General features: G+C 40.0%; 1 protein-coding gene across 1 annotated transcript; it reads right to left on the reverse strand.

Moving 5' to 3' along the window:
- Window positions 1-205: 205 nt before the first annotated feature.
- LOC147451511 (class V chitinase-like) lies at window positions 206-18,495 on the reverse strand. Its single transcript, XM_086520628.1, has 4 exons — window positions 17,079-18,495; window positions 13,009-13,205; window positions 2,259-2,299; window positions 206-641 (listed from the first exon to the last, which is right to left on the reverse strand). Exons 1-4 carry the CDS (start codon window positions 18,190-18,192, stop codon window positions 206-208), a joined length of 1,788 nt encoding a protein of 595 aa, XP_086376754.1. The 5' UTR covers window positions 18,193-18,495.
- Between the last annotated feature and the right edge of the window lie 53,594 nt (window positions 18,496-72,089).

Raw genomic sequence — 72,089 nt, forward strand, 5'->3', positions numbered from 1 at the left:
TAGTACAAATCTTGTCACTTAAGAATTTATATGTGCTAGGGATTTTTTTTTCCAAAAGAGAAAATCTTTCTATTAAAATCACCTCAAAGGCACAGACCCCGAGGTAGAATTACATCAGAATAATATAGAGAGAACACCATAAATGGTATCACCAAAAGATAAAATCCTAGGGCAATCTAAGATACAAGATTGCCTCAAATCAAGGCTAGATATGGGGGTTAAGTCTTAAAGACCTCCTAGGTGTCTTCAAAGACTCAACAGACTTCTTAGCACTTTCTGCCAAAGAAGGAAAATGCCACTCATAGGCTGAATTTATGCCTTCAGAACTGTTGCTGATATCCAAATCACTGCCGTGCGAATCAACTGGCGGATCATGAAGAGCTGGTAAAGAAGTTGTATCCGAGGAGAGAGGAGAAACATTTTCTCTTCTTCTATACACAAGCTTTGGAGCCTCTGTCCTCCTAGCTTGTCGTCTTCTTTTCTTCCCTTCCTTCCTCCTAGCTTTCTCTGCTTCACTTCTTCTCCTTACCAAGTGATCTTCCAATCCCCTATTCACATGAAGTGCCTCTTGTTTTGAAGCTTTCTGCCTTTGATCAGGAGAAATCTTGTGTAGAGTACAATCTGTAGCAACATGGCCTTTTCTGCCACAAACAAAGCAATGACCAGGAAGACCAATGAAGAAAACCCTCTGTAAAATTTCTCCCCCATGAATGGTCGGGAGCGAAATAAATTGCGGGGGGTTCTTCGCCAAAAAAAAAAAGACAACAATAATGATTTATGGTCTTGAATTTGGAAAAGCCTTGAAAATAGAACAATATACCATACTGGTGCAAGATCGATAAGTGGTCCAAAAAAAAAGAACTTAGTGCCTGAGTGTAGCAAGCCCATGGAAAAAGTGTTCTGTGAAGCTTAGTTTTGAGTCTTGGACCAATTCTAGTTTGGAGTTAAGATTTGGACAATTGTTTAGAACTCACAATGCTATAGGATTTTGTATTTGTTAGAGATGTTAAGAGTCATAACCCATGAATGAAAAGTCAATCAAATTTAGGCAATCACCCAAATCTCATATATGAGCATAGATGTGGTATGTAGTAAAAACTAAGACCCTTTTTCAAATCTTAGCCCTTGAAATGGTGTTTTTGTGAGGAATCTTAATATGTCAACAATAGTTATCAATAATCTTTGATTTGAGACAATGGAGTTGAGAATTGGCTTTCAACCATAACTAGTGCAAAAGCCACATGTAAAATTAAAGAAAGTAGGATATATTATCTAATTGCAGACACCCATGAAAAATATGGTCTTGAATGTTGGAATTAGGGTTGCAGGAAAACACACACAGCTTGGAGAAGATGAAGGAAGCTCAAGGCACACAACAGAGAGTGTATTACTTAGTGTGCAATGGAAAGATAGATAGCCCTAGAATGAATGGGCATATATACAATGAACGCGGCAAAAAAACCTCCTAAAGAAGGGGAAAATGCTCCAGCAGTCCTAAGTGTTCACACACATCACTACCACATGTATATGGTAACAAATCCCCGCTGAAGTGATGCGGTGAATGAGAGATGGCACATGAGTAAAGGGAAGTGCCATGCCCTGAGGACATGATCAGTCCACAAAGGGGAGTAAGCCCAAAGCTTTGCGAAAAGCTTCGAACTTCTCACGAGACAATGCCTTTGTGAAAAGATCTGCAAGGTTATCCTGTGTTGGCACATAAGCCAAGCTAATCTCTCCTGTTGAGAGCCTCTCCTTGCCATAGTGGTAATGTACCTCAATGTGCTTTCTACGAGCATGAAAAACTGGGTTCCTTGCAACTACCAATGCGCTTTGACTGTCAGTGCAGCTAGTGTTGGTAGTGTCCTGTCCAACACCCAAATCAGCCATAAGGTGTGTGAGCCATACACACTCAATTGTACCTATGAAGACTACCCTGTACTTAGCCTCACAAGTAGAAGTGTCCACAATAGGTTGCATCTTGCTCAACCATGATATACATGAACTGCCAAGCATGAAACAAAAACCACTTGTGGACACTCGCGTGTCAAAACAACTAGCCCAATCTGAGTCCAAAAAAGCATTTAAGTTTGGCGGCAATGATCTCCCTTGGGATAAAACAAGCCAAGATGTAAAGTGTCACTCAAGTAGCAAAAAATCCTCTTGATAGCCTACCAATGCTTAGACCTTGGACCTTGGGCTATGCATAAATCTGCTGACCTGTGAGACTGCAAATGAATATTCGGCCTCATGTTGCATACCTAAATGAGGCATCCAGTAGCAGTTTGGTAAGGAGTGACATCTGCAAATTCACCAGCATCATGAAGACTCAGTTTTAAACCCGTTTCCATAGGAGTGGCAATAAGTTTGCAATCCTCAAGTCCAACCTTACATAGCATTGTCTCTATGTAACTTTTTTGACACAAGGCAATACCACCATCACACTGCTTAAATTGTATACCCAAATAATGATGCAACAACCCCAAATATTTCATCTTGAAAGTAGCATTAAAACCAGCCTTAAATTCATCAATATGTCTCTCATTTGGTCCAGTGATCAACAAATCATCTACACGAAGAACCACAATGAGAAGTACATCACCCTCACGTTTTACATACAATGTACTTTCTGTTGGACTATTACAAAAGCCTCATTTGACCAAATGAGTGTCAACCTTCTCATACCAAGCACGAGGAGATTGCTTCAACCCATACAAAGCTTTGTTACATTTGCACACCTTATCCTCTTGTCCCTTTTTGACAAAACCGCAAGGCTGCGTTACATAAACTTCCTGAAATATGTCACCATTCAAGAAAGCAGTAACAATGTCTGACTGATGTACATCCCAACCAAAATGAGTTTCCAATGCACATAGAAAACGCACAGTAATCATACGACAAGTGCGAGTAAAATTCTCTTCATAATCTATGGCTTTTTGCTGTGCATAACCCTTTGCAACAAGTCGAGCCTTATGGCGATCAATCTTGCCATCCGGCTTGCGTTCAACTTGTAAACCCACTTAGTACCAATAGCCTTTTTTCCAGGAGAAAAATCACACAAAGTCCATGTGTCATTTTCTATAAGCACATCATATTCTGATTGCATGGCAGCCATCCAATTTTTTGAATTATGCTTCATCAAAAGACAAAGGTTCCTCAACATCACATAAGCTAGACACAACCAAAGCATAACAATCTCATGCACAAGATGCATGGCGAGAACCTGAACGAGTACGACTAGACAAATGTGCATCCAATTTACTATCACGTAATGTATACACCAGCCATTTTGGCATACCTCTAGCCTGCTCATTTTCAGCCCTTTCCTCATCAAGTACATCATGTACATTTGCATCAATAATAGGTTGATCTGTAACATTTTCAAAAACCCTCATAGGCTGTACATTTGCCTCATTGGAATTTACATTCAAATTTCCACCACTAAAAGGAGGCAGCAAAGTGTCATAAATGTCCTGTGAGCTTACATTATTGTCTCTAGTACATGAGAGCAAGGGTTGAACAAAATCTTCCACAAATACAACATCCTATGAAACCAAAATACGCTTTGTTTGTGGATGATACAACCTGTAACCTTTGCTTTCAGCACTATAACCAATAAAAAATACATTCGACATCCCGGAAACCAGAGTTTTTGGATGATACAACCTATAACCTTTGCTTTCAGCACTATAACCAATAAAAACACATTTGATAGCCTTATCATCCAATTTTTTGCATTGTGTTTGTGGCACCAAAGCATATGCCAAACAATTAAAAAACACGCATGTGCTCAATAGAAGGCTTTCTATCTTGCCATGCTTTCATATGGAGTAATAGACTGCAAAGCTTTTGTAGGACACTTGTTTAGTACATAGGTGGCACATATGATGGCCTCAAGCCAAAACGAATGTGGCAAAGCTTGACTTTTGACCATACATCGTGCCATCTCCATAACTAGTGACCCATTTTTCCTCTTAGCAATACCATTTTGATGAGGCGTATAAGGCATTGTACATTGGTGTTTTATCCCATGACTAGCCAGAAATGCATTAAATTCATGAGACATATACTCCCCCCCTCGATCGGAACGGAGGGTGCCCATAGTAATTTCGAGACATTTTCAGCCATAGCCAAAAATTGTTTGAAGCACATAAAAACTTCAGACTTCTCTTTAAGCAAAAATACCCATGCATGCATGGAGTAATCATCAATGAAAGTCACGAAGTAAAGGTAATTGCCCAAGGACGGAGTTTGCATGGGCCCACAAACATCACTATGCACAAGCTGCAACTTGCATGTGGCCCTAAATGAACCATCCTTTGGAAACTTTGAACTCTGCATCTTACCCAAAATACAGCCTTCACAAACATGTTTGACAGGTGCTTCAAGAGGCGGCAAAGAAGCAACCAGATTTTTACAAATGCAGCAAATTGGTAAAATTCAGATGGCCAAAACGTGCATGCCAAAGTTTTGCATTTGAAATAGCCTTTGAATCCACAATTGCATTTGAAAAATTCTATCCACACTTGTCATACAAGTGAGCTTATACAGCCCACGACATAAAATACCAGACGCAACAATTTTCATCACTTAAACTGAGGTACAGTACATCTGTCATCCACAAATTTGACTACAAGACCAAGTCTAGCAAGTGTAGCTACAGATAAAAGATTCTTCTTGATCCTAGGTAGATAAAGTGCATCAACAAGTGTGAAAGAACTACCATTTGCAATAGTAAGCACAATCTTTCCAGCTCCCTAAAGCGGATAAGAGACATTGTTGCAACAAGTAACGGAATTCTCATGAGGGACAGACTCAAGAGAGGTGAACAAATCACGATGTGAGGTAATGTGCTTTGTAGCACCACTGTCAAAATACCACACATGTGAATCTGCAACAACTGACATGCATGCATCTTCGAAAATAGGATTATAGGTACATTCTGCACTAAGAGCCCATTTTGCATCAACATCAGCATCATAGTCTCGTTTCACAGAAGACTCAACAATAGCTACATTTGTCGTGGAACCAGCGATTGCAGTGGAGCCACCGTCTTTCTTCTTTTCTCTTTGGCCTTCAACTTAGGACACTGCTTGATCAAGTGATCATTAGCTTTACAATAATGGCAACACATCTTCTTTTTGCCCTTATCACTAGAATTTCTAGACGAATTTCTGCCAACAGAAGCATTAGGAACATGAGATTTTCCACTCGCAGAAGAACCATAAGAAGTGGCTGCATTGGTGTTACCACCCTTTCTTTGAGCAGCAATAAAAGCCTGTTCAACTGCATGCTGTCTAGTCTTGTTTTTTTCTGGAGTGACTCTTGTAACAACAATGTGCACAATGCATCAAACTTGACAACTTCAGGATTTCCTTGGGTCATAAATCTCCAAGTACTAGCAAAAGTTTGGTAAGAATCTGGCAAGGTATCAAGAACAATCTGCATAAGGGAATTGTCTGAAATGACTTCACCTGCAGAAATAAGTTGCTCTTTGATATCCTTGACACCGGCAAGGAAAGTGTCCATATCATCTTCTTCATGCATAATCTTCGACTCCAGCTCTTTATACAACAATGCAATTTAGTGTCATTGCGACTTGCATAAAGACCAGCCAGAATATCCCAAGCTTGTTTGGCAGATTTTGAAGAACGAATGTGGGGAGTAATAGTGTGCTTCACAGACAACACAATCAATATGAATGAGCCTGCACATCTTTTACATCCCAATGATATTGCTCAACTGTAGGCAAAACAATTCTAACAACATCAATCCTTGCAGCAAGACCTGCAACATCCTCAACATTGCCTACATCCTCAGAACGAGGACGTACATCAATGTCCTGCACAATATTCTAGACTTACTTTGACATAAGAACATGTTGCATCATGTAAGCCCACATAGGGTAATTGTCCCCATCCAATCTGTCCTCAGCAACAAATATCTTGAACACATCTGTGTTGTTGTCAGCCATGGTAAATGTTACAACTGATATGAAAACTGCCCAAAAAGAGGAGAAACAAAGTGGGAACTACACGTGATATCTAGGAAAAACTGTAGAAGACTGTAAGGGACCTGTTATGCAAAAAATGACACTAATAGAAATTTTGACAAAATGACAAAATAGCATGTGCAGTACTACCTGTAGTGGAAATGGAGGCCGATATGAGCCCGAATCAGAAATCTGAGCAGACTGAGCTTTACGAGACTCCCCAAAATTTTTGTCGACCTGCAAGCGCTCGCCAAAGCTCACAAAATTTGGAGAAAGTGAGCAGGCGTGTGCTTGAGCTGTTGGCGACTAAGCCCGGGAGGATGCAACTTGCTCTGATATTAATTGTTGGAAATAGGGTTGCAAACAAACACACACAGCTTGGAGAAGATGAAGGAATCTCAAGGCACACAACAGAGAGTGTATTACTTACTGTGCAATGGAAAGATAGATAGCCCTAGAATGAATGGGTGTATATACAATGCACGGGGGAAAAAACCTCCTAAAGAGGGAAAAAATGCCCCGGCGGTCCACACACATCACTACCACATGTATATGGTAACATTGAAGATCATGTTTGGAAATTTGGTAGTTCTTCAAATTTGAGTTAGAAGTTGGGATTTGGACGGTGGGTCAAATCTCATCATCACTTAGGCTTTCATATTTGTTAGAGATGGTAAAAGTCCTAAATATGTGAATGACAAGTCTATTGGATTTAGAAACTATTCTCATGTTTAAGCTTTGAGATTTGGATGGTTGGTCAAATTTGATCATCACCTAGGCTTTCATAGTTGTTAAAGACGCTAAAAGTCATATATACGTGAATGAAAAGTCTATCCGATTTTAATCTCATGTTCAAACTTGGATCTTGTTGGGGTTGAGATTTAGTAATGGTTATAAGTATCCATGATAATATATCTTATTATTTATATCTAGCATAAAGTGCATAAGAGCAACAAAACATCCACAAAATCACAATATTTGAAAGTAACATACGAAAGAAAAAATTAGGCATTTACATCCCAATTGCAAATGCAGCTTGATTTGTAGTCCCTTGCAAAAGGTTTCTCCGGTGATCCAAAACTCTCCCATTGTCTTCTCACATGCTTTAATTGTTCTAGAGTTGATTGTTTCTTTAACACATGTTGATTTTTTAGATTTTCCATTAAGAGATCTTGAAACAAGATTGTGGTGGACAATCAATCACAAATCTTGCCAAATGTGTATGATAAATTGATTTTATGTTGCATACTCAGGATCATTTATGCTTGTGAATATCTTTGCAACCATGATTGAGTGTTGACCTCCAAAAATCCAATAACTATATTTGTTAAGATTGTCCTTCTTGAATTCTTTCAATTTAATTGGTTGCTTTATCTCTAGATTGTATGGTAGAAGATCTGTTGCAAAGGAGCATGGTTTTGGCATTGTCTCAAACTCTCTTGCTTGCTCAATCACTACATTCTCTGACAAAGGTCAACATTTGTAAGCATCGGGTGAAAAATCACATAATGCAACTAGAATTTTCTTGGTGTATGAAAGTCCCAATGGATAATACTTCTCATATACAACTAGTCCAACACCAGGTGCTAAATCACATAATGTAGCTAGGATTTCCCTGGTGTATGAAAGTCCCAACAGATAACACTTCTCATATACAACTAGTCCAGCTAACCCAATAACACTAGTGTCTTCAAAATTCTCATTGATCTTCTGTCACATGTCATCATTGGGTGATCTTGAATTCTCCATGCTTTCTTTGTAGAGCCTTTCATAGAGGAAAATGAAGTTGCAATCTTGTGATAATGGATAACATAATTAAGATGTCACTCATATCATTAGGCTCAGAGAACCACCCTCACGAGGCCATGTTATCCGTCGATAGAATATTGTTCATACCGTCAAAATGATAGTACCTAGGATCTAAGAGCCACTTCTTTGTTTTCTGAGAATGGACAACTTGTGAATGGACCACCGCACAAGCTTCACCTTCGGAGCTCACATCTTCTTTAATAGCTCTCACAGTCCTAGCATCTATGAAATCCTTCTTATCATCCATGAATACAAAAAAATGTAGCTTCGGCAAGTTTGTGTAATTTGCATTGTAGAAATCTAAATACCACTGCTTAAATGTTTTTGACACACAATCTATGACTTCCTCAGTGGTTGCTCTTTTCCTTGTTCCGCTTGATGTGCTATTTGCTATGCAAAAATATTCAAAAAATAATGAATCAGAACCTTTGACCTACACTTTTAATTGAAATATATAATACTCTTTGCATTGGGTGGATTTTTAAGCCTCAACAACTATATGTGTTTATGGGGTCATAAATATTTTGAATTTGAAAATTATAAGAGATCCTTGAGCTTGAATTTGGGATTGAGTTTGGACGGTTCTCTACATCTCTTCATCCTCAAGGTTGTTTAAGCTTATTCACTTGTTTGCTAATGGGATAGAGATATAAACGATTGTCCAAACCTCATGTCTTATGTTTGTATCTAAGATAAGTCTTTGAGATATGGACAACTGTCCAAATCTCAATCCAAAGCATGAGTCCTTTTTTGGGTTTGACATTTAATAAAAGTGGAATTTGATAGCCTGTGAAAAAATGGTCTTTGAATCTTAGGGTTGAAATTTGGAAGGTGGTCCAAATCTGGTATAAGATTGAGATTTAGACGAATGCTTAGATATCGCCATCCATACTTTTTAAGATGTTAGTAATGTTAAGTAGAATTGGTATAAATCACAAGCCAAGTATGTAGGTGCACGGTTGTTTGAGTGTTTCGCTTTTGGAATCAACACTTAGATGATTATCTAAATCTCATGCCATAGGTTTGTGTATAAGATAACTATCTAAGATTTGTACATAACCGTCCAAAACTCAATCAAAAGCATAGTTCTTGTATGGAATTTGTGAGTTAAATTGAATTTGATAAGTTGGATGCAACAAACATATGGGAATGATGGTATTTGAAGCTTGGGTTTGAGGTGTGGACGGTACTCCATTTCTATCTAATAATTGTCACACACAAGGCCCCATGCCCTAGGTGGGTCGCTACCATATTTGGTTTGACATTATTGTTGAATCTGGTGATGCTATGAAAGAGGCCCCAATGTTTGCCGCCCCTTTTGGGGACGGTAGCCTAAGCTAGGAGTGTCACTAAGATTAGGGTTTGACATATTTTTGTGCTAATTGTAAGTAGATTTGTGAAGGTGTTTGGTTAAAATTGAATGCTTAATTGTGTTGACAATCAACGTGTGGACAACTACTTTTTTGTGTATGATGCACCAATGCCTCCATTGCATACTAATTTTGAGTCAATTATCATTAATTTGGCCTATTAAGACTAGTTTTTTCAAATTAGAGGTCTTAATTAAGTGATATTTTACAAATTAATTGTGTGATACACATGAAAATTTGAAAACATGCATGTGCAATACACATGAATATTTGCCTAATTAGAGATTGAATAATCTTTGTTTCAATGTAAGTTTGCACAAATTTCATAACTTTTGCGTGATTGAAAAGTGTGTAATTAGAAAAAGTGCTAATTACTCACCAAGGGTGCATGATTTTTATCCTACACAACATTGATGAATGTGGCATTGCAATGTTGGCTAATGTGCGTATGCTGTTAGGTTTGCAAAAGAACCTTGCCAATTATGCAATTGTTCATGTATAGTACTGTAGGGTGAATCTCTCAAGAAGACAATTCTAGAGCCCTCTCTCTCTCTCTCTCTCTCTCTCTCTCTCTCTCTCTCACAAACACACACACGTGTTTTGCTTTTAGGGCTTGCTTCTCAAAGCTCTTCTACCTAAAACACTTTGGCTTATCTTTAACCCACTCCTGAAAGTTTCTCTAGAAAACTATCTTCCTAGATCTTACTGAGGTATACTGAAGTATGCTTCAGTGATGTATTGCTAAGAATTGATCTATACATTCGTCATAAAATAATGGACATCTTTGTGCTAAAAAAGTCTTTTTTTGTTTCCTTTCTAAGGACTTTACAATCCCTAGGGATGCTAGATTTTTCTCATAGGAGTGCAATAATGATGATGTGACCCTCTCCCTACTTGTCCTTCACCAAACTCCCTTGGGGTCTTGGGACTGGCAGTTAATATTTCCCATGAGTTTCGTGTCATGGTGATACCTTCCATTCCTCTCCGCCCCCTATTGCCAAATCCTATGTGGGAGGATACAACCTAGGGTTTCTCCTAAATGCTCCCATCCCCTTTGATATGCCGGTTGACTACCCAATGAATGCCTTATTTGTTGTTGCGTACAAGCTCTATAATCACCCAATTAGAGTGACCTCCTTAGTGTCCACTCCCATTGTTTCGAGTTACTTCCATTTGGCAATGGACTAGCTGGACCGGTATGCTACTGATGATTTGATATCTTGCTATCAAATTTTTAATTTATTTTGCAATACCTTGAGGCCATCAAATCTTTTGATTAGATGGCATATTGCTATGCTTGAGGAATGGCTTGCTTTCAGGCTTAGAAAGTTGGCCACTCACAAAGCAAGAGATCTTCAAGGTATCAAGCCAAAAACAATTAAATGTTGGTATGCAAACAATTTTTTTATGCTCGTGGTGTCTTTACTTCTTAAGCACCAGATAGTGCAACATGCTAACTTATGGAATGGTGCATGACTATTTGTTTTAACAACACATTTGCTATATACATGTTCTCTTAAGCACCAAGTAGTTTAGGCAACTACTTTGGAATGGTGCTTGGTGCAATATTAGACAAGTGGTTAATTTAGAATAGAAAATTGTTATATGTATGATGCAACAAAGTCTCAATAAGTAGTTAGATTGGACAATTGGCTGATCTAGGATACACATGAATAGCAACAGCATGTCTGGATTAGACCTTTAATTGATCCATGATAGCCAAATAATGCATCCATTATGCACATAGTTCTCAATAGCATTTTTGAATAAAATATGTGGTGGATCTAGAATCTCTTTGAAATTAGTGACTTTAGGTTAACTATAACCATTGAAAGCTTTTGGGTGTAAGTTTGTCCTTTTGATCTCTTTAGTACTTCCTTTTAGGTTGAAAAACAGGGGCAACTTTGTGTAATCATTCCTTTTGTGAATGGCACCCTCCACTTCTCTTCATACCACTAAGAAGCGCCATTCACTTGTCTTCATACTAGGTCATGCTTGTTCTTTTGGGTCACGACTTGGTCTTGGAACTAGGGTACAAATCTAATATTTTCTATTCACTTGTTAATAATTAAGCCAATATTTAATGGATTCTACGTATAGGCTTAACATATCTTGATGTTTTTGAGGAAAAAATATCTGCTAGTTTTAATTTTTCTAAAAGGATATATGTTTTTGAGACAAGCCTCAGAGTTATTTTAAAATTTTCTGGTACGTGTGATTCCTCTAACCGGTTGGTAGAAAGGTGTTGGTCTTACCAACGATGATGAGTCGGTAGCTAGCAAGTGCGTCCCCTTCAAGGCCACCACAATGGCTGGGTAGATGGGGAGGCGATAAGGGCCTGGCTATTGTGTGGCTGGCAATGGTAATGCTACCTCAGTCAACCCACAAGGTCACCTTTGCTACTCCTCCTTCCATAGCAATTTCCTTCCACCCCACAACTGTCCACTCTGCCTAGCCAACATGTGCAAGGGTTGCATTATCCACTAGCACAAGCTCACCATGCTCTCTACGTGACTGTAGTAGACACCATTTTTGGCTCCTAAAATTCTCCACTTTTTGTCCTTCTCACCCTCTCTATATAGTGAAGAAAGTGGAGATGATAGGTCATGGCTCGAGTGGCAATAGGATCGAAGGCTACCCAAGGACCTCATACCTCCTCTCTACATAATCATGCCATGCCTGTTGGTCCTCAATGGCTGTGGTTGAGCACCTCTCTAAGAGTCTACCATGTTTTTGCACTATCAATACTAATGAATAAGTGATAAAGCTCAAGATACTCTACCTCCTTGAAAGCTTGCCACACATAGCATATGAGAGCCTTTATCTACCATGTCGCATCTTACCTTGTAGTATTCCTAGAGATATCTATGGTCGTAGGGTGCAGTAAATCCCTTTGCACAAATCACCATACTAATGATTCCATGGCATATTCCTTAGGAAGGGATTATGTCTGATGTGAGTAGTGCATGGAAACGCACTGAGGGTTGATGTGTGTAAGATAGATAAGATCGGAGAGGTCAGTGTGGACAATGGTGCCGATGGGTCAAGTGGAAAAATGTATAGGGGCCAATTTTTGTATGAATTAGACGGAAGAGTGCGTACTCGGGTTTGCAATCAATAGTTTCACAATAGTGCCTGGGGGAAAGTACACATAACACATTACAATGTCATGTTGTAGTGGATACATAATATTACAGTCAAATTGCTTGTGTGTTTGCAATAAAGTCAATTATAATTATTTGCAACACATACTTTTTGCACATGGTGTACTTTTTCTCGAAATCTATGGTTCATTGGGCATTTGGAGTAGCCAAGGAATGGAGCGCTCACAAAAGCAGACTACTTCAAAAATAAACATCATGGACGTGGAAGGAAAAGGATCAATGCTCTGTATGAGATGTTCAATTGGTTCTATAGATTTTTAGCGTGGAGAGAGAGGAAGAGGACTAGAATGAAATATAGGATAACAAAAGTGATTAATGTGAGGCCAGCACAATCGTATCATGCCTGAAGTGCAAGAGATCGTTTTTGAAAATGGTTGGAGATTACACGGCAAAATAGCAGGCGCTGGATAAAATTGATAAATTTTTATCCAGTTTACCATCTTTGTTGTAAACATGCATAGAAATTCCAAGTGATTTTTTGGCGGCACAATTAGTGATTTCATGTAAAAAGTTTTTTCTCTTCTTGAGTTTTTTTGAATGTTTATTAGTTTTATTGAGTTTTTTAACTTTTTGAAAAATTTTAAGTACTATATAAGTCAAAACTTATAGCTTGAAGTTCATTTCTTATTTGCATGTTTTAAGAGATCCTCTTGAGCACAAATGAGCACGCACTCACATCTTGCACCACTTGGATGACATGCAAAACCAAACCACTATTCACACTAATGCCACCAGCCCACCGCCACCACTCATACCACAATAAATCAACAACCATCACTTCATGCTGAATCCACCATATTAAATCCACAACCTCAACCGCATATGAAGAACCAACCACCACAACTTGCATATGAAGTCCCACAACCTCCCAACCTTCAAACAAGCAGGATCAAACAACCACACGTTAGATCTTCAATGATCTACCACCGTTAAATCATGCCACTGGCAACCTCTGTCGAATCTCCCACCACTTTCTACTCTATAAAGGGAAGAAAGAGCAAAACAAGAAACATCAGCCAATGAAGAAAAGTATCAAGGCATGCTAATTGATGAGGAAATATTGCCTGCCATCTCACAAACTGCAGCTCAAGCAACCACGAAACTATGCCGCAAAGATTTGTCCCTTGCATCACTCAAAGTGCTTGAAAGGTAATACTAGGAAATCACAAATTTGAAGCCTGAGAAGCTAAACAAATCAAAAGAGCTGAGGAGTAACAAAATGAAGAGGAGGTTGAGAGAGAAGCACAGAAGGTGCATGAGGCAAAAAGAAGATAGAGGGAGCAGGAGGAGTGAAAAAGGGCAAAGTCCAAGAGAGATCATCTTGCAAACTTATAAGCAAGGGCAGGGGCAAAGAAGAAGGCAGCAAAGGATAGGGCTCGAGCTGCCCAACAAGGTGGAACTAGGAGCTCTAAGCCTTTGAAGTTTTCACAACGTGCCAAGAAGAAGAAAAACAAGATAATACGTGAAGAGCAGTAGGCCTAAGAGGAGCATATGACAAAGTGCACAAATGATTGTCCTTAATGGGCTTGATAATCGGCTCCTCCACCGCCACCAACAACACCAAAGTGCATTGACAAAGTGCATTGACTAGAACTTAGTTAGCAAACTTGTTACTTATGAATTTGCCTAAGGAGTACAATATGGTGGCAAGGACATTATGCTTGCAAATCACGAAGGAAAAGCTAGAAGTTGATGATATCAGCTCTTTTCTCATTGAGGAGGAAGCTGTCTTAATTTCCAAGGCAAGGTTTGAGTTCCCAAAAAATGGTGGAGAGGCACTTGCTTAGTTGGAAACTACAAAGAAGTCTAAGAGCCGTTGTTATCGTTGTGGAAAGTGTGTTCATTTTTCTAGGGATCGCAACTCCAAAGGCAAAGGCAAAAGCTCAACAAAGGAAAAAGGTAGAGGCAAGCTTGATAAGGATAGTAATGATAATTATTTTGCCAAGGACTCAATGGAGTATGCCATTGTGGCATAAACTACAATGGCAATAACTCGAGCCTTCTAGTAGGGTAGTGGTTGCAAGAACATACTTCAGTTAGAGAGAGGCACCTGAGCAACAAAGAGGGGCAAGTAGAGATCCCAATACTTGATTTGAACCCACGTGTTGTAGTTCTAAGCACATTGCATAATGCAATGGACCAACATGACGTATACAAAGTGCTATTGATGTAGTGCACATAATCCATTATTGTTGGGTGAATTATGGATAGGGTGTGTTCCAAAGCTCATTATTGTGTAAAATCTTGAGCATGATGTGTTGGTAATTCACGAATGGGGATGGCATTCTTTTCAAGTGATAGGTTGGCCATATCAAATCCAAGGTGTATCTAGTAGTCAAAGGCCTTCTGATGGGGTGTTCATGGTAGCTTCTTCACACAAATTCTAGACAAAATTGTCAAAATTTTCAAAATTTTAAGATCTATAAGCTATAGGTGTTCTTCTCCAACACACATGTTATTCATACAAAATAAGCTAGAAATGAGAGCATGGTCATATGGTCCATATACATCGTGATTTGCAAGAAATTTTATGTATAGTTGGTTGTGGGTCTACGATGGATTACTAGATTTATATGGCTGATTGTGGATAGTTCTTGAAATGGGTTTTTATGAGATTTAATCACTTATGGTTTATGCTCGATTTATGTACGGTTATGCAAAGAATATATTCGAGAAAGTTGTAGCCTTTGCGAGGTTGAGTTAGGTTTTTTGAAAGCTTTGATGAAGAGCATGGTTTAAAACACTTTTGGCAGTAACCATGTTGAGTAATATATCACCCCGCAAGGAAGGGTCGAAGAGAAGAGTGTACCCCATTTAAGAAGGTGATAAAGCATACATTAACCGATGGACATATTTAGAATGGTTATACGCATATATGGTTTCTTGTGCACATCACAAACAACCCACACATTTTCAAAAGGCAATCAGAAAGTTTGAATGGGAAGCAACTATGGATGAGGAGATGGATGGTCTTGCCAAGAATGACGATTGAGATTTGGCTCACCTCCTAGTTGGAAAGAAAGCAATTGGTTCAAAGTGCCTATACATTGTGCAAGTCAGATGGTAGTGTGGAAAGATAAAAGGTAAGGTTGGTTGCTAAAATGTATGCAAAAAAAAAGGTTTTGATTATGATGATACACTTAGTGCATTTTTGCTATATAAGACTTGGTTGGTTGGAGATTCAATGTGCATTTTTGGTCAAGTTTGAGACAGATTGGAGCTTAGAGCAAGCTACAAATGGGCTATGCTAACTTGAAGCATGATTTTGAAATTGTATAAGGAAACATAAATTTCCTGCTAGATAAGTGAACACTTTGAGTGGAAGACATTACACACTGATGTGGATTCTATCCATTTGGGTATAACTATGAGCAAGCCTTTTCAGAAACATGCTAGGCCTATTGGCTATATTGATACTATATGAGAATACTGCTATGTGTTGTTGTGCATCCTTTCCCACAACAATCTAGCAATTCCTTGCCCACAAATATAGTGTATTTTTGGAAGACTTCATTCTACTTGGTTTTCGTTATACTACACAATACACTTGCTTGGTTTATGGGAGAGAAATATGAATAATGCCTATTTAAATACCAAACTCTCTTTACCAACCTCGTCTTGTCTAGTAGAGAGGCCTTATGATTTTATCACTTGTTAACACGAGAGAAAGAGCGAGGGAAAGAAGGGAGGGGGAGCGAGCAAAAGAGGAAGGTAGGGAGAGAAGAATAGTTTATAGAGTAAGACACGAGCTTGTTTGTGTCCTTTTGCACAATGCTAATACAAATAGAGATTTGACAAATTGCTTTGGTGTATATGAGTGCGAATTCATGGATCATGTGTAGGGAAAGAAGTGAATGGGTAGCCAATCATAATGGTTCCCCTTTGCCCAAGTTGTTGAAAGCCCTTCACCTCACATGGTCTTGGAAGCTGCATCATCAACTAGCAAGACATTAGTACATGAGAAATTTCAAATGTAGAATAAAAGGGACTAAAGGATGCAATTTCTTTTTGTGATGCAAATTCAACTATACTAATTCGAGCCCGATCCTATAACTAGCCTTTTTTTCTTATGAAAGTTTAGGTGGTGTGGGGGAAAACCCTTGATGTGGTGGCTATTATTCAACAATTTTTTACAAAGGGTGATTGCAAGCCGAACAGGTAGGCACCCATCCCTTTTTGGATTGACGAGTGTGCTTAACCCACTAGTTGCCCACATTACTTTAGAAATATATACACAACCACAAGTTGTAACCAGACAAATATCGCAAATCATGCAACTGTAGGTCTAGAGGGATCCGCATGTAGGAAAGCACTCGACGTAGCAACTATCACTCAAATAATCATTTTAAGGGTGTTTACAATTGAACATGTAAGCATCCATTCACTTTTGGATTGATGAGTGACCACTTGCCGGCACTAGAGATAACCTACACATCTAATCTTGTAGCCTACACTCTTTCTTGGTGGTGCTGAGGTTTGGCTCCCATATACGCGGCCATTATGCATGCCTAGCCTCCATGCAAGCGCATGCATATACACTATGTAAGCACTTAAACATGACCCATAGACCCTTACTCCCGAGCTGGTTTTAAGGAAATTGATCCAACGGTAAAGGAGAGGGGCGGTAAGTGCACCCGGTATGGTTCAACGCTTGTGACATGTGGGTGTGGGGGTGTCCGCCGTCCCTTGAAAAAAAAAAGGAAGGAAAATTGAGCCCTTCACCTAAAGAAATTATTATCAGCTTACCTTGATTGAAGAGGAGGCCGTTGATATCTCCACCGATGCTCCAGAAAGCGTAGCCCAGGAGATGCATGCTTTTGAGGTAGCGCACCTTGGCGGAGATGGTGAAGGGGTCGTCGAAGCCGACCCACACAGTTTGGTTAGGAGAGGCAGGGGAGCTCCAGAAGCAATAGGCGGACCGCGTGACGCTGTCATGAGCGCAGGAGGCATTGTGGGCTGCAACAGATTGCTGGATCTGTGTAAAGGTGGAGACTTCTGCAGCACCGCTTGTAGGGGCACCCACTCCGTGCTGGGCGGCATCTGCGAGGTACCATGCGTGGCCGTATGCTGCTAGGCCCAGGGCCCCTCTGTATGAGGGCAACCCTGCGTCTAGCCAATGCTTGATCCCAAAATTTACCGTCAGTGTCTGTAGCTCTGTCGCATCGTAGAGTGCCGTGTGCATGCCTGTCTCCACCTCCAACCCTCCATGCAAATCATATGACATGATGTTGATCCAGTCCAGATTGCGGGCGATGGAGTCCACAGGGTATGTCCCCGCCCCGCCGAAAGCCACCGTGACATTGTACTTGACCGCTGCTGTGAGAAGAAGAGGGCTCTTAGGGTTCTCTTTCTGCACCGCAGCCCGCCACTCCCCAAAGAGCTCACCTAAATTGGCCATGTCTGCGTCTGATTGGGGGAATTCCCAATCCAGATCTAGGCCATCGAAGCTGTAGAGCCTGGCAGCAGCGATGCTCTGATTGATGAATGCGGCTCGTGTTGCGGAAGTGGCAGCCATGTTAGAGAAAGCAGTGGCATCCGAGCTGGCGCCGCCGATGGCGAGAAGCGTCTTGACCTTGGGATTGCTTTCCCGCACGGTTGCAGAGAAGTTGTTGATGATGCCACCATCTTCGGGAGCAGGCAAAACATTGAATGTGGCATTGTCCATGAGGGCAAAAGCGTAGAAGATGTGGGTGAACGCGGTGGCGTCGACGTCGGCGGCAGCCAGGGCTTGGCCATAGAAGAAGTAGGCACTTTTGACAGGCAGGATGGGAGCAGTGCAGTTTGTTTGCTTGTGCAAGCTACCCAAAGCAAAAGGCCGTGATATAAGGAGAAGAAGAAGAAGCGTTAAGTGATGCATCATCGTCTTCTAAAGGTGAAGCACAATGAGGTATGTCTGCAGAAAGAAACCTTTGTACATTTATATCTCTGCATGGGTTCCTAGCCTGTTTAGACAATTGCACCCAACAGAGTTTCGAACCTTCCAACCACATCTGGACAACTAGCTCCCCCTTTTTAATACTCTCCTCCTAATGGCCGTCCTACACCAAAACCCCACCATTTTACGAAGATTTGACTAAAATTGAGAAATTCTATTTAAAGTCTGTCTTCAAGAGCAATCTCATAGTCAAATTTCGAGTCTTAATGAACACAAAGTTGATTAATAGTTTGAATAAACCCCAAGTTTTTTTTGACTTGTCCCTTTCCCCCATTGGGTGTTTATAAAGAATAGATTTGTCAAGTGCTATTTTAAAATTAAAACCAATCGCAGAAGACTTGTATTAGAAAGTATAATAAGCTGTATTAGATACGACTGGAATACTTGCAAGAAGACATGACCAACTAGGAGCCCGTCAAACATGATTTTCTTTTCCAAATAATGCTTCGGATCTACAATTAATGGTGGTAAATACTTTGCCATCAATGTGAAGGAATGGCTACCAAAAGCTTGTCCCTTACCTTGAGATGTTTGCAGTGGTCATTGCCCAACCTGCTATGCACATGTGTGTCTTTTTTTTTGGGAAGAAAATAGAATTAAATAAGAGAAAAGCAATGAAAAAAATACATAAATCCCACAAGAAAGGGGTGGGATAACCATTGAGCTTAAGTTACAAGGACACTAGGTTTTTCATCCTAATCTTAGCTGGCTGATAGAACATAGGAACAATATGCATCCATTGTTGCCATCTAGTACATTTCTGTACGCTGGAGACAGAAAATTCCTTGGAGAGAGCATCAACCACAAAGATTTTGGGCTGACTGCTTCGGATCATGCTAGAGTAAGCTTAAGGGAAAGGAAAAACTCGATTAAACACAGAGGCATTTCTTTGAAGCCACAGAAACCATAATATGTGCACCATGGGATGTCAAGTCCCAACAAATTCAAGAGATTTAAGGTTGACTTGGCTAAGGAATGTGTGTAGAAATTTCAAGATACCATTGTTCTCTCTACATGTGAACCATATATGAGCACACTCTTCAATGACCATATTGCATCTAGAACAATTCCCATTGCTGACTCCAACCCTGAGAGCTCTGTCACCACTCCACACTCCTTTATGCATTATTAACCACATAAGAGTGCTTTGCTTATTGGCCAAAGGCATTTGAACTTGTAGGTCCATTTTTGGCAGCTCCAAGAGACTTTCCAAAGCCTGTTGAGTCTTTTCGTTACATCATTTTCTACACCCCCTTTAGGGTGATACAATTTAAACACTTCATCAGCTACATGTTGGATTGTGCTGGTAGCTTGTGTAGCTTTGGTAGGAACTCTAATCTTAGACAAAAGCTTTTTAGCTCTTTCCTGGCACCATCTAGAATCTGTTAGACTTATGGAAAATTCTCTGTGGAGAGAGGGAGCTACTTTAAGCTTGCCTTGGTATATAAGATCAAACGAGACCCTTATACTAGCTTTGAAACATTTTATGAGATTTCATGCATAGTTTGGGTTTACTTTTACCTGCAAAAACCCCAAACCAAATAGAGTCTAACATAAAAGACAAGTGTTTAGTTAAAAATTCCTTGGAGGGATTCCATGAGGCCTTGATTATGTTCCATGCATTCCACATTATGCATACAAGCTTGGAACCCATTGTAATAAAAGGAATAGGAGATATTAGTAGCTCTCTAAGCTGCAGATTAGACCAGGCCTTGTAAGATTGGAGTTTAAATTTTTGAATATCCCTCTTGAGAAGAGCTGCCCAATAATCTTTTGAGTCTGCAGCCCTGAGAATCCATTTGGTAGCCATTTCTGGTTGAAACTAGTTCAAGGTTGAGGAGACCTAGACCTCCCTTAACTTAAGGTAAACAACAAATGTCCTAGGAAACCTTGGAGATTTTGAGGTGATCAACCTCTCCTCCCCATAGAAAGTTCCTAGCCAAGGAGGTAATCTGTTTTAGTTGGTAACTTAGGTGGACACCAATAAGATAGAAAGTAAATTGAAGGAGGGAGAATATAGTGATTAAGAATAAAAGCTTTAGTTGATACAAAATTCTGATAGTGGTGCCATTGATTATCTTTTGTCTAAATTTTGGAAACCACCCACTCCCATCTTTGACCGTAATGCCCACTGGTATGCCTGGCAATTTGGAAATATGACGATCCCTTATTTCCATACAACCAGCATCCAAAAGATATGAAAAGCATGCCCTTCTGAAGTCTTATAACTAGTTTTGGAATGGTTAATCACTAAACCACTAGCCTTACAAAAAATATCCAAGGATAACTAGAAATATTCGTGACTGAACTAATGTCATTAGGCAGAAGAGAGTTAGTGTCATCTGTAAATTGCTGCAATACTAAATCTTTGTGGGTGCCAAAAATCTTAAAACCTCTCATTAGGCCTTTATCTAAAGCTTCCTGTGCAAGCCAACCTAGAGTATCAAAGTATATGGCATACAGGAGTGGAGCAATAGGGAAACCCTGTCTGATAGACCTTCTCATAGGGAAAACTTCTGATAGCTCTCCATTTATAGAAACTCTAGAACATGCATTACCAAAAATAAGCTGAATGTATTTAATAAATATTCTGCCAAATTCAATGTCAGAAGGATAAAATCCCATTCCATCTTGTCATACGCCTTATCAAAATCAATCTTAAAGAAGATAAAATCTTGCTCACTGTTCATAGCGTATTCCAGTGCCTCCCAAAGTGTAATAATTGCATCAAGCATGAACCTTCCTTTTATGAATCCCTTCTGTTTTGGAAATATTATCTCGTGAATGATAGCACTCAAGCTTTTAGCTAGAGACAAGAAAAAATCTTGTAGATAGAAGTCATACAAGTGATAGGTATCAAGTTCCCTAGTTCCTAGTTATCCCCCCTTTTATGAATGAGCTTGATGACCCCAATGTTCCTAGATGCGGACATAACTCCTACTTTGATGGCCTCCTTCCAAATGGACAAGAGATGTGGCATGTTGGGGCTACCATCGTAGCATAGCTCCAATAACCAACAATAATTGTCAATCTAGAGAGATGAGCTACCCGGTTAGGGCATGGAAACACTCATCGATTCGTGAGCTAATCATGGCAACATGAATGGAAACTCTACGAGGTGAGCTTCTTGGCCTATGGAGGAGCTAAGACACGATGTCTGGCAATCTCCACATCCACTTCTCTTCACCTTAAATCAACCCAATCACACACACTAACGATTGCAACAATGCACACATAACTAATCACATCATGCGGCATACTAATCACAAGCGCACACACACAGATCTATTGAGCATCTACACTCCAATCATACCTACATGCACACACAAAGAATAGAGGGAAACCACACAAGATTAGAGCAGGATTAACCACTAATTAATCATGATCTAACTAATCAAAGCATCATTAACAATCAAAAAGTGTATGAGAGAGACATAGTGAAAGAGAATTAAGCCTTGATTAGTGTTAATCAAGTCACATGAGCAAGGAGAAGCTGAAGGGCTCCATAGCTGAGAACCCTAATTCCATTCACACACTGCCTTATATACATAGGGTAAAAATATGCATTGTTTGGGCGCCCAAGGCCTTTAGGGCTCCACAACTGATTGAATCTGCAACCTAGGCACACTAACTGACCTATTCTTTACAGCTTGGAACTCTCATTGAGCCCGTAACCGGTTACAATTATTACAATGGCTTGAAATAAATCTGAAAATTATAATACATACCTATTTCGTAAAATGTAAAAAATGTATAACTCCAATCTTTAGTGCTTCTATGTATTTATATTTGATGTCCATTCTTACGTCTTGGACCTTTAGCAGCTTTTGTTAACTGGCGTTAGCTCAGTCAACATTTTTGTCTTTTGATTTTAGTGCCTGTCCTCGGGCACTATTGAGAAGTATTTGTGGAGGCTGTGGAAGGTTTTTGATTAGTTGTTGATTGGCTAACCATCTTCATTTATTGTTGATGACGTACATTCTGATGTAGCATCTTCATTGGTCCAAATTTGTCTCTGATGTGTAAATTAGGGTCTAATTTTTGGATGACCAAAGGGAAAAAACCCAGTGGGAAAAAAGTGCCTTTGGGAAACACACATTACTGGAGTACTTATTAGCGTGGGAAATATTAATAAAGGACTGAAGGGATTATTTTCTGATGGATATAAAAATAAGAGGGTAGAAAATATGTGAGGGTAGCAATATGGAGCATTGGTTTGCCTTCTATAGTCCACTCAAGGTGCATAGGTGGAAGCAAAAAGAGTTTCTAATGCATATCTTCAATGATGGGACATCCTATATGCATACACAATATGGAAAACAATATGCTTATGCAGAAATATTTTTGAGGGGTTCTTGAGAAAGAAGGTGTAGCTATAAAAGCATATGTCATGGCTTTACAAGTTGGCACCCATTTAGGAAGGGTTTTCATTGTCAAGGATATGTGCTCTCATCTTACTGTGCACGGTGTGTGAGTGTTGGACTCTATGTCACTCCACCATGGTTAAGTTAATAGACTTCGACTCTTATGCTCATCTCATCCAACATGAGTGACATGACTTAGATATGCTCAACTCTTCCAGCTTGAGTGTAAGCGTAATAGCTATGACTCTTAGCATAGATTTTATTATGACTTGAAGCTTTGGGACTAACGCTTTTCTCATTTTGTGGCTCAACAGTCTGACTTTGACTATGCCAAAGAGTGTTTTTTGCACCCTAGCAACTTGACTTTTCACATTCTTGAGCTTACTACAAATATTTATTCTGGTAAAAGTAAGCTTGAATCCTCATAGAGTGGATTATTGAAGGACCAAATTGGCATTAAGGGTTTCTTTTGCCATACCTGTTTCATCATCTTTGAATCTGCATCTATGTTGATCTGGTTTTCCTTCTTTGACTGTGAAGACTCCATCGTATGTTTGATTTTCCAATTAGGTATGTTGAAAGGAGTCTGTGATGTCGTTTTAGGTCTTTGTTGATTGTTGGCATCTGTCTTTTGACTTAGAGCACTGGAAGACTTAGGGATCCAAATTCTTATGTTACCTTGGTAGCTGCCTTGATGACTTTACCCAACTTGAGATCTTGTTGAGCTCTTGATATCTTCATGCAGTTATGTTGTAGTTGTAGCTGGCTTTCAATTGATTGGCAACCAAAATTTTGTAAGGATATTTGTGCAAGAAGAAGATTCTTTGAAATCCATCTCTGTTTTGTATTTTCTTGAGAGTTGTGGTAGACTTGAGAGCATTTCATGTTGTCCTTTTGTTTTGTCGCGTCGTAGGTATTCTAGGATCTTGTCGAGATTGATACTTGTTTTTCCTTCTTCTCTGGGAGGGTCTTGATTGCACTTCATATGCATTGTGGTACCCCTATTTGTCTATAACATCTATAATACCCTTCTTCGTTAAACTACACTCTGATGCTATGCATCCCATGTGTTCATCTTCAGTCTTCAATCCACATTGAATCACCGATTTTTATTAAACATGCTCAGAACAAACACTTGCTTGAATTTATTTTGCCTTCTTGAGTACTTGGGCTGATATACCTTTGCTTTTCTGGGTGGCTCCTTAGAGGTTTCATTTGGGTCATCAATTGACTTGAAGTTTCTAAAGCCCCATTTACTTGAAGAAGCTGATCCATGAGGGTTTTTTGATGTAGAGGCATATGCTATCACACCTTTTATGCTCGTGGGTTGTATGCCCACTTTAGCTTTACCTTTGTCTTTAAGATTTGTCGGTGATTCTTGTGACATTTGCAACTCTGAATCCAACATTAATGGTACCTACAATTGTTGCTAGCTACCACTTGGAAAAGAGAGTATTAACATTGTGTACCAAGTATGAACAAACATGTTTTATAAACAATTTTGTCTTGTTTTGATTCTAATATTTCTTTTAAATATTCATAACTTTTTTTGTGTATGCATACAATGAATATATGCTTGTGGCCGCCTAGTCTTTCAAGCACCCGTAGACCTTGCCAATCTACTCTGGAAGATATAAGGGCCTTGTGGAAGCTAAGTCTTCCAAGCACCAAGTGGAGTTAGTCACCACTATGAAAGAATGTCCACAAGTAAAAAGGGATCCTCTACCCAAATTAACATGACTAGCTATGACTTTATTTTCCCTGCACCATAGTCTAGGAGATGACTATGATGAAAGGGAGAGATACTGTCATGAAAATTGATTCTATCCTTCTAAAAGTATTTTTCATCTTTAGTTGTCCATTTAAGTATGGGGAAAATAAAAGAGAACAAGTGAAGTTGATTAAAGTGCTTATAGACCAACTCAGACAGAGGCTTGGGAGACCAAAGGAGAGAAATCTATAAAAGAGTAGGGAACATTGTTGTTTAGTTATTTTCGTCAATAAAAGAGCAGATAAGCCTATAAAAGAGGAATGAACATTGCTGTTTAGTTAATTTAGTCAAAGGTACATGTCAAGAAATGATGAATCTATCTTGAGAAGCCTTGATCAAAGGTAGAAGCGATTACCTAGAGAAAATTATAGAAGTCTAAAAATAGAAAGGTACAAGAGATTACCTAGAGAAATTATAAAAGTCTAAAAATAGAAACTAATTGTGTTAATTTTACAATTAAAATTACTCATTAGATTCCAAGTATGAATTTTGGGAAGTCTCAAAATAAAGTTAAAATTCACTTGAGTTAGTCTAAATTTAGCAAGGTTCGAGACCAACTTCATGGTACCTCCAAAGCGCTATGCTAAAGTTTTTCACATGAGATGAAGTTCTAAAAGCCTAAGGGTGAGTTTAAACTTTACCAGAGTCTATCCTAACTTAGCTAGTCCTAAATTAGCAGGCCGACTCTAACTCGGGTCAATTTCATAAAGCCTCCAAAGGATAGTGCAAAGATCTTGCAGCCGAGAAGGTAGAATTACTATGATTTCTATTTCATGCTTGGAAAAATTAAAAGCACAAGGTTAGATCAATCCCGCCATATTTGGTAAGTTGACCCTAGATCTTCTCTTCCAAGTTTGCCTAGTCATATGTCCATGGTAGCTTGGACTTTCTTTATGGAAGGTTAGACTAGTGTGTGTCTGAATGTACTCTTGACAAATTCAAGTCAAAGGGAAGAGGGGGGTGAGTGGGGCAAGAAGATTGTCTTTGATCCATGTAGTGATCATTCTATTTGAAGTTTTTGGCAAGGGTGCAAGAGGGAGAAAATAAAGAGGGGCTTGTGGGGGTTTTGTACTCCTCTCTCTCATTTTTTCATTTACATTCTCAAGTGCTCCTAGTGAAATATCAAGTTTTTTCTTTCTCCTCCTCTCCATGGGAGCTCAAGAGCAGATTTCTATGGTCAAGAACTTGGCTATGGATACAAATCCAAGCAAGGGAAATTACTTCATCTTCTTTATCTTCTCTAGTATTCTAGCTATGCTAAGAGATTGTCCATGGAGTAAGCACACACAAAATACTACTTCTTTGCTTAAGAAATACTTCTTTTCAACCTCATCTACCTCTTACCCGACAATTCTTTCTCTACGATGGAGGGTTTAGGGCTTGGGAAGAAGGGTTACACCATGGAATCATGAAGTTCATCATCATTTTGGCTTAAGGAAAACTCCACAAGAGCACAAGCTTATATTGTAATCAAAGCTCTCATTGAAAGAATTATATAACAAAGTCCTAACCGGATCCAAGCAAATCCAATCCACAATAAGTTGTCAACCTTGATTGGGTGATTCACTTCAAGTTATGTGCATGAATTGATGTTATAATGTTTAAAATGTGCAATGAAATTACCCTAACACAACCTAAATTTCTCTTCTAAAGAATCCTCTTAAAGGAAAATTTCCACTTTCATAATTTAATTCTACTATGTTTGTAAAAATGTCACCAATTTCCAGTTTCATAATTCAATTCTATTGTCTTTGTAAGAATGTCACCAAATTTCATCTTTGGTCTACTTAAAGAATTTTTCTCTCTTACTAGAATTTGCCATTTTAGTAAGAGAGAATAAAAATTGTTGAAGGGTCAATTATGTACAATGCCATGAGGAATGTACCTAGAGAGTTTTAAAATTTGAACGTATCATTCAGAGGTGCCAATGGAATTGATAAGAATTCACTCGGGATTTTATGGGGCAAGGACGGGATCCTAGCGAGTTCCAAAAGAGTCTAGAACAAAACCCAAAAGCCTTTAAAATTAACAAGGGTAACCAAAAGGTGGGAATGGTAGCCAACGTGTTATTATCCACACATGATAACCTAAAGCTATGTGGAGATAAGTGATGTGGTCCACAAACCTCTCATGCAAAAAAGAAGGTGAGAGGAGTAGCTCAAAAAATGAAAGACTACTTTTTCAGTACCTAGGGTGAGTATTTTTGAAATAACTCTTAAAAAAAAGTGTTTTTGTGAAAAGGGCCCATGAGGATTTTTGAAAATGGCGAGATGAAAAACTTTGTAGTTCAGATTTTTTCCATTTGAGGACCGCAAGAGAAAGTTTGCTTTATTTTTCTATAGGGCTGCACTAGAGAGAGTAGTGAAACTTTTGTTTTCCTATCTCTTGAAGCTCCACGCAATCCTCAGCTAAAAGGAAGCTCTCCATGCTCTTCTCAAGGCTCATCATCTTATTTCTCTGTCTCCCACACAAGTCTCTATGGATGCTCAAGCTTAGACAAAATTAAGTATGCAGGTTACTACTTCTTAATGCTTACATATCTTCTTTTCAACCTAATTCTTGCTTCCCATAGATCCTATCACCTCCGAGGTGTTTAGGGCCTTGAGATTGAGTTCAACAAGGTATTTTAGATGAAAAGTTTAATCGCAATCTCTGTCAAATTTTAGAGCTTTCATCTCTTTAATTTGTGTAGTTCAAAGTATGATTAGCCAATTTTATTGATAATTTTTTTTTCTTTTTAAGAAGAATTGATTAATACAAAGTCCTTCGGAGGGGGGGTCGCTCCAAAAAGTCCGTCCCTGAATTGGTGTCAAATTCTCTCTCTCTCTCTCTCTCTCTCTCTCTCTCTCTCTCTCTCTCTCTCTCTCTCTCTCTCCCTCCTTTCTTGTAATTTTGGTACATGTATCTGATGTGTGATTGAATTTCAATTAATGCTTTCTTTGCAATTGTCATGCGAATATGCTCAATGTTACACAATTGATTGATTACTCTAGTTAATCTGTATTTTTTTGTTGCACTTAAATATCAATTCTCTGACATTAATATCAGAGTATATCTAGGTTCAATTTCTTTTTGAAGAAAGGGAAGTTGTAGCATTGAGCATGAAGGGTTGAACATTTTATTTAACCATTTTAAGTGAGTATTGGGATCTATTAACCCGTGTATTTTGCAACTTATACACCTTGGGAGTTGTTGTATTAATAGTGGACCCTAATGGGGTTACCTTTGGTTTTACCACTATTGAGCATACAGAAAGCTCGGAAGGATTTTTTTAGCTTCAATCCAGGCAATGTTATGACCCTTCTCTCTACCTTGATTAATTAAAAGAGTTTAAACCAAGGGTGTGTAAGATCCAAAGAGCTTTCTCTTGATTCAAAAAGGGAAATAGCTGTGATTTTTCACACAAAACAGTTATATCTCACAAGGAACTTCTGATTCACAAAGCACCATCGCTATGTTTGACCACAATCAAGAAGAGGTGAGAGTCACCAATTTGGATTTGCACACTGATATTGCAACTACTGATGGAATTTGGGCAGTTGAATTTCTTGCTTGCTGATTACAAGGAAGCTATGGAAAATCCTACTTTACAAGTTGTAGTCCTCACACGGCTGCAAACAAGGAATCTTATTGTCCTTGCTCCTAAAGAGGATTCTCTTGTGAAGACTCATAAAGAGATTTCAAAAGGATAAAATTCTATCGATCAGAAGAAGCACTCATCTACTACAAGAAGAGGAAGGAGCCCTCAATGTGAGGCTAAGGGAAAGAAGAAATACAGAGACATAAGAGAGAAACATCTTGTGGATGAAAAATATAGTCCTATGTCATCTAATGCAGATGTGCATCCTAGAAGACAACAAATAATTCCCTCACCATCACCTCCTTTTGGGAGGACAAGATCTTCAAGCTCTCATTCTGACACAAGAGAGAAACATCTTGTGGATGAAAAATATAGTCCTATGTCATCTAATGAAGATGTGCATCCTAGAAGACAACGAAGAATTCCCTCATCATCACTTCCTTTTGGGAGATCACCTCCTTTTGGGAGGACAAGATCTTCAAGCTCTCATTCTTCTTATCATTCTGGGGAGAATGAGAAGAAGCTTGAAAAGAAATAGAGAAAGAAGAAACCATCTAGCTCTCCATCATTGTCAAGCTCATCTAGGTCCGAGAGTTTCTCCTACTCAGACAACAATTCTTCCAAAGCACACAAGAGCAGAGGCCATCGACATTCTCATGCTACCTAGAAGCAAGCATCTTGCCTAAGAAAGTTCAAGGAAGGAGGTAAAGCATAACCTTCCTCTCCTTTGATGGAACTTTTGGCAATGTAAACAAACTTTTAAGCTTTATACGGCAATTCGATGAGACCTTTGGGGATGATTTTTTTTCAAAGTCATTCAAACTCTGACATGTTGCTATGCATCTCAAAAAATTAGTCCGTCAATGGTGGGCAAGCCTCTGCTCCAAGGGAGTAGCTCCAAAGACTTGGAAAACATGTCGAGTTGCTATCAGGAAGCAATTCTATCTAGTGAGGCTTTTGACCAAGTGCTCATGCCAAGGCAAAGCCCAAAGCTTAATGATCAAGAGAACATGCAAAAATATGTGGAGATGTTTTGGGATCTACATCTCAAAGTTATGTATACAAGCGCATCGACATCTTGGAGCAAAAGTAGCAATTCTATGTTGTACTCTCTGAAGATTGGAAAACTATATCAATACACAAAGACCTTGGACTATTTTGGAGGTTATCATCAAGTTTCAAGACTAATATAAGGGTTCAAAGACAAAGAATGGGAGAGAGAAGCCACATGAGGAAGGACGAAATTCAATTCAAAATCATTCTACCAAAGTTGGGAAGCCTAAAGAAAAAATCTAGCTACCAAGGTAAGAATCACTTATCTTCAGAAGATATAGAGCGTTATCATAAGGATAATAAATGTTTTAAATGCAGTGACCAAGGTCATTCTTACCGCACATGCCCTCAAAAGCATGAAAAGAAGGCCCCCCTAGAGCTGCAATGGTATATGTTCAAGAACAGGGCGGTCTTCCACCTAGAAGTCCGTTGTGTTATGCATGGGAAAAAGTGAGAGAACATGATGCTCTCATCCTTCGGTTCACGTTCAACACACAATTATATATATGTGGGATTAGCATTAAACTTAGGGATACATTCTCACGAGATGGGACAAACACATGCTGTTGAAGGACACTTTGAAGTCCAAGAGACTCTAGTCACACCTTTGATTGGAAAGTTAAGGCTTCATGTTCAAGGGTATATGGACAAAAGAGATTTTCTCATCTCTCCACTTAAGAATGAGGATGTGTTTCTTGGAGCACCATGGTTTGATTGTATGGCTACTTCCATCAAATTTCCAAAGAGGTTGATAGCATTTCAGCACAAGGGTAGAGACATCACTTTGCAAGTCAATGAGAAGAGGCACACCATCCCAATTGTATCTCATGACTCCTTTGACAAATCAATAAAGAGTTCTATTTTTGCTTACATGATATTTGTCAAGGATGTTCCTAGAAATAATGTTCTTTCTTGCAGTTTTGGTACATGTATGTGATGTGTGATTGAATTTAAGTTAATGCTTACTTTGCAATTCTGAAACTTGAATAAGCTCAATGTTACACAATTGATTGACTACTCTAGTTAATATGTAATTTCCATTGCACTAAAATTCCACAGAGAGACAGAGAGAGAGAGAGAGAGAGAGAGAGAGAGAGAGAGAGAGAGAGAGAGAGAGAGCACAAGATATACATGGTTCACCCAAGTGTGGGCTATGTCCATGGAAACGTAGCCACTCAATGGCTTTACACTTCAAATTTGAAGTTGTCTCCAAAGGGATTAGAAACCCTTAATGGTTTTCCCGCCTGATTCTCTCTATCTTTCAATTCTTGCTTCTTCTCACTTATCCTTGCTTCACTTTAATTTTCATGTGTAGAAGAGGCCTCATTTTATAGATGTAAATGACTCTCAAAGGAGCCTCTTTGGGCTGCCCTCTCTCATGAGAGGTAGTCGTCCATGTGTATACACACCCTTGTGTAGCTGCCCATATGTAGACAAGCCCACCTAAAAGTTAGCCACCAGCCATTTAACGCCACCCACTGGCCATTGAATGCCACCCAACGCCCAACAACCATTGAATACCAGCCATGTGTCTACCTCTATCGATCATTTTTTGGTCACTTTTTGGTCGCTTCATCCGACCAAGATGTTTTAGCAAAAAGGAATATTCCAGCGAGCTTATTCTTAACAGAGAAAAGGCCGCCCCAAGATTTCAATATTTGTTCTCCTCACCTTCATTCAATAAGGGAGACGAAGGTTGGCAGTAGGTCTCAGAAGATGGTCTCAACATCTTTTGTAGGCATTTCAAATCACAAGCTAGAGTGGTTGGACAGTTGAAAGGAAATCCACGTGATAAACCTAAAACCTCATTTTTGTATGATAACCTTTTTGACGTGTTGTGGGATACCAATCCCAAGAACCCCATGACAACAAATCTGGCATGCTCCTAGATAGAGATTGAGAAAATGCCAATGGAAGAAGAAAACCCGAAAGAAAATACTAAGGAAGTATCCCTTGAGGTGGATGAGTTCATACCTCTTACTCAATGATAGAAGATATAGCTATCCAGTCATGGAACATGAAGGGATTGAAAACCTAAAAGAAACAAGCCCTTTTTTAGGAGGAGGTGACAAAATCCATGGAAGTCAATTACTGAGCCATTGAAGAGCATCACCTAGATGCTCTTAGCATTAGAAAGCAGGTATCGAGTAAGTACCTTGAGCTGAAAGTGGTCCTAAATCGTGCATTTGGGAGATCCCTAGGAGTGAAGATTAATTAGGCAAGACAAATTATCAGCATTGTCAGCATTTATGGACATTTCAATGCCAAGGATAGAGCCAGACTAAGGGCAGATCTCACACAACCCCTATGAACATGGACAAGTGCTTGTTCAGAGACTTTAATATGAGAAGATAAATTATAAAGCAAAATCCTCAAGTTTGCTGGCAAGCTCCAGAAGAGCAATGACAGAGTATGTGTGAGAAATGGGCATGGATAGACCTATGGTTGATTGGACAATGGAATTGCATGACAACATTTGCTTACACAAACCTTCAATATGCCCCACACAACTTCCTAGCTTGACAAGTGCTATTGCTCTCATCAAGCTAATTGGATACCATCACCATGTAAATGAGGATAGTAGCTTCACAGAGCCTATCAAATCACAGATCAATATTCATAAAACTTAGCAAAGCCAAGGGGAGAGGATAGTACCCCCAAGGGTCAAAGAAGAATTTAATCATGGGAAAAATCCTATTCAAAGATGCCCTCTTTAAAAATCTGGCCAAAAAATCTATGTACAAGCTTGATAAAGATATAGAAGTGAATAATCCTAGAGCTTGGGATGCCTTTGCTTTGAGTAAACAAAAGGAAATTAAAAGGATATGCCCAAGATTCAAGAAGTCCAGAGAGGACCTACATAAGCAATTAAAACATGAAGTAGAACTATTGAAAATCAAAAAAGGGAGAAGGGAAGGCTTCCAAAGTGGAGCAGAGGAGATGGCTTGAAGAAAAAGTAAATCTGGCTGAACAACAACTCAAAGAGATAAAGAAGGCAAGATTGTTATCTAGAGAAATTTACCTACAACCTGAGCCTGCCAATCAAGCATTCTTGTTTAGGGCACTCCAAGCTAAGAGGAGACGGGGAACCATCCAATCACTAATGGATGATGGGGAACCATCCAATCACTAATGGATGACAAGGGGAATGTTATTCAAGTCTTTGATGCTATGGCTAAGTTGATGCTTGATCACTTGAGCCATATCATAGATCAAAGAGAGTCCCGTATAGAGCAATGGACAAAGTCAAAGTATCAGCAATGTCAAAAGAACAATGTATCAAGCAGAAGAAAAATTGCTTGAGAAGGCCTTTATCATGGATGAATGCTCACTTTCACTTCATTCTTTAGGTAGGGAGAAGTCATCATGATGGGACGGTTTTGACAATTGAGTTCTTTATAGAGTTGTAGGAGGATCTGAATGCTCCAATTATGCACACTGCCAACCAGCCTTGATTGAAGCTGTGATCAATGCAAACATCAAAAGGGGCCTTATTAAACCTATTCCTAAGCAACTGTGATTTTCCCAAGTGAAACAATAGCAGCCCATCACTATGATGACAGTAGATTATAGAATTATTGACAAAGTAGTCACCCTTAGGCTCTCTCCCCTCTTGGATAAAGCTATCATCCCTCACCAACATGGATTTATCAAAGGTAGGCCAATATATGAAGACATTTTGGTAGCAATGGTCAACATCGAGGACACAAACTTCACCAATCAAGAATGTATCCTCCTACACCTCGACCTTGACAAAGCATATGACCAGATCACCTAGTCCTTCATAGAAGAAGTCATGAAATTATTGGGATTTGGACCACGACTCTGTAGATTAGTTCATACTCTTGGAGCTGGTAGCCATTGAAAACTACTATTTCATAATAGAATTGAGTGTGCCTTTGAAGTAAAAAGGTCAACCAAATAGGGTTGCCCACTCGCCTTGCTCACATTCACCATCGGTTCACATCCCCTAGTCACCATGTTGGAAGCAAGTGCTGTAAGACTGGAGATCCAAAGGTTTTCCGTACCATGTACCAACAAATCCTAGCTAAGTTTTTGGCCAATGAATCCTTGTTATTTTTGAAATCTAGCCCTCGGATACCTAGAAAGGCTCTGGAAATTATTCAAACATTTTCCATGGCCTCCAGCTCAAAGTGTAATGTTGAGAAATCAAGATCGATATCTTTCTTAAAAAGAAACTTGTTTGACCCAATCGAATGGTCAAGAGAGATTATCTCAAAAGGGAGGGTTTTCTACCACCTTGGTGCCCCACTAGGGATTGGAATCACACAAAAGAAAATATTCCTATGGGTCATTGACAAAGTGAGAAGTGAGATGCAAAGTTGGGAGTATGTGCTCCTCCCTTTCGAGAGCAAGGTCAAGGTGATTAGCACATTTATGATCTTGTACATGTCTTTCACTAGCATGTTTCCAAAGATAGCAAAACGAAATTGGAAGGAATTCTTGAAACCGGTGAAAAAATTTTTGTGGAAAAATAACACCACAGAATTGTAGCCTCGGCAATGGGCCAAATGGGAGTTTGTTTCTAGGCCCAAGGAGCAAGGTGGGTTTGGAATCCTCAACCTTGCAATGCCAAACAAGACCAAGCATGGGCCATTATGACAAGGGATATGATTGAAAAGGTGAAGATTTTCTCTCAAGGATGTCCATGGAAGGAACTAAGGATGCCCAACAAATTGCTAGCACCTCAATGGACAAACTTGAGATTAGGTAGCACCATGGGAGAGCTAGTACAAATGTGTAATAGGGTCAATAAAATGGGGAGGATCTAGACATATATTTCCAAAACTCTATAACTTACTGGTCCCCATGGCTCTCTAACGTGGGAAGTGAACTTGTGAATCCATTTTAGAGAGAAATAGCCAAAAAGACCAATAACAAGGGAATGCAACATTTGGTCCAGTTTTGGGATGGCAACATCAAGAAATAGAAAGAAGAAAACCAATTAGCCTCCTAGAATCTCCTCAAGGGAACTAAGAGACTCCTTATCATCAGATTGATAAAGGATTTTGGACTATGTGGTGATGCCAATTTGCAAGGCTATATTCCAGAGGAAATCCTAGAAGTGGCCCAAGAATAGAAACTACTCTAAACAAAAAGCCAAGGAAATAAACTTCAACATGATGCTTGAAACAAAATGGTTCTCCCCTCTCATTATACAATGACATAAGCAATGGCAAAAACCTAGGTGAGACAGTGGCAAGAAACATTTGGGACCCTCGGTGGCCCGAAGTGATGAAGTTTTTTCTACGGAAGGTGCTTTGGGAGACTATTTGGAGTGGCACTAAGATTCTTGCCAAAGGGATTTTGTCCAGATAGGTACTCACGATGCAAAGTAGCCAGTGACGATGTTCTTCACTTGAGATTGTTGGTAGGTTGAAAAAATCTGCAAATAGATACTAAAGACCTAGATAATTGGGGTTTTCAAGAGCGATCTTCTCCTAGGATGGAAGATTATGAAGAACCAACCTCTATTATGTAAAGCATGATTGTGATGTATTTCTTATCATCATTGTATATGTAGATGATTTGCTGATTACTAGTCTGAATGGGACACATATTGCTGAATTCAAGGCTGATTATAATGCGGCATCCAAGATAAAACATTTGGGGTTGTTGCATCATTACTTGGGCCTACAATTTAAGCAATGTGATGGTGGTATTGCCTTGTGTCAAACAAGCTACATAGAGACATTACTATGTAAGTTTTTTACTTGAGGAATGCAAACCTATTGCTACTCCCATGAAAACATGGTTAGAATTGAGTCTTCATGATGCTGATGATCCTATTGATGTCACTCTTTATCAGACTGTTGTTGGATTCCTTATTTATGTATGCAATACGAGGCCTGATATTTAGTTTGCAATCTTACATGTGAGTAAATTTATGCATAGCCCAAGGTCTAAGCATTGGCAGGCTGTCAAGCGTATTTTTTGCTACTTGAGTGGCACTTTACATCTTGGCTTGTTTTATCCCAAGTGGGGATCATTGCCGTCATATTTACATGCTTTTTTGGACTTAGTTTGGGCTGGTTGTTATGACATACGAGTGTTCACAAGTAGTTTTTATTTCATGCTTGACAATTCATGCATATCTTGGTTGAGCAAGAAGAAACCTATTGTGGCCACTTGCAGTTGTGAGGCTGAGTATAGGACAGCCTTCACAGCTACAATTGAGTGTGGATGACTCACTGTGCCTTTTGGCTAATTTAGATGTTGGACAAGACACTACCAACATCATCGACACTAATGGTTAGAGCACATTGGCAACTGCGAGGAACCCAATTTTCATGCTTGCACAAAGCACATTGAGGTGCATTATCACTATGTCAGAGCCTGAAACTCTCAACAGCGGGAGAGATCAGCTTGGATTATGTGCGAACACAAGAAAACCTTGCAAATTTGTTCACAAAGGCATTGCCTCATGAGAAGTTCAAAGCTTTCCGCAAAGCTTTGGGCTTGCTTCCCTTTGTGGATTTTTCATGCACTTAGGGCATGACACTTCCCTATACACTATGTGCCAACTCTTATTCACCACATCATTGCCAGGGGGATTTTGTTACCATATATATATGGTAGTGATGTGTGTGAATACACTTAGGACTATGGGAACATTTTTTCCTCTCTAGAAGGTTTTTCCCCCGTGCATTGTATATCACCCAGCACTATAGGGCTAACTTATCTTTCCATTGTGCACTAAGCAATAGACTCTTTGTTGTGTGCCTTGAATTTCTTCATCTTTTGCAAGTTGTGTGTTTCTGTGCAACCCTACTTCCAACACAAACATTTTTTTTTTTGGTGAAGACTTTAATGTAGCTGTCCAAATAGTTAACCAAGGTTCGTGGCTAATCAGGAATACTCCATTGTCTGTCTTCAATTGGTATCTAGGAATTAATCCTAGATGTCAATCCCACTAAGGCTTCACTCTGGGTGGATTTCACTGACCTCCTTGTTGAATTCTACCCATGGCTCAAGAATATAGGATCATGCATAGGTAGTGTTATAGGTCAAAGATCTAGAGGAGGTATTAACACCAAATGGGACCCAGAGCTATCAATTAAAGTTGATTTAAAAGAAAAATCAAAAGTCATGTTCCTTATCAAAGATTATGTTGGGAATGGCCTTCATATGTAGATTGTGATTATAACAGCCTTCCTAATTCCTATATTCACTCTATGAAGCAGGGGCATTATATCAAATATTGTCCAAATCTCAAACCCTAGTCCCCCCAAGAGGAGCTCTCCCAAGAAAAAGAATATTCCTTTCAACCATTTGCTAAAAAAAATAGTGCCAAAAACTCTAAAAACCCTAAACATTCTCTACCAGGAACAAAAATAGCTTTAGTCCTCTTTTGGAAGAGTTTTTGATCCCTTCAACTATGACTTACAAGACATTGAGGTTGATAAGGAAGCCCATCAAAAAGATCCAAAACTCAATGGTGAAAAAGAAGATAATATAGAAGCTTCTTCTCCAAAAGTAGTTAACTCCAACAGAACTGAAGCACAAAAGATTACTACCCCCCTAGATATCCCTATGAGTCAAGCCAAGGGTTTGTCTTCAGCTGACACATCAGACTTTGAAGATGTCTCAGTTCCTAACACTTAGCTTAAAGGCAAGCAGAAAGAAGGGGAGGACTTGTTTGAATCACAGCTGTCTGCAAGAGCAATATGACCTTACCAAAGCTCAACTTAGCACAAAATTGGACAGATCCTTGGACATACTAATGACTAAGGTAGAAGAGAAAGGCTACCAATAACTGCTGGTGTTTCATCCAAAAGGAAAAAAGAATCTTCTAAGGACCCCACCAGGTCCTCAGTTACTCTGACAAAACCTTCAAAAAGCAATAGAAAATGAAATGAACCAACATTAAAGCCTTTTCAATCAATTGTATTGGGGCTCAAGCCATTAGAAGATGGATCATTGACTCTAATTTGAAACCGCATCTTATATGCTTACACAAAATCAAAGCAACTGGCCATAATCTAGTAGCCAACCTGCAAAGATTGGGGTCATGCTATAAGTGGTATATTACTAATCATCTGCATGGAAGAGGAGGTGCAATGTTTGGTATTTCATATAAATACAACAACTTGGTTCAACAGTCTTACAAATATTTGAAAGGGAATTGCTTGGTTATTACCCTAGGCAACCCCTTTATACATTGATTTCCATCTATGCTTCAAACTCCACAGTAGTTAGGGCTACTTTTTATGGGAGGAATTGTCTAACCTCACAAGTCCTTGTATTTGTGCAAGAGACTCTAATATGGTAGAGAATTCTCATGACATATGAAATTGACTTGGATAAACAGTTTGTGGAGGGGAAAAAGTCATGTGGGACCAGGCATTAAGTAATTTGAATCTACTGGATATCTATAAGAGCACATGACTCACTTGGAGCTGTAAGCAAAGTGGCGTATGCTATAGAGCTACAAGAATGGATAGAGTATATAAGATTTCTAATATATTACAAGATTACTGGCAGGTAAAATTTTCCAAGGAAAATTTTGTTTTACTCTTTGATCATGCTACTATAATATTTGAATCATAAAAAAAGGAAGAATGTTTGTACAAGTCAAGTTGGCCTCATTTGGATTAGTCTCTGTTTTCTATAGGAATTGTTAAAGGAAAAGTTAAAGACATTTTTGATTCCTCCTTTAAGAATAATGCTTCACCTTTCAAGGCCTAGGATCTTGTTGTTAGAGAAACTCAAAAGCTGCTTACTGAGTACAGAAAGAAAGCTAGAGACATTAGGAGCAACAAAATGCATGTAGGTTTGATTGGAGTGCGGATGCCCAATAGATCTATGTGTGCGCGCTTGTGATTAGTGTGTTGCATGATGGGATTAGTGATGTGTGCATTGTTTCAATGGTTAGTGTGTGTGATTGGGTTGATTTGAGGTGAAGAGAAGTGGATGTGGAGATTGTCAGACATCATGGTTTAGCTCCTTCATAGGTCGAGAAGCTCACCTCATAGATGTTGCCATGATTATCTCAGTAATCTGTGAGTGTTTCCTGGGTAGTTCATCTCTTCGGATTGACAATTATTGTTGGTCATTGGAGCTATAATATGATGGTACCCCTTAACATTTGGCGCAGTTGCCGGGGAGCGATGGCCTACGCTAATGTAATTGTGGCACAATCGGATAGGTTTCCTCACCAATTTCCTCACTAATGTCACTTGTGTGTTTGTTGTTTTGTAGATTTTGGATGTGTTCAATTTCCCCTAATTTGTCACCATATGTTGCTAATTGTGTGCTTACACACTTTAATTTCACACTAATCTCCTTGCTAAAATTAACTAAATTTTGCTAACTTACACACTAATTTTCTACTAAATGGACTAACATTTTGTGCTTATGCTTTGACATTTGCTTAATTAGAGGCTTGGATTGCATTTTAACATTGCCAATTTGTGCCATTCGCTTAATGATTTGTTGATTTTGGAATGCAAGATTAGGGTTTTGGAGCATCAACAAAATTGGTCTACACATTGAGAAATCGGCGAATGTGCGGTTGCATTGGATTCAAATCTTGTGTGGTATGCACCATTGTTATCAAATTGGTGATTTTGAGCTTTTAATTTTGTGTGTTTGCAGGCCGTCGTAATGCCAAAATTTTCTTAGAATTGAATGTGCAAAATTGATGGTTTCATGTGCTAACGTGCATTGTTAATTTTCCTAATTGCATGCTTGAATGGTTAATTGCAATTGTGTGCACTAAAATCAAGTGTGTGTGCACTCTAATCGAGTGTGTGTATGCTTAATTTTAGGTGTGTGTGCACTATTTTGCCCATGTGTGTGCACCAAAAAATCAATGTGTGCATAATGATTTGGCTAATGTGATGATTGATTTGTGTTGTGGTCATGCCCAAATAGACATTTGTGTGTTTAATTTGCAAATTTGACATGATTAACATTGTGTGTGTACACCTAAAAGTTGGTAAAAACTGCCAATTAGTAGTGTGTATGTGCCTAAAAGTTGATTAATGTGCATTTTATTTCCGTTGTTTGATTGAAATTTTGATGTGTGTAATGGCTACGTGCTGCGTTTTTGAGCTCAAAACAGGGAATTGCATAGTCCAAATGCGTCAATCTTTAACCTGATTTTACTGGTTTAATTGCCTAGTTTTGGTTTTTATTGGTAAAATTAACTGGCAATTGAACTAATGTGCTATTTGTGTTTTGATTGGCTACACCATTCCTCTATGTGTGAGAATTTTAGAATTTTATCGGGTATTTTTTGGAAGATTTTTACAAATTTTTGCTAATGTTTGCATTAATTTCCACTTAATTCCATAAAAATTTGATAATTTACAATCTTGACGAGCTGTTTTGTGTGCATATTTACGATATCATTTTGAGCGCTTTTGTGCCCTCATTGGTTGAGTTTTGTGCGTTTCCCTATTTTCAAAAGCCAATTCGGTGATTTTGACTTAATTGGCATTTTCGGTAAAAACTACTATCTCAGGCTTGCTTGTGCATGTCAAAAGTGTTTGCATGCAATTTTTGATTTTTTTGGATTTTTGGCTAATTTTGGTTTTTTTGGGCATTTAAAACATAAAAATTGAAAAATTAATCTTGACGGGCGCCGACGAATGATCACAAACTTCAATGTACGCTTTGGAAATTTTTTGGAAATCATGCGGACTCAACGGGTAAGTTTCAAGCTTTACGATGCGAAAATTGGATTTTGGAGATTTGTATATGTGAGAATTGCCCCTTGCGGTTATTAATAAGTCCAAAAAAAAAACCCTCCCAAGCCATCTTAGGCGCGCATAAGATACTCTCTCTCCTCGAATAATTTCTCTCTCTCATCGCCATGCCACTCTCCCTTTGTCCTTGGTCACTTGTGGGACCCACATTTATATAAAAAAATCTCTCTCGCTCTCTCTCTCTCTCTCTCTGCTTTGCCTACAACGCATAGGTCAACTCTCTATCTCTTTCACTCTTGCTCTCTTATTCTCTGCACTGCTGGCAGCCCACCAACCTCCCTTTTAAACATCCCATTCTCTCTCTCCTCATTGGCAGAGGTTGCGCGCCATTTCCACATGCTCGACCTCACACACACACACACACACACACACACACACACACACACACTTCTTACTCTCTCTCTCCCACTACGCCTTCAAGTGCTGCCGTTTTTGCGTGTTGACAGGCCCCACCACGTCATCGCCCTCTCTCTCTCGCCAACTACTCCGCCATCAACATTGATAGAGCCACGTGGACTCTCTCTCTCTCTCTCTCTCTCTCTCTCTCTCTCTCTCTCTCTCTCTCTCTGTGGGACGCATGTTTAACCTCACCATCCTATCTTATTGCAGTATTAGCGAGAAACACAATTAATTTGTCAAACCATGGGACAAAGCTGACTCGACTAGTGCATAGAGGCTACAAGAGGTTTTAAATATCTCGGAAAACAACTAACAACTCGCATCTAACTCAGGCTACACTCAAGTAACTGAAATCACCAAAAGCCAATCGCTCATCGGCAAAGAAATCACATCCGTTACAACATCAAGTGACATCTAAACGTAATGAAACTTCTAGGACAAGTTTATAAGACCTAAGCACACATGCTTATGGTCTCAAACCCCACTTTAGGTCAACTTCCAAAATCGCGATTATTAGGAGCAATGGATTTTTGACCTAGTCGTTTTCGACCTAGAATGCTTAGTTTTTGATTTAAAAGTATAAATTCTTAGTTATGATGAAATTAGGCCGTGGGTTGGCGACGCCAAAAGCTACGAAATATTGTGAACTGCTTACGTCAATACGTAGAGCTCTTACCTACGATTGCAATGCAGCAAACACAATCGCAATGTGAGAATCGGGGAGGGAGTAGGAAGCGCGAGAAGGAGAGGAGTGAGCGCCGTTAGCTTATGTTGTGTATTTCTTATCCAAAACTTATAAAAAACTTACAAAAATTGGCTCTTATACCTTAGCCAAGGTTTTTGGGTGGTCAAAACTAATAATCTAGAGTTCTACCAAAGCTGGGAAATGACTGGCTGATACAATTTGGAAGCTTGTAGCCCCGGCTCATTAATTACAGAGTTTATCCGAGAAATTAGGAGTTACAATATTCTTGATTTATCAAAATAATAAATGTTTTACAAAGAGAACTCCGAAAAATGGTGTCCGTGTTAGCTTGCTGCTAACATTCTCCCCCTCCTTGCCTGTGTCATCCCTTGACACAGATTTATGGGCTGAAATAGTCTTTGGGTTGACGGTTGGCGAGGCGGTCTTTAAGCGCATCCAGTGCCTTCTGGTATCTAATTTTTCTTTCTTTGTCAGGCACTTGTAGGAATTGCATGGTTACTTTATTCTTCAACTCCACCGCTGAGTAGCCTACAAACCTGGATGTAAGGTTGCTGATCATCGGCGCAAATATCTTCGTTCACTAGGTGAAGAATCCAATGTAGAAAGCTTCTTCAAATGCCAACATATTATTTGATGGCAAGAACATACATCTGGCATAGAAGCCGTAAAGTACTTCTTCGGAAGGTTGACTACTTAGATCATAGCATAAGCCTTTGTTACCTTCTAAAAACGACATCCATGGGGCTCCTGCTTGCTCAGGCTCATTAAAGACTTGGATGCATGTCAGCAACATTCTGCAGATTTTATATAACATGGCACAGGAGAGATCTTGTAGACTCTTGAAGAAAAACATGGCACCCGTTAGGGTTTTCACCATGTATTACTCTGCTGCTTGTCCTTCTTTGGAGTTGGCAGTCTTGGGTAGTTTAGCCAAGTTGGCCGCTTCTTTGTCGGTGCCTCATGCTCTTGCCATTCCTTACTCTGGATACAGGACAAAATCTGGGATCTCTTTGCAGGGCTGTAGGTGCTCTTGTGAACAGAATCAGGTATCTTGGGTTCTTGTTCAACCAGCTTAACCTCCACGTTGGGTGGTCTTTAGCTTCGCCATCTTCTTGCATATCTTTGTATAGCCTCTCTTTCACCTGTAGTAATTCCACTTTAATGAGAGGGTATGGCAGGGATTGTTGATGCCATTGAGAATTGATCTGATTGGGAGTGAGTTGAGGGACGTTGAGAGAGTGTAGAACTCTCAACTCCCAATCCGTTACGGCTTTCCATTGCTCATCCACCTCTTGGGTGATCCTCTCTTTCAGTGCTTCTTCTTCATCTTTTGACAGCTGGACCATTGGCACTGTGTCTGCATCTGTGATGTGAATTTGGAAATCCTCTTCACCACTCGGCTCTGCTGTGGACTGTCTCTCAAACTCAGAAAATGAGACCAAGGGTATGTCAATCTGCGGCGGCTCTGAAGTGCCTGCCTCCTCCTGCGTATCCGATTTTCCATCTCTGAGGAGTTGGTTAACTCTCTTGAGCTCTGCTATTTCCTTTAGGAGCTCTTCTTCTCTCTGAACCCGCATCAGTGCCAGGTCCTTGCACTATGATTGCTCCAGCTTTAATTCTAACTCAAGGCCTTTGTTCTTCTTTTCTAGTGCCTTGTACACTTCATTAGTCCCTTTGATTGAGGCCACGGTTGGATTTTCTCTGATTTTCCATAAGAAGATTGCTTGATCATTTATTCTCTGTTCAGAGTATTGCAGAGAAGCATTGGCAACATCTAATTGCACTTGAATTTTTTGAGCTGACAGAGATGTCGTAAGAAGTTCATTCATAACTTCTGTCAGCTGCTCGTCTTTTGCTTTGCAGGCATCGAATAATTTGGTGAACAGATCACCTAACTCCTCCATTTCTTTTTGCTGCCGATCTCTAGCTAGCTGGTGCTATTCAGCTTCTGCTTTCATCTCTTACACTTGCCTCTGAATATCACAGTCATCCTGTCTTCTAACTCTCCTTGGAGAGCGTCGATCACCATCTCAAGCTCTTTGGCCTTTGTGCTGCTGAACGGAGTCTCTCCGTCATGTCTTGCATCTACCGTGCATATTTGTTTACTTGCAGTATAACTTTGTTATTCGACTGCCAATCATCTTGTCTTGCCAGCTGAGATGTGCCTGCAGCCTCTTTTGTGTCTTTTTGCTGCGTCTAGCTGCTGGTTCTTCTTGCGTGGAGGTAGAGGTTCGGTCTTCTTCTTTGTCATCCTGAGGCTTTGATGCCTCGGCCATTTCATGCTGAGTGGAAGTAGAGGTGCTCCATCCTTCTTTTATTGTGCTACAGTAGAGGGTGCTGGCTCAGATCTTGTTGTCTCTTCTGGTGCCGGACTTTCTTCCTTTTCTGGCTCGGGTTCTTTCTCTTGTGCAGTGGTAGCCTCTTTTTCTGGCTTTGCTTCTTTATCTCTCTCGTTCTCTTGCTGGTCCGCCTCTTGTGCAGATTCTGTTTCTTTGTTGGATTCAGATTCATTGGTTTTCTCTCTCTCAGGTGATGGTGGTGGGCTTGGCATGGGGTGTTCTTGTTGTTCCGTAGGCGGTGAGGTTGGTCTGGGAGATGCGTAACTTTGTTCTTGTTCTTCTTCTCTATCCGTCTCCTCGGCTTGTCTTTGTACTTCCACCTCTCTGGCTTTCCTTGCCGTGTCTTCTGTCTCCTTCAGCTTGAGGGATTCAGCTTCTTGGTACATTCTTTCCAAACACTCTATCGGATCTTAAGCCTCTTTTCTTGTGTGATGATTTATTCTAGGGCCTTTAAGTCCAGCAGGCACCCATTTCTCTGGGTCCTTCCCTTGTGCTCGTATACTGCGCTGGTAGGCTTTTTTGTCTCTTTCAAACCATGCTTGTTTTGTGTGGGCTCTTCTTCATGGGCAGCCGCAACTTTTCTTTTCATTTCTTCTCTACGAGCTCTCTTTTCCTCGTTATCCGAGCTCTTGCTGTTGTGCCTTTCCAGCGAGCTGTCAACTGATCCTTCATTAGATTTATAAGCTCTCTTTCTTGACCTTGTAGCTCTTGGAGAGGGTTGTGCTGCCAATATCCAAGTGTTTTGGTCAGGAGCAGGTGGGAGATTGTCGGCCATGCCAATGTCATGGTATGCTATCCTCGTCAAGACCTCTGGCGCACCCAAGTAAGTGATTTTGCCTTTTTTCCTGGTGCCCTTCAAGGTGGTCAGGATGTATTGCGCATGGTCCACTGGTTGCCTTGTTGTCGACTTGAGAACTTGAGTGAATGTGGTGGCCACGGCGTGATTTTCCGTAGTGTACCTTGGTGGCCTTTTTGCCAAAAAATGGAAGTGCTAGTGGTACAAGCGGGCTGGCTCTTCCACTTATTTGTGAATCAACCCGACGAAGGTAGCCACAGCTGTCTCTTTGGTAAAAGTTTCGGCTGTTTTCCTGTCTCTTGCTCGCATGATCATTCCTCTTGTGGGAAGTCTGAGTGTCTCTACCACTTTATCTTTTGTTATCATTACTTCGACCTTGTTCCCTTGGGGGTCAGTGATCTGTGCAATTCCATCTTCTTTAATGGGGGATAAAAGCTTGTAAGCTTTTTGAAAATTCACTCCACAAGGCTCTTGTTCGTAGAAGTCTCTGAGTCCAAGCCTGCGGTTAGCCTCTTTGGTCTCTGGCTTTGCAGCTACATCATAGACTTCCTTCGGTAAGAGTTGCAACTCCACTTGATGCCCCTCTTCACTCTTGAATCTACCGGTGAAGACTATGGTATGATGCTCTTCGAGCTATTCTTTGGAGAGATAAGCTACCTTGGTGGCTTTGACTGATTCTAGATCCAACTGATATGCGGACAGTTCCTGTAGCTTTTCCTTTTGGTTGAGCTTCTTCTTGGCCCTCTCTTCTGCTTGCATGGCTCCTGTTCAATGAATAGAGTGCAAAGTTAGCAGATTTGTTGAAATTTTCTTTGAATTATCCTTTAGTCTGAAATGTTGACAATTTTGGTCCAATTTGCTTCAAATCAATTTTTGAACAAGCATAGATGCATAAAAACATGCAAGGAACAAAACTGTAAAGTCAAAACAATTTTTTGCAACCAAAGTAAATAATCACGATTATTTACAGCTGAGGAAAATTTTCAACTTTTTACAAACTTGGCTGCATAAGCTTGAAGTATATATCAATTACATGCTCTGAGTGAAATATGGGCTCATTTGGATGCATAGGGTGAAAATGGTACCAGATTTGGCTTTAGGTGTCTGAAACAGTAGATATAAAGGAAATTTGAGATTTTGAGCTCCAAATTGGTTCAAAATTGGCTAGTGGGCTTAACACATCATGTACTTTGGATGTATGATGGCAAAATATCAAAACTCCCCAATTTTGAATAGAAAGTAAATAATCGCGATTATTAACTTTTCTTCCAAAATTGACATTTTTTGATACAAACTGGTTCTAAGCATTGTATAGACCTTGGTTATGAGATATAAGGTGATTTGGATCAAGAAATGATGTCCATAACCCAAAAATTGGCTTGCAAAGACTTCTTTGCGTTTCTTGACAATTTTGCATGTAATGGGTGGTCATTGTGGCTCATACTTGATTTTTGGCATGCATTAGGTGTGTACACATGATAGGTGAGATGAGGTGACAATTTCCAAGAAAAACTGGTGCAAAAGTAAATAATCGTGATTATTTATGTCATAATAATCAATATCTAATTCTCCTAAATGATTTTCTCATATTAAACTGATCATTTAATGTGGGGAAGGCCAGGGGAGAAAAAGCTAGAATATTGGTTAAGCTAGCAGACCGGCCACAGTAGGGATCCAAAAGGGGGGCCATCTACAAAAGAGCCATGTGCAACAATGGGCTAAAAAGACCCTAAGGTTCAGCCCATTAAGACTTCCAAAATGCTAAGGTTCCAAAATTCAAAGGTTGTGTCCAAAGGTCAACCCTAGGGAAAATTGGATGCTTTGTGTGTGCCCTAAAAGTCTTTGCACATCCCTACATGGGAGGGGGCGAGCCCTAAAGGTAGGGGATGAGAGAGAAAGCCACACACACACACACACACACACAGGCTCCCTTTACACAAAGGGAATGAGGGACACATGTCAGCTCCTTAGGCCAGATGCCCACAAGGTGTGCCCAATTTCTATTGGATGACCCTTGAAGTGGACCAATGAGAATTAAGCTAGAGTAAATCTAGTTTAATTAATTTAAAAACATTTAATAAAAGAAACCAATAAGAATTAAGTCTCCTAGAAGACTATTGGGCAGTCTCCCAAGGGGTCCAATGAGCATTCATGAGCCCCATGGCTTGCCTGATTCCTATTGGCCAGGAGGCAAAGGGGTCCAATGAGAGTTTAGTTTAATTATTTAATTACCTAAAGCTCTCACAAAAGGGGAAAGGGGGACACATGTCAGAAGGCTATCACTTATGCTACTTAATTGTAATTGGCTTGACTTGGGGAGGGCCAATGAGGCTGCATGAAGAGCAAATAGCAAGGGGCTCGCCCAAGAGAGAGAGGGGGCTGATTTTTGCAAGGCATTATCACACACACACTCACACAAGCTCATGTGTGAAGAAAGAGAAGACTATCTCTTCACAAGCTTTAATGGAGAACTCATCACCTACTCCAAGCTTGTGAGATAGAAGCTTACATCAACACTCTCTTGGCATGTGGATGCAAATCCAACCAAGAGCCAAGCTTCAATGCATGCTCATCTCCTCTACCAAGCTAATTACTAAGCTAAGCTATGCTAATATGAGTGATTATGTGAGGAGATGTACATCTTTCTCGTAAAATACTCCTTCTTCCTCTTAATCTACTCTCATACCCTGCTAGCTCTCACCATCTTCGAAGGTGTGTGAGGTCTTGGGTCTGAGAACGGGGATAATTCAAGTTGTGTTTGTTAAGTGTTTTGCTTAGTGCATGAAGTTTCCATCTTCATTGCACTAGCTAGTCTTGAAGGAACACAAAGAATTGTATTGTACAATGTCTCTCTTGATGGGAGAAACCATAATACAAAGCCTTTTGGAGGGGGGACCGGCTCCATGAAAATCCGGTCCTCAACTGTTGTCAATAGCTTAATTGCTCTCTCTTTTGAAAGTATTGTCGATGCTATCTAACTAGGTGTTATGCTTTTTGTTGCTCTCTCCACCCAAGCACTCTTGTAATTCTCATTAGGAATGTACTCTAATGAAATGCCCACTATGTTCATGCTAATTTCCGCTACACATAAGTTATTAGGCCATTAGATGTTACAATTTACAACAATGACAAATTCTTTGCAAAACTCACAAATTTTGACCTATACATATTCCATACACCTAATACAAATCCTAAATTGAATTTTGACAAGTTTGGTCATGCCGACATCACTTTGTGCTTTGTCGACTCTGAAATCACTGTTTTTTGTGACTACACTGCCTGTTGGATTGGTCGGTCAACTTTGAAGCCATGGACTTGTCCGCAACATAGTCATGAAGCAACCTGTCCAATTCTGGCTCATTTGGAGTCAGTTTGACCCCGTATGTCGAATTTGATGCTTTGTAACTTTCGAGATGTTTTTTGCTTTTCGAGAGCTTTGCTTGATGGATTTCACCAAACTGATCATATACGTTGTATATGGACCTCATGAGCCCGTATGTCGAATTTGATGCTTTGTATCTTTCGAGATGTTTTTTGCTTTTCGAGAGCTTTGCTTGATGGATTTCACCAAACTGATCATATACGTTGTATATGGACCTCACGTTGTATGTAGAGTCAGGTCGAAATTCTGGCATTTGCCAAAAACCGAGCTTTTCTACTGGGGACCCCCTCGACTCCTGCCGAATGGTCAATTGATGATATAGAAAGGTTCCATTATGTTAGGGCATGCTATGGTTCAAATCCCATCTGATTTGGTCGAGCTGGCAGACCGTTATGGTTAGTTTTTGGTCGTAGGTCTTCGTTCACTGCTCGATTTCTAGGGTTTTTTTTAGGGCTTTAGACTAGCTACCGGCCGTACAAAATGGATCATTGACGAGTAAAAAACTTACCCCTCATGTCTCATGTGAGACGGCACTGAAAATGGTCAACTATGGGCTCTAGAAAAGTCGCACAAAAGAGGTCGAAATCTCTCTGTGCAAAGGCTCCAAGTTGAAATGAGGTGGTTTTAGCATACCTTGGATATCTATACCCGGACTTCCCAAACCAATTTTTCCCAGATTCCCCCGCTAGTCCTACTAGGCCGTGAAATCTATGTTAGACTCAAAAATTTCCCTAATCGGATTCCTGTAGCTCATTCTGCAAGAATTTTGCAAAAGTGGCCTAACCGTCTAATTTAGGCTTCCCGCTTCCATCTTTTGATTTCATTGAAATTTTTTGTGCTTGTCGGCCTTGTCTTTCTGATCACCATCATGTATTTTTTTTTTCCATCTGAGCTTCCTTGCTATTTACTATTAACTTTTGACCTGTTTATTTGAAAAAATCAAAGAAAATAGCAAAATGCTCTAAAAAAGTAAAGTAAAAATCCAATAATTAAGAAAATCCATCGAAAAACACAGTTTTATTGTTTTTTGTTAGATTTTTCTATTTTTAAGTCTCCTTATGAATAAAAATGATGGAACATATCCAAAAAATGACTATTTTTGATGATTTTCTGATAGTATATCTACTATTTACACTCATCGGGAAGATATTATCAGTGAATTTTTCCTTGATGATGAATTATAAGGGCATTATTAGATAATTTTGCAAAAAATCACACGTTAATATCAAACCTTTTTCTCCCTCTTCAAACATTGTCCTTAATTACTTAGTACTTAGTACTTAGTGCCCTTCCACCCCTCCTAGATGGCGTACTCCGAGACGGCTGTGTGGATGGGTTGAACAATTGTGTCTATGCATAGCCGTGGTTGGCTCTACCATGCTATGAAGATCAATGCAATTAAAACCAATATGCTGTGAAAGAGCGGGGTCTTGAGTAATTAACTCAAGGGTTTCCGATGTTGAGTTTTGCTGCTGATGTCTTCCAAAGAGCAAATCTTGTAGCTTGTGTGCTCTCTATTTGATCGTACAATCCGGATGCTTCAGCACACTAATTGCTCATCTCCAAGATCTATGATGTTTGATATATCGGTAGAAAGCTCTTGAAACAAGGAATCCAAATGTGCAACCTCCGACAATTTGGATATTATTTGTAAAAAATTTACCGAACGCCCAATTTTTTTTAGACGAGCTAACTTGAAAATGCTAACTAGCACAAAAAGTGCGACATGTTAACATGCTTTCACCCTTGAGCTGTTGGTAGCACTTTTGACTGTTGTCGAGTTTTTTTCTCGCCATTGGTAGCTTGGTCTGCTTGGTGCTGTATGGTTTGTTGGAGTCTTTTGAGACTTAAGTCACCATTACTTGATTGGTTTTATGCTTTATGGAGAAGATAAGTGTTCCTTTTTCTTCCAAACCATTTCTATTTTAGGTTCCTTGCTCGGAGATGCTTGTCTCTGTGTTTTAACCCTTGGAACCTTGTTTTGTTTTGTCGGTGAAGTTTTAGGCACCCAGATTTGGATCGGTTTATCCTTAAGCTGTGCTTTTTGTACCCAAATTTGCATGACTCCTTGCATGCTACTTGTAGCATTTGATTGTCGAGGAGATGGATAAGATTGACTACTTCGTGGTTTGGTCTGTTGATTGCTTCTTTTCCATTCCTCTTTGCTTGGTGCAATTGGAACAATGAGCTGCCCTCCTTTAGGTGATAGCTTTAGCTGATTTGTATCCCAATCTGACACTGCTTTGTATGTTCGCATCCAGGGAATTCTAAGAATCATCGTTTCATTCATGTGCTCATCTGGTAACCATACAAACTGATGAGGACATAAACATCTACATACTATCACGTTCAAGTTGACTACTCCCAATGTTGGGGTTGGGTTCTTGTTGCATCCTTTGATTGTCGCTATTCCTGCCGAGTCAATGCTTGACTTGTTGCCTTCTTGTATGTGCAATAACTGACTGCATTTACTCTAGCTCGTGTGTCAACCAAAGCATTGGTGCTATGATTGTTGAGCTGTACTTTGATGCACAGGTCCAATCCATCTAACCAGTCATCATCTGTTCAAACTGCGTCTTTAGGTAATTTCCATTGTCGCTCATCTATTTCCAAAGTGTTGATAGGAATCGATATCTGTTGATACTTGAGAGCAGCTTTCCGCTTGAGTGCCCGAAGCCTAGCTTCCTCTTGGGCTTCATCAATAACCTGCTGTCGTTTGATCTTTCTTTGCTTGGCTGCATGCATTCTTTCTAGCAATTCATTGGTTAGTGGAAAATTGTATTATGATTTCCACTAATCCAATTAGCCATTGGTTCACCATCTAGGGTGGACAATTTTACTACTCCACTTGGAGATACATCTTCAATGATAAATGGTCCGTTTTTCTTTTTCTTAAACTTGGGAATGTGTTGCTTACGGGAATAGACTAAAACTAAGTCCCCTTTCTTGAAGATCTTTGTGATTAAATGGGAATCAAACAACTGTTTTTGTTTCCGCTTTTGTGCATAGAGATGAGCTATAGTAGTTAGCCTTTGCTCATCTAGCTTTTCCAAATCTTCAAGTCTTGCTGACAATTCATGTCCAGTCCACTCAAGATTCTGTGCTACCCTTAATGTCAGCAATAGAAATTCTATTGGCAGTATGGCATCAAGACCATAAAAAAGGTTAAAGGGTGTAGCATTTAAAGCTGTTTTGAACGAAACTCGATAAGCCCATAGAGTAGCATGGAGATTCATTTCCCAGTCTGTCCTTCCTGAACTAACCACTTTAGTCAGCACCGAGCTAAGAATTTTATTCGTATGCTCAGCTTGTCCGTTTGCTTGTGGGTGATAGGGAGCTAATTTGTTATGGATGACCATAAACTCATTAAGCAAATACTCGATTACCTCATTGAGGAAACGAGTTCCTCGATCACTGACAATCTCTATTGGAAGTCCATATCTTGTGAATACATACTCATATAAGAATGCAGCAGTGGTTCTGGCATCATTCTTTTGAGTTTCTCTAGCCTCAGCCCTCTTGGTCACATAGTCCGTAGCTACAATGATATATTGATCTTGGGTTCTTTAAGCAGGTGGCTGTATTGATCCAACAAAATCTATACCCCATTTTGCGAAAGCTCTAGCCCCCATCATTGGTCTTAAGGGAATGCTATCTACTCGTGTTGGCATTTTTGCTCGTTGACAAGAATCACACCTTCGAACATATTCTTTGGCATCTGCAAAAGTGTTGGCCACCATATGCCTGCCATCAAGATTGCTCTTGCAGTGGTCTCACTAGAAAAGTGACCTCTAGCTAATCCAGCATGTGCTTGTTCTATAATCGGAATATACTCGTTTTCATTTGCAGAAAGACGCAAATGTTGATCTTTACCTCTCCGATACAATTGGTTCCCAATAAGAGTATAGTTTCTTGCTTCAATTTCAATTGCTCTTTGATGGCGTTTACTCATATCCTCGGGAAATATTTGCCTCGATAAGTAAGTAACCAGATAATTACTACACTTAGGAACATGTGACATTTGAAACAATGTTACATGAGGGGTGTTTGTTTTTGATATTGGGGGCAATCCTTTACAAAAGATTGAACATCTCTCCTCATAGTCGGCCAAAATGCTCCAAGTCTCAAGATTTGTTGCATAGTTTGGTCTTCCGCAAAGTGAATTCCTACTATGGTAACATGTGCTTGACTTAGGTACTGGTCTTTTTCTTCAGGATTAATGCATAAGAGCAATACCCCGTCTCGATTTCTTTTGTATAGCCTTCCAGCTAGTAATTGATACATAGCCGATTGCTCGATTAATCTTATTGTGATAGGAAGTGGTATTTGTGAATCCACTTGAGCTATTGTCATCAATGACATAATGTTTTTCGACCATCGAGGTATCATTTCCACGGCGAACAAATAGGCATCTGGTAGATCATCGTCTACCCCTTTAGGTGATTCCCCTGAAACAATCCTTGACAAATGATCTGCTCGTTGATGTGTAGTGTCTTTTTTTACAACCACAGTGAAATCAAATTCAAGAAGAATGATGAACCATTTCACTATTCTCCCTGTGCTGCATGGCTTGTTGACCAAATACAACAAAGCTTGGTGGTCCACAAAGAACACAAACTTGTTGGCTAATAGGTAATGTCTATACTTTTTAACGACATATATTATTCCTAATCCTTCTCTTTTGGTGGTGATGTAATTATTTTCTGCCATGTTCAATTTTCGGCTAGCATAAGAAATAGGAAAGTCAATTTTCCCGTCTCCTGGTTGAGGCTAGTATACAACCGATAGCAAAATTTGAAGCATCTATATGTACGTGGAATATCTTAGTCCAATCTGATGCTTTCAATGTTGGAGCGGAGGTGAGAGCTTGCTTAAGCTTCATGAAGGATTCTTCACATGCCTCGGTCCATTCAAAGTGCGTAATCAAGCTATACATGGGTTTTGCAATTATAGTGTACATGTAGATGAATCGTCGGTAATATCCACAATGCCCTATGAAGGCTTATACCCCCTTTACTGTTGTTGGTCTAGGCAAATTAGAAATGACATGAATCTTATCAATATCAGTAGCTATGCCATTTTTAGACACTATATGTCCAAGAATTTTCCTTGTCTACCCATGAATGTGCACTTTTCAGGATTTAAGCAAATCCTATAAAGTCTACATTTTTTGAATACCTTTTTGAGGTGTTCAAAATGATCAGCCCAGATTGATGAATGTACGCATAGATCATCCATATATACTTCTAAGAATTTCCTAAGATATTCTTTGAAAGCATGGCTCATCAACCTTTGAAACGTGACTGGAGCATTAGTTAACCCAAATGGCATAACCCGATAGGCAAATATACCCCATTCTGTTGCAAAAGCAGTTTCATGCTGATCTTTTGGGTCAACCAAAAGTTGATTATATCCCAAAAAGCCGTCTAAGAAGCTATAAGCTTCTTTGCCTGCAATTCGTTCTAAAACATGCTCAGTTATCGGAAGAGGAAAGTTGTCTCTAATGGTAGCTGCATTCACATTTTTGAGATTAACACACACTCGTAATTTTTCATTCTTCTTGGGTACTACCACAATTGGAGATACCCAATCTGTGTGTTCAATTTTGTAAATGAATTCGGCTTCCTTTAGTTTTTCAGTCTCTTCTTTTATCTTCCTGGCAAATGTTTCGTTATACGTGTATGATCTCTATCTACTTGGTTTCGCATCATCTCTCATTGGTATGGTATGTTGACAGATTTCTGGATCAACACCCTTGAGATCCTTGTAAGACCAAGTGAAGATATCTCGGTATTCCTTTAACAAGCTTAGCAAAATCTTTTCTTCTTCTTCTGTTAGGTCATTCTCAATGTAAGCAGGTCTAGGCTCTTCTCCTTGTTCAGCCAAGTCTATCTTTTTAGCGTTTTCAGGCCCTTCGTAAGACTCGCCCTATTTCCTTAGTTCCTTAACAGGTTGTTCAACTATAATTTTTCAATCTTGGAGAGTATACTTTTTGTTATGGGATGGAACATGCATTACATCCTCGGCATCCTCTTCCATGGTTTCCATTTCGGTTGTGTATATCTCCTTTAGAGCTTTTTTCAACTCTTGATATTTCTTTTTCCGCTCGACTCTGGTCATGAGTGGTTTCTTATCCTGTGATTTTTCTTGAGTACCCTTCCCTGTTTTTCTTGATGTTTGAGACATTTTTGAGTTTTTGGTTGAAGGATATCTACCAGTTATTTTATCCTCGACACAATCATTTGCATCTATCTGCATCAAAAACTGTGTTTTACTGGAGACTGATGCAATAGGTCGTGTTTTCACAATTCTGCTGTCTCTTTTTCGTCTATACCATTTTTGTCTTCTTGATTTTTGGTTTGGAAAGTCAAAAAACTTTTCCTCCCCTCCTTTTAGAAGTAGCTTGGCTCTCATATGCTCTTTGTCTGACCCCGAATCTTCTAAGGTAGCTAAGTGTTCATCTAGCTCATCAGTTGCACCGTAATAGAGGTATGAAAAGACTTGTTGAGCTTTCATTAAGTCCTTGGGTTCCTCATCTTCATCTTCAATGTTGAGGATTGAAATCATTTGGATGGGAATTATGTCGTAGCCATCCTCATTGCAAAATTGAGTAGGGATAGACGTATTCACACATACATCCATTGTGGCTAAAATTTGAGTCCACTCGAATGGCTCAAATAAATGCTTTGGAAAGGGTTCAGGTACATAGGCTTCATCTGTGCAGTCCCTTTCTAGGATACATTCTTCTCGTCTTAAGCTTCCGTTTTCTGAAGCTCCACACATTCAAATAGGAGTGTCTTTGTTTAACCAGGATGGGAGTTTAGTTTCAGCCGAAGAGATTGAATTAAACTCTTGGATGGGTGTTTTCAAGACATCTCTATAAGTGTGATCTTTTAGATTTACTCTTGTTATAGATCTCACTTGATTCAAGTACAAATAATTGTTTCCCCAATCTCAATATGATTTCATAGTTGAGTTTTTTTTCCCAAAGTCTACTATGGTAAAAGTGTGTTGATATTCAATTCCATAGGAATTGACTATCACTTTTTCAAGCAGCCCTAATGGTCTCTCAATGTGTCCGTCAACCAACTGCAATTTCATTCGAGTTTGTCTAATGGCTGGCTGTCCCCAGGATTCCCATACTGCTTTAGTGGCTATGGCTATGCCAACTCCACTATCCAATATTGCCATGGTTTCACTGTCATTATATTTCACTGGGAGGGTGGTGTTTCCTTCTTCCCCTTCATAATATTCTCCGACCTTGTTCATGGGAACATGTCAAAGCTCTTTGTTTTCCATTTCATTTTTGAATTTTTCCAAATTGAGATTAACCTCGTTATCCCCACCTTCTCTAGGGTTTTTTGTAAATCATTCCATAAGTATGGTCTGAGTTTTAACAGTTCTCCCAAGGTAAGAGTGCATTGGATGGGTGTAGACATGATCAAATGAATGTTGTCTACTTCTAGGGTCTGTTCAGCTCTTTTTACTTGAGTGGTCTTACACACGATGGATTCATCTTTGTTATCTCCGAAGTAAGAAGGTAAGGTTTTCAAGGTCAATGGTTCCGACATTCTTGAAGCTTCCGATCCGCAATCCCCGTACAAGGATTGTACTTCCATGTTCATATCAAAAGGTAGGTTATCCAACCATACTTCCTCTATAGGAGCTGACTTTAGAGTTAGGCTCCCATCATTGATCTCTCTCATTTTTTCTCGTAAGTGTCCTGGCCAATCTTCCTCTACAAATGGAATTCTGTCTAAGACATCTTCGCTGTCAGGCACTATAAGTTCTGGTTCGTTTGTTTCAAGGTGGGGTTTTGCCACCACATTGGATTTTTCTTTCGTTTCTTTTACCACAAGCTCCTCAAGTTTTGTGATACTTTCAAGCTTGGGTTTTTGTTTTTCCAGCATTTATTGCGTGATTCTTACCAAATTTTGATAAGCTTCCAGCTTAGCTGCTTCCATGTCTGGAGAAGGATAGTTTTTCCATTTGTTTTTCATGTTTTGGCTTGCTCTAAGTCCTGCTTGGTAGCTTCCAAGGCAGCATTAATAGGCTAAAAAATTTTATCAACCAGAATGGATCCTCCAGATTTCACGATTGTTTCTTTAAGTTCACTTCCAATTTCTTTCAACTTTTCCTGGAATAGCTTTTTTGCTTTCTCCTCGATTTCAACGCGTTGTTTTTGTTTTCTCATCTCATATCTTTTGCTTCTGCTCCTTTTGATTCTTTGAGAGGAAACTTTAGTATTTTTCGGATCATCAGAGGAGTTGTGTTTCTTTTTCTTGGCCTAGGCTCTAGTGATTACCTTGATTGGAACAATCGGTTCACTCTCTGATGAGTTACTAGGTATCACTTGGACTACGTTTACTATTGTTTTACCCTTGCTCAAAGGATTTTTAGGACAATCTTCCGAAAAGTGTCCTCCCTTTTTGCAACATTGTATGCAATATGCTTCAATCGGTTTGAAGTTTTTGTCAGGCTCTGGACATTCATTTTTTCAATGATTATCAACACCACAATTATGACAGTTTCCTGTTCTTGGCTTCATCATGGGTCTTACCATGGGAGGTCTGACACCTTGATTAGCTACATAATACATTGGTGCGAGCTCTGATGGAGCATAAGTCACTGTTTCTTCCATTGGTGGTGGATGTGGATTATACCAATCTCCTTCTACCATTACTGTAGATGGACTAGGCTCCGCATAAGGTGTAACGTGCACTCATGCTTGTTCATCGCATGGTTTGCTCAGATTTCCGATTCAGGCTCATTTCGACCTCCGTTTCTACTACAGGTAGTACTACACAGGCTATTTTGTCATTTTGTGCAAAATTTCTCTTAGTGTTGTTTTCTGCATAACAGGTGCCTCATAGTCTTCTACGGTTTGTGCTATATAGCACGTGTTGTTCCCGCTCATTTCTCCTATTTTCGGACAGTTTTCACATCAGGTGCAGCATTTACCTTGGCTAACAACAACACAGATGTGTTCAAGATGTTTGCTGCTGAGGACATGTTGGATGGGGACAACTACCCTATGTGGGCTTATATGATGCAACATGTTCTTGTGTCAAAGGGCGTCTGGAACATTGTGCAAGGCATTGATGTATGTCCTGGTTCTGAGGATGTAGGCGATGTTGAGGATGTTGCAGGTCTTGCTGCAAGGATTGCTGCTATTAGAGTTGTTTTGCCTACGATAAAACAAGCTCGTTGGGATGTAAAGGATGCGCAGGCTCATGCATTGATTGCGTTGTCTGTGAAGCGCACCATTGTTACTCACATTTGTTCAACAAAATAGGCTTGTTATGTTCTAGCAGGTCTTTATGCAAGCTGCAATGAGGCTAAAATTGCTTTGCTGCGTAAAGAGCTGGAGTCGAAGATTATGCATGAGGAAGATGATATGGACACTTTCCTTGCTAGTGTCAAGGATATCAATGAGCAACTTATTTTTGCAGGTGAAGTCATTTCAGCCAGTTCCCTTGTGCAGACTGTTCTTGATGCCTTACTAGATTCTTACCAGACTTTTGCTAGTACTTGGAGACTTATGACCCAAGGAAATCTAGAAGTAGTCAAGTTTGATGCATTATGCACATTGCTGTTGCAAGAGTCACTTTCCAGAAAAAATAGGACTAGACAGCGTGCAATTGAACATGCTTTTATTGCTTCTCAAAGTAAGGGTGGTAACATCAATGCAACCACTTCTTATGGTTCTGTTGTGAGTGGAAAAACTTCTGTTCCTAATGCTTCTGCTGGCAGCACTTTGTCTGGCAATTCTGGTGATAAGGGCAAAAAGAAGTTATGCTGCCATTGTTGTAAAGCTAATGATCACTTAATCAAGGAGTGTCCTAAGTTGAAGGCCAAAGAGGCTAAGAAGAAAGAGGGTGGTTCCACTGCAAATGCTGGTTCCACTACAAATGCAGCCATTGTTGAGTCTTCTGTGAAAGGAGACTGTGATGCTGATGTCAATGCAGAATGGGCTTTTAGCACAGAGTGCACTTACAATCCTGCTGTCCATGTGCATGCTTGTCAGTTGTTGCAGGTTCACATGTGTGGTATTTTGACAGTGGTGCTACAAAGCACATTACCTCACATCGTGAATTGTTTACCTCTCTTGAGTCTGTCCCTCATGGGAATTCAGTCACTTGTGCCAACAATGCCTCTTATCCGGTTCAAGGAGTTGAAAAGATTGTGCTTACTGCTGCAAATGGCAGTTTCTTCACACTTGTTGATGCACTTTATGTACCTAGGATCAAGAAGAATCTCTTGTCTGTATCCGCACTTGCTAGACTTGGACTTGTAGTCAAATTTGTGGATGACAAATGTACAGTTCATGATCTCAGTTTTGGTGATGAAATTGTTGCATCTGGCCTTTTGTGCCGTGGGCTATATAAGATCACTTTGTATGACAAGTGTGGACAAAATTTTGCAAATGCTGTTGCAGATTCAAGGGCTATTTCAGATGCAAAACTTTGGCATGCAAGTTTTGGTCATCTGAATCTTGCTAGTTTGCTGCGTTCGCAGAAATCTGATATGGTTGCTTCTTTGCCGCCTCTTGAAGCACCTGTCAAATATGTTTGTGAAGGCTGTATTTTGGGTAAGATGCAACGTTCTAAGTTTCCAAAGGATGGTTCAATTAGGGCCACATGTAGGTTGCAGCTTGTGCATAGTGATGTTTGTGGGCCCATGCAAACTCCATCCTTGGGCAATTACCTGTACTTCGTGACTTTCATTGATGATTACTCCAGGCATGCATGGGTATTTCCACTTAAAGCGAAGTCCAAAGTTTTTATGTGCTTCAAATAATTTATGGCTATGGCTGAAAATGTCTCGAAATCACTACAAGAGGTTCTTCATATTAGCGACGCTCACACAGCGACGCTCAAAAAAAATTTCCCGGCGTCGCTATGAGCGTCGCAAATTTATTTGTAAATTTGCGACGCTCATAGCGACGCTCATAGCGACGCCGGCTGGGGTAAAAAAAATAACCGAGCGCGCCCAAAAACTCAGATCTCAGATCTGAGTTTTTCGACGCCCTCAAGCAAAGAGCAGGTAACGCTCTCCCTCACTCTCTCTCTTTCTCTCTCTTTTTCTTCTCACACACACACACACACACACACACACACACACACACACACACACACACACACACACACACACACACACACACACACGAGGAGAGGAAGGAGAGCCAGGTATGCTCCTTCCCTCTCCTCATTCTCATGTTCCCTTCCCCTCTTTCTCTCTCCCTCTCTTTCTCTCTCTCACACACACATACACACACACACACACAGTGTTTTGTGTGTGTGTGTGTGTGTGTGTGTGAGAGAGAGAGAGAGAGAGAGAGAGAGAGAGAGAGAGTACAAACAAAAACAAAAACGCACATACACATACATAAACAAAGAATGCACACACATTGAGAGAGAAAAAGAGAGAGAGAGCATGCATAAACAAAAAACGCACGCATTGAGAGAGGAAAAGAGAGAGAGAACATGCATAAACAAAAAACGCACACATTGAGAGAGGAAAAGAGAGAGAAAACATGCATACGATCCAAAAAAATGCACACACATTGAAAGAGAAAGAGAGAGAAACTAATTTAACGTCGTAGGAAACTAATTAAAATTAAAAGACCTAAAGATCTAACCGACGAGGAGTTGAACTGAAGACCTATTATTCAAGAGAGAAATGGCATAATCAATCTATCATACTTGGCATGGGTGATAGAAAGGTTATACCGTTTATCTCTTTTTATTGGCACACACATCCACACACGCGTACACACACAAGAAGAAGAGAGTTATAACGTCGTAGGAAACTATCTTAAAAGACGTTAAAGATTAGGTTATATGTAGACTTACATTAAATTAGATTTAGGTTTATTTTTAACTAGATTTACGTTCATTTAAGCTAGATTTAGATTTACGTTATATTAGATTAGATTTAGGTCTCCATAGACTGCGATGCCTGCATGAAGCGGGTGAAGAAAGCCCTCAATGGAATATAGGGTATTGCTATCTTCACTCATGGTGGGCTCCGTCGATCCAAAAGTACTGGTGAAATGTCTTCAGAAGATAGGGAAGAAGGTGGATCTTCAGGGCGGCAAGAGTCACTACATCCCCGACACAATGACCATCTAGACAACCTCTAGTCATTAGACTTACGTTAAATTAGATTTAGCTTTATTTTTAGTTAGATTTACGTTTATTTAGATTTACGCTTATTTACGTTAGATCGAGTCCACGCAAGAATTACTTACGGTTTAGGGTTTAGAGTTAGACGAACAGTGAAAAGATCTACTGTGAAAAGATGTTAAGATGAAGTGAAGTGCTACAGCTAGAGAAGAGGCAAAGGGATTTTGTCCACTACATGCAGTATCATGTAGACGTGGGTGTGTAGATTTCTTGTACCCACAAATATACGTATTGACCAATAAAGACGAGATTATAACCCGGTGGTTCTGATCTCCGTGCACCTCTAGACCGAGGTGTGCGGGGATTGGACATGACTAGAGAATGTGAGATAAAGAGAGAGAGAGAGAGAGAGAGAGAGAGAGAGAGAGAGAGAGAGAGAGAGAGAGAGAGAGAGAGAGAGAGAGAGAGATAAGACGAAGAATGCCAATAGAATATTAAATTTGTTGTCCAGGTTATAAGTTTTTTATCCTCATTATGAGTAGCGACGAGGATGTGGGACCGTCCAATCGAAACACCTATCTCTCAACGAGGGTCTTATGTCCTTGTAATCAATGCAAGCATGCTGTGCGACGGACAAGACGTGTTTCTTTGCAGCAGGTTCGCGAATTTGGCGAGTTCGATCCATCTATTATAGATCGAGTTGTTGCCAATTATAACTCGTCGGACTCTGACGCTGGCCAACAAGCAGCAATCTTGCAACCCAATAGACGTGTTCGCAGGCGCTTTGGTCAAGCAGCATATGTGAGGCCACAAGATGTAGCCTCTGACAGCTCGGGGGATGATCATGCAGAGCACATTCCCAACGAGGCAATGTCTGAGCCCGAGATTGATGAAATGATCGAGACGATCATGGATTCAGAAAGGCTTATCTATGATGATATGAAAAGTGAAGCCGATACGTCATTGTATAATGGAGCACGTATGTCTAGATTGAAAGCACTCCTGGTTCTTCTCAACATGCAGGCAAAGTTTGGATGGAGTGACACTAGCGTCACAGCGCTTTTCAGGTGATCTATTACAATTAGTTTACTTTAATAGAACTCTAAATGTATAATGATCTGATAGATTTTTACACGACTGTATCATATTTTTATGTTGTGTAGATTGCTGAAAGAGCACATACTACCAGCTGACAATGTGATGCCAGATTCCCGAGATGAAGCAAGAAAGATTTTGCGAAACTTGGGGATGGATTACAATTCTATCCACGCTTGTCCTAATGACTGCATTCTTTTCAGAGGGGAATACACAGACATGGAGAAGTGTCCGAAATGTGATTCCGAAAGATATCGAGTAGATCTCCACGGGACAAAAATTCCACAAAAGGTTTTGCGACATTTTCCTTTGCTTCCTCGCATCAAGCATTTCTTCGAATGTAAGTCCATGGCCGCCCTAGCATCATGGCATGAGGAGAATAAATCTTCGGATGGTGTGCTACGAATTCCTGCAGATTGCGCAGCCTGGAAACATATAGATGGAACATGGTCGGATTTTGCCAGGGAAGCTTGAAATTTGCGCTTAGGCCTGGCTATGGATGGCGTAAATCCATTTGGTCAAAGATCAACATCTTACAGTGTATGGCCCGTTGTCATCGTCAACTACAACATTCCCCCGTGGTTGACTACGAAGAAGGGGCACCTATGGCTAAGCTTGATTGTGCCAGGGCGATATAAAGTGGGGAATATGGATGTGTATCTTCGTCCACTATTGGAAGAGCTACAACAATTGTGGATTGGCATAGAGGTGGTGGATATGAGCCGACACACAGGACGACGGAATGCTTTGATCAGAGGTATTCTAATGTGGACCATGCATGACTATCCCGGGCTAACAGAATGCTCAGGTGATCTATTGACACTCCTCACTCAGACACTGTAAATCTTGTTTTTTCCCATAGTTGATCTATTATCATGTGTATACATGCAGGGCTTCAAACAAGCGGATACAGAGCATGTGTCACATGTGGACCTAGACTGAATGCACGTAGGGCACCCTCACTGAAGAAGCAAATCTACGAAGGTCATCAAGCGTATCTTCCAGAGAATCATGTGTTACGCGACGGCTTTTTGGGAAGAGAGCCACCAAGGATGTCTGCACAAGCATGGTTAGAGCAGAAGGAGATGTGCGATGACGGATTGCCTCCAGAGATGAAGAGACTATCTCTATGGTACGAGTTACCATACTGGCCCCGACTCGTGATCAATCACTTGCTCGATCCAATGCACATATTCAAGAATGTGGGTAATCTACTATGGGACCATTTGACCGGCAAGAAAGATACTTTGGGAGCCAGAGTTGACCTTAGAAATGTGGATCGTATGGAGCAATATTGGCCGCAAACAGCGTCTGATGGATCGATAAAACTCCCTAAAGCACCATGGATTTTCACAGGAGCCCAAGAACGCAAAGTAAAAGAGGCCATTCGATCTTTGCGGACCCCCACTGGCGTAATGCACTCGCTCCGAACGTGTTTTACTAAAGAAGGAAAGCTTACCGGTTTGAAGTCACACGATTGGCATAAAATGTGTCAGGTACGTTCATAGTGGACTTTAATATCATTGCATAAAATGTGGACTTTAATATCATTGCTACACATACTTTACAGTTTATCTTACCGGTTGCCATTGAGGGATGTTTGTCTCTCGACATCCGTAACACAATCTACAAACTTGCAAAGCTGGTGCAATGGATCTCACAAAAGGAGATCGACGTAGACTCCATACCATTCGCCAAACTAAATGCTGCGGAGCTTGTGTGCATGTTTGAGAAACATTTTCCTACTACAATGCTAACCATTCAGGTGCATCTTCTTGTTCACATAGTTGATGAGGTGGAAATAGCTGGCACAGTTCATTCCAGATGGATGTTCTTCTTAGAGCGTTTCATGAAAACGCTTAAGGGATATGTGCGTCAAAAGGCACGTCCGGAGGGTAGCATGGCAGAAGGTTGGTTGGTATCAGAGTCCCTAGTGTACATTGGAGAGTGGCTAGACGGATTTGATAAATCCCGGGACACGCTATGGAGAACCATAGATGATGAGCGCATATCTAGGATTGTCATGTGCAATCTCGGTGTTGAGAAGAAGATGACGGAAGATCTAGAGGCTCTCTAAGTACCTTCCATGGTGTATAACGCTCTTTTAGACTCGCGCTCACATCTTTTGATTGAAAATTCTGAGTTTTCGACTTGCCTCTTCTATCACTCGATTCATTGCGTCATTGTATTTATATGCGTCATTACGTCATTGTATTTAATGGTCTTTGCGTCATTGTCTACTCTATTCATTCAATATTAAGTTTAAATATTCGTGTGTTTAATGCAGGTATGGATGATGAGGAGTTTCTTTCTTCTTTGTCACCGCAGCAGAGACAGTGGTACGTGGAGCGTCATCGCTCTGGCGCATTATCGCGCGTTCCTACACCATCCGCATCTCCCTCTCTTTCGGAGCATTCGGCGCGCTCCGAAGCTTCGGCGTCGACGAGACGAGCGTCACACTCGTCTAGACACCGGCGCTCTAGTGGTGGCGGTGGCGGTTGTTGTGGGGATTCCGCCACCGATGCCTCCACACCGCCTCGTGTTCGACGAGGCTCTTTACCCTCCCCTTCTTTTGCCGCCACACCAGCCACAACATCGCCGTCTACGCCAGGTTTTGCACGGCTGACTGTTCCTAGAAGCTACACACCTCTACCTACTCCGCCAGGAGCCACCCCACTCGACACTCCTCGCTTCGGGGCCCAGACGCCGGTGGAGACACCTGACGTCCGTACCCCCATCGACACGCCGCTAGAGACCCCTGCCGGGACACCCAGGTTCACGCGTCACCGGCCAGAGGGCTTGCCTTACTCCGTCGACATCAGCGGCGGCATCATCATGGATGATGACGGCAAGAAGGTGATCTCGCGCATGCGTGGTCTTTGCTCTCAGCTCTTTAGACACTATATACTAAACAAATGGAGTGAAGTACCAAGTGATTTAAAAAACAGAGTCATCAGCATACTTCATGATGAGTTTCCCGTTCCAACACGGGATCAGCGCTTCAATGAAGATCTGATGAAGATTCGAATGCGCGAATACTGCAAACACAAGCGTTCCGAAGTGCAAAAAGCAATCAAGAATGGGTGGAACAGGCCAGATTGGCTGGCCAAAGAAGATTGGAAGAATGCGAAGAAAGCAGCGCGCGAGAATCCCGACAAGTGGAAGCAACAAAAGGATGCAGCCAGAGCGCGAGTAGAGGCAGGGAGCTCGCACCACTTGGGGAGCGGTGGATGGGCATCATTTGAGGCCGATTTTGTAAGTCTTTTCACATTGCTCTTTATGCATGTTCGATAGTTTAGGGTTTATGAGTTTTTTAGTTCTAACATAATGAAATCTTTGTATGTTTTGACAGTGGTCGATGACAGGACGTGATCCCACACCGTACGAACGCGAGTACGCAGGCAGGAAGGGCTTAAACGCCCTGATGGACATTCTCAGTTCTCGCGGCGGCATGGTTAGTATTAGGGTTATCTCTTTTTTATTTTTTGTATTGTTTTATAAATGTCGTTATATGTTTATATTTACTGAAAACTGTCTTATTGTCTTTTTTTGCAGAATCCGACAGATACGCTGCTTGGACGCGATGAGACGTCTGACTAGACGACGTCAGTTTAGCCGTAGCTAGATAGCATTAGTTTAGGGTTTCTCATAGCTTATGTATCATGAGACGGATTTTATACGTCTTTTTGAACCATGTATATTATTACATTTGTCACCGCAGTTCCTTTTGCCAATAAATTCTTTATGCCTATGATGTTGTACAATTGTCATTATTACATTTGCCAATCAATTCATTTTGCTTATGATGTGTACAATTGTCAATTTTGCAAACAATGCGTCTTGTGGGTGACTATTTTGGGTCTCTTATCTACCTTTGCACTTTTTTTAAAAAAGTGAATCAAGTACAATATGGTTGATGGGTGGCAAGGCATTCAATGCCCTGCCACCAAAAAAATATTCTCTCGGGCGTCGCTATAAGCGTCGCTATTTATGGCTCTGTAGCGTCGCTATGAGCATCGCTATAGTCTTCTGTGAGACTGTCGCTATAGGCGTCGCTATATGCGTCGCTATATAGCGACGCTGATAGAGACGCATATAGCGACGCCTATAGCGACGCTCTCGTAGCGACGCTCGTAGCGACGGTTTTAGCGACGCCGGGGGTTATAAAAACCCAATGTATTTCCGTCGCTAACAGCGTCACAAGAGCACACAACCTCTTGTAGTGAATGTACTATGGGCACCCTCCGTTCCGATCGAGGGGGGAGTATATGTCTCATGAACTTAATGCATTTCTGGCTAGTCATGGGATAAAACACCAATGTACAGTGCCTTATACACCTGAGCAAAATGGTGTTGCTGAGAGGAAAAACAGGTCAGTGGCGGAAATGGCATGATGTATGGTCAAAAGTCAAGCTTTGCCGCATTCTTTTTGGATTGAGTCCATCATGTGTGCCACTTATGTACTTAATAGGTGTCCTACGAAAGCTTTGCAGTCTATTACTCCATATGAAGCATGGCATGATAGAAAGCCTTCTATTGAGCACATGCGTGTTTTTGGCTGTTTGGCATAAGCTTTGGTGCCACAAACACAACGCAAAAAATTGGATGATAAGGCTGTCAAATGCATTTTTGTTGGTTATAGTGCTGAAAGCAAAGGTTACAGGTTATATCATCCGCAAACAAAGCGTATTCTGGTTTCACGGGATGTAGTGTTTGTGGAAGATTCTGTTCAGCCCTTGCTATCATGTGCTAGAGACAGTAATGTAAGCTCACAGGACATTTATGACAGTTTGTTCCCTCTTTTTAGTGGTGGAAATACGAGTGTAATTTTCAATGAGGCAAATGTACAGCCTATGGGGGTTTCTGAAAATGTTATAGATCAGCCTATTACTGATGCAAATATAGATGATGTACTTGATGAGGAAAGGGTTGAAAATGAGCAGGCTAGAGGTATGCCAAAATGGCTGGTGCACACTTTGCGTGATAGTAAATTGGATGCACCTTTGTCTAGTTGTACTCGTTCAGGCTCTTACCATGCATCTTATGCATCAGATTGTTATGCTTTGGATGTGTCTAGCTTACATGATGTTGAGGAGCCTCTGTCTTTTGATGAAGCACAGAATTAAGAAAATTGGATGGTTGCCATGCAATCAGAATATGATGCACTTATAGAAAATGACACATGGACTTTATGTGATTTGCCTCCTGGCAAAAAGGCCATTGGTATGAAGTGGTTTCACAAGTTGAAACGCAAGCCGGATGGTGAGATCGATCACCATAAGGCTCGACTTGTTGCAAAGGGTTATGCACAGCAAAAAGGCATAGATTATGAAGTGACTTTTGCTCCCACTTGTCGTATGACTACTGTGCGTTTTCTATGTGCATTGGCAGCTCATTTTGGTTGGGATGTACATCAATCAGACATTGTTACTGCTTTCTTGAATGGTGACATATTTGAGGAAGTTTATGTAACGCAGCCTCGCGGTTTTGTCATAAAAGGACAAGAGGACAAATTGTGCAGATGTAAGAAGGCTTTGTATGGGTTGAAGCATTCTCCTCGTGCTTGGTATGAGAAATCGGACACTCATTTCGTTAAACGAGGCTTTCATAACAGTCCAACAGAAAGCACATTGTATGTAAAGTGTGAGGGTGATGTACTTCTCATTGTGGTTCTTTATGTCGATGATTTACTGATCACTGGACCAAATGAGAGACATATTGCTGAATTTAAGGCTGATTTGAATGCTACTTTCAAGATGAAAGATTTGGGGATGTTGCCTAATTACTTGGGTATACAATTTAAGAAGTGTGATGGTGGTATTGCCTTGTGTCAGAAAATTTACATAGAGACATTGCTATGTAAGTTTGGACTTCAGGATTGCAAACTTATTGCCACTCCCATGGAAATAGGTTTGAAGTTGAGTCTACATGATGCTGGTGATCCTGTTGATGTCACTCTTTATCAAACTGATGTTGGATGCCTCATTTATGTATGCAACACGAGGCCGGATATTATGTTTACAGTCTCACGGGTCAGCAGATTTATGCATAGACCAGGGTCTAAGCATTGGCAGGCTGTCAAGAGGATTTTCGGCTACCTTAGTGGCACTTTACATCTTGGCTTGTTTTATCCCAAGGGGGGATCATTGCCGCCAGACTTACATGCTTTTTCAGACTCAGATTGGGCTGGTTGTTTTGACACGTGAGTGTTCACAAGTGGTTCACGTGAGTGTTCACAAGTGGTTTTTGTTTCATGCTTGGCAGTTCATGTATATCATGGTTGAGCAAGAAGCAACCTACTGTGGCCACTTAGAGTTGTGAGGATGAGTACAGGGCAGTCTTCATAGCTACGGTTGAGTGTGTATGGCTTAGTCGCCTTCTGGCAGTTGGTCCTGTCTCGAGTCCTTCAAACCAGTCTGTTGGAATTAGTAACTCATGTAGCCCTGGACTGGCCTTAGTGTCACCCGGTTTTCTACGTGATGAGGTGGTTTCTGGTTTCTTCACATTACTCTCAGATGATGAACCCGATCCTAGGATTATCCGTACTAAGCCGTTTCAAAGGCTTCAAGTCTACTTGATCATATCCCTCAAATTCTACAGTTGGTGGTCCTTCTTTTGCTGACATATCTGGGATTATGGTGTTTACTTCTAAACCCCATTTGTCTATCACGTCAGGGTTTTCGACTTGTAAATAATGAGTTCCGTTTCGATCCATGTACATTTTTCCTTGTTTGTTTGCCCTAATCTCTTCTTCGAACTCAATCCCATGGTCATCAATGCGAATAGCATACTCCTCATTAGGTTCCAAGTAAACATGGGCTCCATGACGATTAGTCTTGTAAAAAGATAGTATATGCTTATAGCGCACTGTCGTTCCTGTTTCCGAGTGAGTTGAGTAAGAAGACATTTCGGCTGTTGAATCTGAAAAAGTGTCTGAGACTTCTTCAGGAATTGTGTGCAAGGAATTGCCTTGATTCACGCTTTCTTCGGTAGATACTCTACTAGAGGTTTCTTCGAGTACGCCCTGATTTCCTAGTACACGACCAGATCTAAGGTTCATATAGACTTATGAAGCCCTGGATAGAGTACTCACCTTTGGATTGACTTGTCATCAATTTCCACTTGATTCGATTACAACTTTCTGTCAAGCCACTGATTCCTCGTCTGCAACCTGATTCCTATACAAATTTGATCAAGTTAGCTATCCTTCTATAAGGACAATACAGTTTTTGCTACTCTCGTGATTGGTCTCTGTGTATCAATTCAAATCGAGCTATGGGAGTCAAAATTTGACTTTAGCAAAAATCAAAGGTCTAATCTGCAACTTGGAAACTGAGTGAACATGTACCAATTTTGATCCGATTGAACCCAAAATTGCCCTGTGGCTTTATATTATGTTGGTCTAACACTGCATAAGCTCAAAAGTCAAAATTGATGTCTCTGGATAGCAGAAGTAAATAATCAGGATTATTTACTTGTGTCAGTTTTTTGCACTTTTTTTATTGGTTTGGCAAGTATACAACTTGTTAAAGTCCCTGGACAAGTTTCAACAAGTTTAGACAAAATCTGATCAAGTTTATCAACTATTTTGTGTCCACAGACTCTGATTTTGAGAATCTGGCTTAAGTCTCACTTTTGGGATCCAAATTTTACCAAAATGGATTTGTGAGGTCTACTTCATGTGCTTGACCTTGTGGTATACTCTACTTTGCAATCATCAAGTTTTGAAGCAGATGTAAATAATCGCAATTATTACTCCAGCTATAATTTTATTACATTTTGTCCCAACTTTGATACAGATCTGTTCAGCACCTTAAGTTAAGGTCACTAGTCAAGTTTCATCAAGTTTGGACAATTTTTGGTCAAATGGTCATCAATTATCTGTCCGCAGACTAACTTTGCAATTTTAGTCACAATTTTCAATCCAGTGATCCAAATCTTACCAAATTGGTTTTACGGGCTTATTACAACATGTTAAAACTAGTGGTATGCTGACTTGATCGAAAAATTGGACAGAAGTAAATAATCCCAATTATTTACTACTGATAAATTTTTGCATCTTTTTGGTCAACTGAGCATGTACACATGTTTATCACATCAATATAAGCCTATGAATCAATTTTCAACAAGTTTGAACAATTTTTTCCCAATTTACACTCAAGATTCAAAAAGTCAGTACAAACTTTAGTTTTTATCCAGTTTTTTGCCAGTTTGGTGATCCAAATCTCTTGGGCCTTTACAAAAGTTGTTTGTACACATGCAATGAGTCAATGATATGAACCTTGGTCAATTTAGAGCAGAAAGTTAATAATCATGATTATTAATTTCAGGCTTGAAATACACTTTTTTGCAATTTTTTCAAAGACAGTCTTTATATGAGCTATTTTAAGCCTATGAATCAAGTCAAAACTTAATTTGGCCTAAAATGTCAAGAAAAAGTAAATAATCTGAGTTTCGGCCAACTCTTGAAATTTTTACCTCGAAGTGTCTTTGAGCTTACCAACTAGTTCAGACAACTCTCAAGCTTACTCTCCAGTCGGATTGAGTGGTTTCGAGTCTTTTCGAGCTATTTCTAGCCGTAGACCTGAAATTTTGCAACTTCCAATAACAACTCACACTTGATTCTTTTAGAGAGAGCAGTGTTCTGAAATCCACCTCGGATCCTACTTACCCTACTCCTAGATTCTCATGCAATGGGGTTGTGGAAAGTGTCCACAAATACTCGTTTTCTTGTGTTTATGTTTTTCTGAGCCCTGATCTTAAGACTTGTCTCGTCTACCAATCATTCTCAAAATCCTAATCTAATTCTACAATCCTACAATCCTAAAGGCACTTAGCAAGTATGATTACTTCCAAGCTACCTCTACACAGCAAAAGACGACAATCTTAAGCTATGCGGTTTCTAAAAGAAAGTTTTGAACTCTAAGCGAACCTAGAGGAAGTTAAAGGACAACTACACAAGATGCTCGTGTTTTTTCCTAGTTTAGGTCTCTTAGATCCCCCTGCAGCGGCGCCAAATGTGGGACGCATGTCTAATCTCACCACCCTATCTTATTGCAGTATTAGTGAGAACCACGATTAATTTGTCAAACCATGGGACGAAGCTGACTCGACTAGTGCATAGAGGCTACAAGAGGTTGTCAATCTCTTGGAAAACAACTAACAACTCGCATCTAACTCAGACTACACTCAAGTGACTGAAATCACCAAAAGCCAATCGCTCATCGGCAAACAACTCACATCTGTTACAACATCAAATGACATCTAAAAGTAACGAAACTTCTAGGACAAGTTTATAAGACCTAAGCACACATGCTTATGGTCTCAAACCCCACTTTAGGTCAAGTTCCAAAATTGCGATTATTAACAGCAGTGGATTTTTGACCTAGTCGTTTTCGACCCAGAATGCATCTAAATGCTTAGCAATGATGCCCCAATACCACGTCTATGCTTAGTTTTTGATTTAAAAGTATAAATTCCTAGTTATGATGAAATTAGGCCGCGGGTCGGCGACGCCAAAAGCTACGAAATACTGTGAGCTGCTTACGTCAATGCGAAGAGCTTTTACCTGCGGTTGCAATGCAACAAACACAATCGCAATGTGACAATCGAGAGGGAGTAGGAAGCGCAAGAAGGAGAGGAGTGAGCGCCGTTAGCTTACGCTGTGTATTTCTTATCCAAAACTTATAAAAAACTTACAAAAATTGACTTTTACTAGTATGTGACCTGCGCGTTGCTGCGGTCAAGAAAGAGTATGGTTCAATTTTGGGTACCCCGTCCCCTCTTATTTAAGGTGACAACATGTGCAAGTATTGTTTATGCATCCAATTCAAGGCAATGACAACCATTTCATTATTTGCAATAAGGTTTTGCATCCTTTATTGTATTGCTCTAAATCACATCAAACTGGTGCCACAATAGAAAGTGCATGAACTATAGTACATAACATAAACTTAAAATATTACACGCAATGGAGGGAGGAAGAGGAGAGGGAGAGGGAGAGGGAGAGGGAGAGGGAGAGAGAGAGAGAGAGAGAGAGAGAAGAGTAGAAGAGCAAGGCTTTTAATTTTATGGCAAGAAAGGGAGATAGGGAGAAGGAGATTAAAAGAAAAACAACAATCCACTCCCATTACTATAAGTAGTTTCATTAAGCATAACTTGTGATTGATCTCTTAAACAAAAAGTTTTTTGAAAGCCACTAAATCTTAACTATAAGTAGTCTCTTTAAGCATAACTTGTGATTGGTCTCTTAAACAAAAAGTTTTTTGAAAGCCACTAAATCTTAACTGACAAAAAACTTGTGACTTCAAAATGACAATTTGCGAGACGTTGCATTTGGCACTGGCAAAATCCATGGGCCCACACAACGAACACTCCTACCAAAACGATGACGCCCCTCGTGCAAGGTGTACAATACAATCCTCCAATTCTCATGTGTATCTCTATAAGAGTATACTGCATTGGCAGGCAAACGATCACCAAGCTCACGAACCCGTATGCGAGCTGAACCTGCATTATGGTTCAATGTCACATGGATTGTGAAATATCCTTGGGGTCCTCCAAAAAACTCATGCACTTCCATTAAAATGTTAGCACAATAATAGTGATTCCTGCAAGACAACAGGTTAAAAACAATAAGTTTAATGACAAAAAAATAAATAAAAAGAAGTTGTGTTTCATTGATATTCCTTACCTAACAACTTCAAAGATTTCAATAATGTGAACTACATCATGCACAGTGAGTGGGCCTCTCCAACCAGGTGGATCTACACGAGAAATTTGTTAGTTCGAACATCAACTTGAAAATTTTACTAAGGATACAATTAGAGCTCATACCATAGATGTGACGTGGTGGATGATGAAGCATCCAACTAAACGTAGACATTGTCCAAGGCCTTCTAAGACGGGGCATCTATGAATAGAACATTCCACCCCATCCAAGAAACACCAACATAAGCTTTGCAAGACAATGAAAGTGCATAGAGAATTAAAATCAACATAACAACTACATTATGCCACCAATGTGTTAGTGCAAACCAAAAGAGTGCACTATTAATACCACTAAAACTCTTAAATCCGTAGTTAAACATTAGCTCTCAATCACTCGCATACATGCATAAAGAGCCGCACAAATCTACTCATTTATCTATATATAAGACGCAAACTTTCAGCATTCTCACATAATGAGATGAAAAACATGTAAAACATCTATCATTTATGAAAGAGAAATTCCACAGATATGCAAAAAGTTAAAATGGAAGACAACACTTCGATTTGAGTTTTTGATGCCTTTTTTGAAAACAAATAACCCCAACTGCAATACCAATGAACCTTCAAACGCCAGAAAAATTTATTCATGATTGACATTGTTCATGTCTCCATGCAAAAAAACAAAGAGATATAGTATAGATGTATGTATACATACATATACATATCTATGTATTTATATATATCATATCTATATGTGTGTGTGTGT

Source organism: Adiantum capillus-veneris, chromosome 9, assembly GCF_014529385.1.
Source record: "Adiantum capillus-veneris isolate H3 chromosome 9, ASM1452938v2, whole genome shotgun sequence".
NCBI lineage: Eukaryota > Viridiplantae > Streptophyta > Polypodiopsida > Polypodiales > Pteridaceae > Adiantum > Adiantum capillus-veneris.

Bases quoted from the DNA above. Each gene is read 5' to 3' on its own strand.
- LOC147451511 (XM_086520628.1), bottom strand. From the start codon at position 18,192: ATGATGCATCACTTAACGCTTCTTCTTCTTCTCCTTATATCACGGCCT. The intron at 2,300-13,008 runs GTGAGTGCGTGC...GTGAATTTGCAG, and splicing joins TCATCCAAGTGGTGCAAGAT to ATGTCACTCCTTACCAAACT. The intron at 642-2,258 runs GTATGCAACATG...TGTTTGTGGCAG, and splicing joins CTACTGGATGCCTCATTTAG to AAAAGGCCATGTTGCTACAG.